Here is a 70,701-nt window from a genome sequence, read left to right on the forward strand (position 1 = left end):
ATGTTGCATAAGTAGAGGCATCAAGAAACAGCTATGGATTCTTGTCAGCACAGATATAGAGATTCAAAATCTTATGTTTGCACTTTCCACAGCCTTCTAACATGAGCATGCAAAACCTAAACCTCTCATGAATATAATTAAAAAAATATTATTGTATTTGATCATTTTACTGCAGGGATGTTCTTCGATGGGGAAAGAACATTAATTCCGCTAAAACACGGACAAAAAAGCGTGCTGGTGCGGCAGTTTATAATAGAGCATCTTCACTCGAAACACTGGTTAGTATCCTAAGTTATTGCGTTTCCTTTGGAAAAGTATTTGATTGATTTAGTTATCGTTGATTTGGCAAGGGGATTTGCACTTAAATTCTTCTTTTGGAGGAAATTGTGGACCAATAGCCTATGGACCTATGGCTTGGTCTGAAGTATTTCATTTATTGTAAACAAGAAATTTGTCAGCTTTGAAATCTATTTATGACTTTATAATACCAAAAAAAAAAAAAAAACAAAAACAAAAACAAAAAAAAAACAAAGAAGAAAAAGAAAAAGGAGGCCATTCTGTTTTCTTCTTATAAAGGTTTTCTGGAATTTTCATTGTATTTGCACGTTAATCTTAGTCTTGTCAAGGTATCTGCATGGTAAAACAGGATAATGCCATGTATCATTGGGTATATCTTGAGATTTGACATAATTCCACCAGTCAGTTTATACGATCTTTATTAAAATAGTTTCACTTAAACGTATGCATCTATGAGATTTTTTTTTTTTTCGGGTGGGGGGAGTGTTTACAGAGTAAATTTAGGGGAGAACCCACACATGGTAATTACCACAGTGGGACTTGAACTTTGGTGTTCATGGACCCAAGGTCTCAACCTTGCTAAGGCATCATTGGCATGTAGCTATGATATTTCATTTAGTACCATCGAGTGTTTGATTCTCTAGTCTTAGGATTTACCATGTTGTATATGCACTGTGTTTTGCCATTGTAAGTCTTCCAAGATCATGTATGATATGGTATCTACTTGATACGTAACCAGTTTCTTGCTGTTTAATATTTGGATTTAAACATGTTTAAAAGAAGTCATAAGTCGAAAATTCAAGAACCTTTTCTCTTGATTTAAGTTGTTAATCATGCAATTTTTCAGATTGGATATCTCTACCTTACAAATGTGAACCGTTTGGAAAAACTCATGGTAAGGCTTGGATTTTCCACTGGTGCATCTGCAGAGATGATATTGAAGGAAATAAATGGTAAGTTAAAAGTTAATCCATGGTGCAAAAGCAGCTCCTTGTTATGTCTCACATTTGCATTCTTCTCTAGATAGTTGACTTTTTCCCCAAATGCTTATCCTTATGTTTTAGTTTTGGGAGGGAGGCTCATGCAACAAGCTTGCATGAATCACAGACACTAGGTTTTAATCTCTAGATAATGTTGCAACTTGCAAATGTGGTGTAGAATTATTGGAAAGTTAAAAACAGTAGTCATTTTCTGATCTAATTCATGATTGCTTGCTTGCCACTTTTTATCTCCGGCCTCTTGTAACAAAATGACCCTTTTATATTATGAATGGAATAAGAAACTCCTGCAATTTGACCAAGTAGTTTTCTTCCAAGTTTCAGCTCAGTGTTCGTTTATCTTTTCACTATCATCTGATTCAATAATAATCACCTTCTACTTTTTCCTTTAAACAGGTGCAAAACCAGTGCAGTAGATAAAGATGGTGCTCAACACTTTTGCTCAGTTCAAGCTGGCTCAACTGACATATATATATATAGAGAGAGAGAGAGAAGAGAATGGATAGTATATCATTTGTTTCCTTCTGGGTTTTAGCCCCTTAGGTTAAAGTTGAGGGTTCTTGCATAATCTTTAGACAAAGCATATTTGTAGGTTTTAGTATTGACATTTGCTTTTGTATCTTTCAGTTGTTTGTATCAATTTAAAAAGTATATATTTTTATATTTAAATTCAATTATAATAAATATAATGTTAATATAAAAATATTTTTTAAATTTGTAAATAAATAGTGATTTGAGTTTATAAATAGAAGGGAAAAAAAGGTTGACCAGTGTGTGGAGAAACATCTATGAAGCTGACAAATGAGATACTAAGTCAACTCTTCATAGGATTCTTAGACTTATTATTTTCATCAAACCGTTGATTGTTAAAGCTGAATTTTTCATATAAAGTTGCTTGAAATCTAGATTTATGAAAAATACAAACAAGCATGCGATGAAGTTCTAAAACCAGAAAAACGCTTTCAATCTGTAATAAAATTCATAATCTCATAATTAAAAGAGAATGAATAACCATTACATGACATATAGAGAATATTATTTCTTCATACGAGTTAATTCAAAAAGTAAATATTTTTTTTTATTTTCTTTCCTATTTATTTTATTATGCTTAAAATTTTCCTTTTATTTTTTCATATTGGGGTTACTCATCTAAGCTTTGAGTTCCTTTCAGCAAAAACTTTATTCAGTTTAATAATATATATTTACCAATTTATCAACTAATATATTTTAAGTTTGTTTTACTGTTTAAAATTGCATCTTCATTCTCTTTTTAAAAACGAAATATCCCTTACTTGGTACACCCTTCCCACAATTTTACTACTAATTCTGCATGATAGTTTAAGAATGAGTGCGGTTTTAGCATACCCCATTATTTACAGCATTATTTTACTGCCGCCGCCGGAGCCCGCGTTTGAAACATTCTCATCACCAAAATTTCATCGGTAAAAACTGAAAATGTCAACGCCATCAATCTCCTCGGTCAAACCTGGAAACGTTTCCCTATAAAAAACACTTTCCATTCTCCTCAACTTCAAACAAATAAGCTAAATATTGCAAATTACAATGTCTTCTTCCATTGTTTATCTATTAAGCCTTGCTTTCCTTCTCCAAACAGCGTTCGGAGCTGATCCTCTCTTCCATATTTGTTCCAACTCTGGGAATTTCTCCACCTACAATGATCCTTATGAAGCCAACTTAAATGTGCTCACTGGCTACCTCTCCATTCAAGCTCCTTCTTCAGGATTCGGCCTCGGTTCCATAGGTCAAAACCCCAACCAAGCTTATGGCCTCGCACTTTGTAGAGGCGATGTGTCGACCCCGGACTGTAAAACCTGTGTTGTGGAAGCAGGCAGTGAAATACGGAAACGCTGCCCTTACGACAAAGGTGCAATCATTTGGTACGATAACTGTCTTTTCAAGTACGCAAACATGGAGTTCTTTGGCCATGTTGATAACCAAAACAAGTTCTACATGTGGAACTTGAACAACGTGAGTGAACCCCAGTCGTTCAATGCGAAGACCAAGGAACTGCTGAGCGATTTGGCTACCCAAGCTTATGCAAATCCCAAAATGTATGCAGCTGGAGAGATGGAGCTGAACGGATCGAAGAAACTTTACGGCTTGACTCAGTGCACCAGGGACCTTTCCAGCACTGAGTGCAAGAAGTGTCTTGATGGCATAATCGGGGAGCTTCCAAGCTGCTGTGATGGCAAAGAAGGAGGAAGAGTGGTTGGTGGGAGTTGTAACTTTAGATATGAAATTTACCCTTTCCTTAATGCTTAATTAAACCTTCCTGAAACGAAACTATGCCCATCTATAAATAATGTTACTTGTATGTTGGTATGGAAATATATTGTATTCTGTCATTGTTGAATAAATAAAAATTTATGTTTTTTAAATTATAATTTCTTAAATTTATAAATAATGTTACTTTTTCCATGCAATCATTCTTTCATGGCAACAATTATAATCGGTATAACTTATCACTTTTTTTTTTTCTTATCACTTGGAAATTAAGTTATGATTTACCTTTAAGGCTTAGTCTTTTTCGATGTTTGATTGGCTGAAAATGATTTTACAAAACACGGGAAAATGAGGTATTTTTTGGGGAAAAATGTCTTACTCTTTTTATTTCGATAAGACATGTTCAAACCATTTTTTTGAAAAACGGGAATCGACTTTTTAAAACGAAAGTTTAGAGTCGCCACTGATCTTTTTTGATGAGGTGTGATCAGGTCACCTCAAAACGTGATCGTTTTTCAATAAACAGTATTGATTTATCAAAACAACGATTTTGGTCTATGAAAATTAGAAAAACGGGTACGGGAATCGATTACGTGCGAGGAAGGGTTATCACCCTCGTCACGTCCAAATTTGATACCTAATTGATTATTCAGTGTCTTAATGTCGAAAAATTAAAAATTTGACAAGAGTTTAAAATACGATCCCTTTAGTGTTAATTAGAGGTGATCATGGTCCGGGCTGGGCCGGGTTCGGGCCAGGCCCAAATAAAATTTCAGGCCCGTCTACTAGGCTCGGACCCGGCCCGGCCCAAAATATGGGCCTAAAATTTTGCCCAAGCTCGGCCGAAATAAAATTACTAAACCCGAGCCCGCCCGGCCCATATATTAATTTTTTTTTCTTATTTCATTAAATAAAAAATTAAAAATATAATAAATCAAATATATTTAAAAACATAAAAATAAATATTAAAACAAATAAAAATAATACTAAAACAATTCTTAAAACAATACACAAATTAATAATATAATAAAAATAGTTATATTAAAATTTAAAATAATTAAAATAAAAATATATATTAATATATAATTCGGGCCGGATTGGGGGCCCGGCCAAAAACTCTTACGAGGCTGGCCCGCTTTTTAAACAGCCTCGTTTTTTCCCAAGCCCATTTTTCGGCCTATATTTTACCCAAACCCTCCCATTTTTGGCGGGCCTTGAGGCGGGCAGGCCCCGACCATGATCAGCTCTAGTGTTAATGCTTTTTTAAAGTATTTGGATGAATTAAAACGTATGTCAAGGACCGTTTCATCTCAAGGTAAAATGTTATATCCAGTACGTCAAGACACAACATCTCGACCCTCGAGTATGAGCTTGCCCTCTATTTCATTTAAAACTCATGTATTTAAATTTTAAAAAAGGATATCTGAATATTTAGATCAAACGAAAAATCGAAACCCAGTACGGGCACGACTACTCAAATTTTTAAATACGGAATATTGCCTTTGTTTTATTTAAAACTCATGTATTTTAATTTAAAAGGATAATCGGTTACTTAGATCAAACAAAAAATCGAAACTCAGTACATTAAGACACGATTTCTCGAATTTCTAAGTACCGAATATTGCCTTTACTTGAAAAATCCAGACAAAAATAATAATAAATAAAATAATTATAGTTAAAAAAGGAATAACAAAGAAAATTCGAATGAAAATTTAATTTAAATCAGGAGTAGGCAAATAAACACATGTACAATAAAATATTGAATGAAATAGTTTAAAAATAGGACGGATAATAAAAATAATAGTAATAATAATAATATAATGGTAATAATATTAAAAAAAAAGTAAATATAATGATGATAATAGTGTTAAAAATAATAATAATAATAAACAAACTACATATTAATGATAATAGAAAATAATGATAATAATAATAATAATAATAATAATAATAATAATAATATACGTGCTAATAATAATAACAATATAAAAAAGAAAATAATAATAAAAGGTAAAAGTAATAAAAATACTATTACGTTACTACTAATAATAATAATAAAGAAAACAGTAATAGTATATAGAATAATAGTAAAAGTAATAATAATAATAATAATAATAATAATAATAATAATAATAATAATAATAATAATAATATTAAAAATAACACTCTCCCCCTCCCTTCTAAATCTGGCCATTGGTCCAGTTTTGCTCCGATCACCGGATCTCCCGTGCCACTGTCGGCACCACTGTACACGGCGGCCGAACCTCAAAAAAATCCTTTTTTCGGTAATTTCAAAATGTGTAAGCTTCTTCCCCTTTATTTTTACTTTCGTATGTAAAAAAATTGAAAGATAAAATAAAATAAACAAAGAACTTAAAACGAGAATAGACAAAAAAAAACAGCTCTTTTGCTTTGATTTTTTATTAATCTCTTGTATTTTTTGTATTGAAAGTCTCTCTTTTTCTTGTATTCGAATCTCTCTCATTTTTTCTCCAAAAAAAAAAAACCCATTACGATGGTTTTGAATGGCTTTTATAGCTAAATTTTACAACTTGTTTGCTAACCGATTGCCTCTTTCTTTTTGCAGGCAAGTGGGGTAATAAAGTTAGTGGTTGGTTTAGTGGTTGATTTAGTGAGGTGTTAATTGGACTGTTAATTTATTTAGTGTTTTGGGTTTTGCTTGTTGGGCCTGGGCAAAATTTGGGCTCTACAAGACATTTTCCAAAGTTTTTCCTCTTCACATCCCAACATCAGAACTTGCTAAAGGCTCTCTCCTTCTCCTTCTCCTTCTCCTCCCCCTTCCCTTCATTGCGTCCCCGACCTAGGATTCATCTTTGTATCAAAAACAACCTGTAGTAGTTTCGTTGACAAAAAGAAAAAAGCCTTAGCCATTTCTAGTCTTTTCAAAAATGAAACTTTCAAACAATTTGGTGATTTTTTCTCTTCAATTTTTTCATCTATTTCCCTTCAGCGATTTGCCACTTTAAGCGAAATCAGTTGAATGGAAGGTGAGACAATTAACTATAGGAAATAATAAGAAATTGAGAACCATTTTGGAATTATATGATTTGTTTGCTTGCTTCTTAGCAAAATGTAATAACATTTTTGTTTTCATATATTCATTTTTCTCTCTGGTTGTTCCCCGAAAATAATTAAAAAGAAACCTTTTTGAATCGATGTGAGATTAAAATAGATAGTTTTAATTAATACCTACGTTTCAATAGATCCATTAAGTTGACAATTTAGTTTGTTTGTATATTTTTTAAAATGATTTTTATTTTGTGGAATTAATTAGATAGAATCTTGATTAGGTTCAATTTGTGATGGAGTTAATGATTTTGTGTTTGAATTGTGCCTTTTGATGTGTTTGATTTTATGGGCATTTGATTTTGAACCACTTCTCTTTATTAGATTATCTATTTTATGCTGCAACCCCAGAATGGATGTTAGCAAAGATGGGTTGTAGCACCCCAAACCCGGCCCAGAAGTTATGGCCGGATCCGGCATGCCACATCAAAACGTAAAAACATTTTATATTGTTGATCCAGAAAAACTTACTTAGTGTTTTAAAAGATAATTTCATTATAGGTTAAAGTGTGTGAAAAATAAAATAGAATAAAATAAATAAAAATAAAGAACACATAAATTTTACGTGGAAACCCTTTCGAAAAAAAAACCACAGGCGAGAGGAGAAGAAAATTCACTATGTCGAAAAATTTTTACTCAAATACAAGAGGAATAGACTATGTCTATTTATAGGCTTGCAAAGCCATATTCTAGTAGGATTGAAACACCTTATCCTAATCAATATAAAATAGATGGAGTTTAATAAGGTTTAAAACCTTATTCTAAAATAAAATAAAAGAAGTCTAGTTCTATATGGATTTTACTTTTATTTTATTTTCCATCGTATTTTATTTAAATAAGAATTTGGGTCACTTAATTCTAACAATCTCCACCTTGACACAAATTCTCAATGAACAAGTTCTTCATCGCGAACTTTCAATAAACAAGTTCTTCACCTCTTCCAAAAACCCCTTAAGGGTTTAACTTCAACAATGAACACCAACCAAGTCTAAGCAATGCTCAAACTTGGTTATAGGAAGTGACTTAGTCATCATATCTGCAGGATTTTCATGAGTGCTAATTTTGCTCACAACAATATCACCACGAGCAATAATATCACGAACAAAATGATACCGAATATCAATGTGTTTTGTTCTCTCATGAAACATTTGATCTTTTGTAAGAAAGATGGCACTCTGTTGTCACAAAATCTTGTGCTGATTTGAAGGTCTTCATTGAGTTCACTAAATAGTCCCTTCAACCAAATAGCTTCTTTACAAGCCTCGATGAATCGTCATGTACTCAACTTGATTGGTAGACAAAGCGATAGTTTGCAAAGTGGCTTTCCAACTAATTGCACAACCTCCGATTGTAAAGACGTAACTCGTGAGAGATCTTCTTCTATCAAGGTCTCCAGCAAAATCAGCATCAACATACCCTATAACTCTATCTTTAGTTCTTCCAAACTGTAAGCAAACATTAGTAGTGCCTCGTAAGTATCTTAAAATCCATCGAATCGCTTTCCGGTGTTCTTTACCGAGATTCGCCATGTATCGCTAATCGCACTTGATGCATATGATAAATCGGGCGTGAACAAACCATAGCATACATGAGAGATCCTCTTGCACTAGAGTATGGAACATGTGACATGTACTCAATCTCATTATCGATTGAGGAGATAAGGCCGATGAAAGTCGAAATGGGTCGCTAAAGGAGTACTAACGAGCTTAGCACTCGCATATTGAACTCCGCAAAGAACTTTCTCAATGTACCCTTCCGACTTAGGTACAATTTACTTGCTTTTCTATCTCGAGAATCTCCATACCAAGTATCTTCTTTGCTGGTCCTAAATCTTTCATCTCAAATTCTTCACTTAGTTGGGCTTTAACCTTTCTTATCTCTCTTTATCTTTTCTTTGCTATCAACATGTCATCAACATAAAGAAGTAGATACACAAAAGAACCATCACTGCTTTTTCTTAAAGTAGACACAATGTCAAAACTACTTCTTTTGAAATCATGAGAAGTCATAAAGGAATCAAACCTCTTGTACCACTGTCTTGGTGACTGTTTCAAACCGTAAAGGGACTTTTTCAAAGAAGCAAACATAGTCCTCTTTTTCGAGACTATAAAACCCTCGGTTGTTGCATGTAAATATCTTCCTCAAGTTCTCCATGCAAAATGCGTTTTTACATCTAACCGCTCAAGCTCCAAATCATGCATGGCCACAATACCAAGCAAAGCTCGAATCGAACTATGCTTAACAACTGGAGAGAACACATCATGAAGTCCACTCGAATTTGATGTAACCCTTTGCAACAAGCCTTGCTTTATATCCGGGTTCTTCAACTCCTGAGTCCCTTCTTTCTTTTAAACACCCATTTACAACGAACACCTTTTTACCTTTAGGAAGTTTTACAAGATCCCATGTTCTGCTTTTTGTGGAGTGATTCCATCTCCTCTTGCATAGCAAACATCCACTTTTACGAGTCTTCACACTAATCGCCTCGAATAATTAAATGGCTCTTGATTAGCATCTATATCTTCACCACATTTAAAGCATAAGCAACTAGATCAACCTCGGCATACTTCTTTGGAGGTTTAATTTCTCTTCTTGTCCTGTTTTTGGCGATAGAGTATTGCGGTGAAGAAGCAACTCTATTCTCAATTTTGTATTGGCTTGAGGAGTTGATTACGTATTAATCGATGCTCCACCGCTTTTGGTTTTCTTTATTGGAAGAGTCTTTAAGAGATAAGTTAGGTAGCATAGCGGTTTCACCAAAAACAACATCTCTGCTAATCACAACTTTTCTATTTTCAGGACACCATAACTTATAGCCTTTTACACCACTTTATAACCAAGAAAAACGCATTTAATGGATCTCGGTTCCAATTTTCCATTATCAACATGAGCATACGCAGACACCCAAAAATCTTTAAATCGAATAATTAGCGGGATTACCGGACCATACCTCTTGTGGAGTCTTTTTCTCAATGGCAGCGGATGGAGATCGGTTGATCAAAAACATGCATGAGAGGTCGCTCGCCAAAATGACTTCGTAAGTTGGCATTTGACAACATACATCGAACCTTCTCCATGATCGTTCGTTCATTCGCTCGCAACGCCGCTTTTTTGTGGAGTATGACGAACCGTCAAGTGTCTCATGATCCCTCCGACTTGCACAATCTATTAAACTCATCGAGCGTAACTCTAAGCCATTGTCTCATGCGGAGGTATTTTATCTGCTTTTCCGTCTGCTTTTCAATCATAATTTTCCAAGACTTAAATGTGGAAAACACATCGCTTTTACCTTCGGAAGAACGCCCAAACTTTTCGGAAAAATCATCAATAAAGGTTAGCATATAATTAGCTCCACCTCTCGAAGGCACTCGGGCGGCCCCACGGATCGAATGGATATACTCCAACGTTTCCTTCGTGTTATGGATTCCTCTAGTGAATCGAACTCTCTTTGCTTCCCAAAACACACGGTGCTCACGAAATTCGGTTTGCAAATTCCTTGCCCATTAAGAAGTCCTCTTTTGCTTAATTACGCCATGCCATTCTCACTCATATGCCCTAGGCGCATATGCCAAAGTTTAGTAATATCATCATCGACAAGGAAGAGGAAGCGGCAATTGCATCACCGATAATATAGAACCACAGAAAACATATAACTTGGCAATCTTTCTTTGCCCTTTCATCACAACAAGGGACCCTTTGAAATCTTTAAAACCCCACTTTCAGTTTGTATCTGCACTTTTGAATCAAGAGTACTCAACGAAATTAAATTTCTTTTCAATTACAAACATGCCGCACGTCACTAAGTGTTCGACAACTCCATCAAACATCTTAACTTTAATTGTTCCAATACTGCGATTTTACATGAAGCATTATTTCCCATCAAAACAACACCTTCAGAATCTTGTTTCATAAGTTGTAAACCAATCCCGATTGGGACTCATGTGGAAGGTGCAACTGAATCAAGTATCCACTCCTCGCTTACTTTAGAATCATTGATGAAGCAACTAGAAGTTCACCATCGCCGTAGTCTTCTACAACATCGACTTCACCGGAATTTTCATTTGTTTTCCTTTTGATTCGCAGCCTCCCTTTTAATCTTATTTTGTAGCTTATAGCACTCAGATTTAATGTGCCCTTTCTTCTTGCGAAGTTGCAAGTTTTACCTCTGTTTGAAGATTTCGATCTACCCTTAGATTTACCACAAGGATTCCGTTCTGTGTTCTACCACGATCATCATCAACATTCGGTCTTGTCTCCCACGAACAATGAGACCCTCTCCCGAGAGTTGGGTTTAACCACAAGATGCTTCATCTTATCATACGAGGTTAAAGAATCATAAACCTCATCAACTGTGAGAGACTCGCGGCTATATAAAATCGTGTCTCTAAAGGTTGAATAAGGCGGGGCAACGAACAAAGTAGAATCAACCCTAGATCTTCCTTATCATCTTGAACCTCCATGGCCTCCAAGTTTGAGAGAATTTCTTTAAACACCGTTAAGTGTTCGTGTACTGACGCACCTTCCTCCAAATGATGAGCATAAAGACGCCGCTTCATATGCAACTTGCTTGTTAGAGTTTTCGACATACATATTTGTTCTAGCCTCTTCCATAATGCAATGGCGGTTTTCTCTTTCATCACATCCTGCAAAATTTCGTTGGACAAATGCGATGTAATTGTGTTAATGCCTTTCGATCCTTACGCTTCTTCTCTTCATCTGTTAATGTCGAAGGCATCTTATCTATCCTAGCAGGGCATCCTTTAGATCCATCGTGCAAGAAGCGCTTGCATCTTAATTTGCCACAACGCAAATCGGTGTTGCGATCCAACAATGAATTTCATACTTCAAAGACGCCATTACCGTGATCGAGATGAATAACCGGAAGCTCGATACTAATTTGTGAAAATAAAATAGAATAAAATAAATAAAAATAAAAAACACATAAATTTTACGTGAAACCCTTTCGGAAAAAAACCACAGCGAGAGGAGAAGAAAATTCACTATGTCGAAAAATTTTTACTCAAATACAAGAGGAATAGACTATGTCTATTTATAGGCTTGCAAAGCCATATTCTAGTAGGATTGAAACACCTTATCTAATCAATATAAAATAGATGGAGTTTAATAAGGTTTAAAACCTTATTCTAAAATAAAATAAAAGAAGTCTAGTTCTATATGGATTTTACTTTTATTTTATTTTCCATCGTATTTTATTTAAATAAGAATTTGGGTCACTTAATTCTAACAAAGTGAATGGAAGCTGTGCACCAGGTAGGAAACCAGAAAAGAGGTGGTGAGTCCATCGGACTGCTTAAGTACCAAGCTCCCTTCGGATCCAATCCTAGACATGCATACCGCCATTGCCACACCTTAACGTCATGGATATTTCTAGGAAATCGATTTGATTAAGTCATTTTTAGGAAAAGTGATTAATTTTGGAAAATACTTTCATTGTAGAAGCTTTACTTGTTGTCGTGTTATTTTGAAATCAATTGTTGTTTTTGAAAACGCGCCCTAAAGGTATCCAATTTCAACAGTTAAAATAAGTAATACTTATCTTAGTAATACATATTAAAAACCATCAAAAATAATTAAGCGGCCTTATTACATTTAAAAACCCAAAACTTCAAACGTAAATAAAAGGATGTCCAGTTCACGAGAAGAAAATCAAACTTTCGAGCGGGTGGTCACTCCGAATTCCTCACGACTCAAGCCCACTATGGTTGGGGATTTCTGCGTGGATGAAAATAAAAGGGTGAGTTTGGGGAAACTCGATGTGTAAGGAAAACCCATTCAAAGCCCAAGTCAGCTCAAGCCTATTGGGCCTAAGCCCATTCAGTAATAGTGGTATTGGGCGAGCCCTTTTCAGATTATAATAAACCGGGCCTTAGCCCTTATTCAGATAACAGTATGGCCCATAGGCCCATTTCAAAATACATGCAACATCAAGTAAACATATGCAAGCCCATTTGGGAGACTACTCAACCCACCAACCACTACACTCCACCCGTACCAGCCATACACTCCATGTGGGAATAGCTCAACCCACCCAAATTTAACACTCCACGGTTGTAGCATTCTTTGCTTTCGATTAACGATAAATTGAGGCAAAGCCTCCAGTACATGGACAAGCCACTTTCAGTACTTCCTCCGTCAATATCCCAATCCCATGCATCAGATAATAACAACATGGCATGCAGTAAATAACAACAGTCAAACATGCATTTAAGTCAATTTAACCCTAGGGGTATTTTGGTAATTTATCTCCTAAGGGTAAAACTGTAAATTTTCCACTTTTAAAGGTATTTCAGTAATTTATCTATTTTAGGGTTTTTCATGCATATTCCTACTTTTCATGTACTAACAGAATCACTACCGAGGGTTCTTACCGAATTGGGCCCGTTGGCCCATCATTCCAATTTTGACCCATTAAGCCCAAAAATATCGAGGGCACAGAAATCATGCACTTTGCAGTCCAAACATTGCAGCTTACCAAAAACATTAATCGATTTACCTCACGAGCATTCGCACACTCGCAAATCTACAAAATACCGGTTTTCGGCATTTTGGCTTTTCGGCTTTTGCCGATCTAGACTAAGAAAGAGGATGTTAGTTACACACCTGTTTGCGACGATATGCTGACGAGATCCACACACACGAATTGCCTACAATTGGATTACTAACACGTTAATCTAACTATTCAAACACGAACTACATATTAACCCCTTACAATATTCGGCCAACCACACCTACAGATCATAGTAAGCTTATAAGAAATCAATAAGCAACTCATTAACAAATTTTTGTCAATGTTTACCACATAATCATAATTTCACTGCAAGCTGTCTTCCTGAGCAACAGTCACTAAATTATTTATAACTGGAGCTACGAAACTCCAAATCAAGTTCCGTTAATTTTCCCTGAAAGTAGACTCATATATCTTCTATCCATAAAATTTTCAGAATTTTTGGTTTAGCCAATCAATACCAGATTTTTCTCAAAGTTTCCCATGTTTCACTGTTTGACTAATCTGACCACTCTTCATTACAAATTAAATTTCTCATTGTACAGAATTCAAAATATGTTCTTGTTTATTTCATTAGAAACTAGACTAAATAAGCTTTAATTACATAATTTATTCAGCTTCTAATTCATCTCCCACAATTTATGGTGATTTTCCAAAGTCACGTTCCTGCTGCTGTCCCAAGCAGATTTATTACCAAATCACTCTTTCACACATACCTTGCATGCATGTTATTTAAACATGTATATCACCAATCAGTCATCACATATCTATGATTTTACTTAAGTATAATCTCCATTTCATCATTTTAAAGCACAACATGTTAGCTGATTTTTCCCTTTAACATCTAAGGCACATGCATGCTCATTTGTTTGGCTCAACTTCACCTATCTTCCATTTTTCATCAAAAGAACATGAAACAACAACCATTTCCTTCATTTTAATTCATGACTAAATGCTCACAACACAACTAAAAATCAAAATATACTTCAAGAGTTAAGGTAGAATCAAGAAGAACTCATGAACCTCAAAATAGAAGCAAGGTACCAAGAACTTACCGTCAATTTTCCTCCTCCTAATGACCAAATACTCAAGAGCTTTCTCCTCTCCTTTCTCTTCTCTAACTTTCAGCTATGATGAACAAAGATGGACAAAACTTTGTTCTTTTCACCCCTTTTTCTTTTAATAAAACTTCATATTTCATCCATTTAATTCTTTAATACAAAAGACATGGAATTCTTATCATGAAACATTTACCTAACCCATTATCATGAAACATTTACCTAACCCATTATCATGGAACATTTACCTAACCTATTATCATTGAACATTTACCTAACCTATTATCAATTTGTATCAATTTGTACCATAAATTATGGATATCAAGTGCACATTTTGTCTACAACAACATGATGGCTGGCCACTTCATGTAAAATGGGAGGTTTGTCATGCAAATCCTCCTATTTTGCACTCCTATTTATTTGGTCACTTCAATTTAGCCTATAGCATTTTCAAACATTTTCACATAGGTCCTATTTCATAATTTCACCCCATTTTTCTTATGGGACAAAAATTAACTAAAATTGCCGGGTTCTATCTTAAGCTTGGGCTTTCTAGAGGCCCACTAACATAATTAAACCTATGCCAACAGTCACAGGATTTCCGAAAATTGGGGCGTTACATGGATGATTTGTGGTCACCCTTAATTTTGTAAAATGGATGAAATGGTTAATTCTTTGTTTTGTAGGATTACTTATTTTTATCCGCTTTGCGTTTCTTGATTCATGATGAGTAGTGTTGTATGTGTTGCCTGAATGTATTTTGTTGATCTCCTATGTATGAGAAATAGACATGGAGGAGTTAATTCTTGATGTGCTCCTCCATGCACAAAAAATAAAGAAGGGGAAACACTTATGGAATGCTTTTAAAAATGTTAGGACAAAAGAAAATTCAAGTAAGTTAAAATGTTAAAATCATAGTTTGATTTTATAAGACAGATATTGATTTCACTTTGAGTTTGAGGCCTCCAGCTTTATCAGATTCCAACTCCAATATTTGGTCTTCAGTCAATAGAATCAAGAAATGGTAAAAAGGTTAGTCCTATTGTTTGCTTTTAGAATGATCTAGTGTATGGAAAGAATGACATGAATGGGATTTCTGGTCTCTTTTGCTGTTGCCTAGGTATGGAGTGTATTTATGCGAAGAGAATATCATGTTGCAATGCATAGACGGATTGAAGCATTTATTTGCTTCAGTGCCGCAATAATGTGATAATGATTTGTACAAGTAATCAAGAAGTCTTGTTGATCCTGAAATTCTTGTAAGAGAGACCGTTTGTATTTTATCATTTTTTTCTTTTCTTTTTAAATATTTTTCTATATTCTTATGTGATAAATTCAATGCTTTTACTTGATTTAACATTTGTTCAGTCTTTGCTTGTGTTATTTTAGTTCTTGAGTCATTCTATTGAAATTTGTTATTTTGCTCATCTTCATGCAATTAATGTAAGTGAAATAGAAGCACTTTATGAGCTTGTCAAGAAGATAAGCAATGTTGTTATAGATGATAGGCTGATCAACAAGGTGATCAACAAGGTTTTTGTTTTTTCATAGTTCCCATTTTGTTATATAATTGATATCTTTTGTTATGTTTGTCAAGTTTTTTGGGTTGATGGCCATTCTTCATCTTGAGTTGGTTCTTTCCCTCTTACTTTGTAATATTTGACTTTTATTTATATTACTATTTGACAAGAGGAGTTCTAATTGGCGTTATTCAAAACAAACAAAAAGGAGAGTTTATTTGCTGATCGGGTATTTTTATCTAATGTTACTTAATAATGTCTCCATCCTTGAAAGAATAATTCTTGTTAGCATAATATTTCTTGAGTTGCTGTTAATAGATATTTTATTTCACTGCAGATATTAGACTTGTTTAATACAAAGCATAATGGAATTCTAGGTTTTGAAGAGTTTGCTCGTGCTCTCTCTGTCTTCCATCCAAATGTGCCCATTGACGATAAGAATGATTGTATGTGTTAAATATTTTAGTTATTTGTATGCTTCATCCATCTGTTTACCTCTCTTGTTGTAAGTCATAATCATGTTAACATAGTAGTTGGATGTAAATGACTGGTATGGAAATGGAATTATGGACTTTTGTGCATAGATGATGTGTCTAAACTATGTATTCTTGTGTAATCTATTTTCTTAGACTAGGGAATTTCTTTTCGTAAATGATTTTTTTTCTCTTTGAATCCATTTATTTGGCACTGGTTATTAATGTTTAATTGATGTATTTATTTATAAATAAATCATTACGTAAAATATAAATTTAATAAATATAAAATAAACTCAATTAAACAATGTGAAGATAATAAATTCTTAAATGTATGTTTGTTTCATTTAAAATAGTTTTATAAAATATTTTCAGAAAATTTACCAAACAATGAAAATATTTTACACAGGTTTATCCAAACACCAGAAAATATTAGCTTATCTAGAAAAGTAAACCATTTTCCAGAAATCATTTTCTGAAAATCATTTTCAGTCAATCAAACTGACCCTTAATGTTTCATATGGATTTATATTTTGTATAACTTGACTCAAACATATATATATACAGGGGGTAGTTAGGGGGGCTAGCATGGGCCCCGACCCCCCCTAAAATGTAAAATTACATTTTAGACTTTTAAATTTTTTTTAAAATTTTAAATTAGTAAAGGTAAAATTATACTTTGACCTCCCTAAAATTATAAAAATTCGATTTAATCCTTTACAAATTATAAAAATATAAACTATAAAAATTAAAATTTCATCCGCCCTCTAAAAATTTTTTTGCCTTAGCCCATGTATATATATATATATATGGATTTATATTTTGTATAACTTGACTCAAACATATATATATATTATACATTTACAACATTTTACAATAAAATCACTTATTGATTAAAGAAGTCTTAAAAAGTGACATGTGATTTGAGAATCTCATCGTAACACATGTGGAGGAACATGATTCAATTTTAAGTTCTAATGTATAAATAGTTGCAAGAGATTTCAAAAAAAAAAAAAAAAACACTATTAGTGAGAAAGCAGAATCTTCTTCTTGACATTCAGTACAACTCTTTATGTGAATATCCGACACCTTCAACTATTATTCTTTATATATATAAATAAAAATTATTATAAGAATCAATTGAATTTTGAAAATTGTAATTAGTTTTTGTAATTTTAAGGCTTAAATAAAAAAATGCCTAAACAATACTATTTTTCTTAAGTTGGCACTTTAACTTTTTTATTATTATTATAAGTGATACTTAAGTCACACTTCGTTATTCAAATTACCTTCACTTTTTTTAAAAAAAACTCTTAATCATTCATTTTATAACACTTTTAAATTAAAATAAAATTAATTTAAATTATAAAAAATACTTTAATTAAAAATTTCAATTTTACACCTCTCCCTCCTGAGAAATTCTAGGGTCCCATAAGCTCTCTTTTAATACTAAATAGAGTTACTAGGTAATTTGGTAAAGGTAAAATGAAAGAAAACTTTTTCAATATTTTTTGTATTCACTCATAATTTCTTTTGTACTTCTTCAAAAGTTTTGGTAATTTCTCACATTTTTTTACACTTCCTCAGAATTTTGATATTCCCAAATGTTTTTTTATATTCCCTCATGATTTTTTATAATCACTCGTATTTTTTGGTAATCTCTAATAATTTTTATACTCCCTCACCTTTTTTAATACTTATCTCATATTTTTTAATAATCCCTAATATTTTTGGTATTTCCTCATAATTGCTATTCTTTTTTCTTTTTCTTTTTGTATTCCTCTTTCTTTTATAGCCTCAAAATTCTTAGTATGAGAAATATATTTTGAGTAATAAAAGTATTATTTTGCATAGTAATAAATTTTATTGTGATTCTGTTTGCGAACCAAAATTTGGTAATATTTAAATTATAATTTTGCTTGAATATAATTATAATTTTTAAAATATAATTTAAGGAAATAATATTTTTATTTTTATTTTTATTTTAATTAAAATTATCACATGTTACAAAATAATTAGTTAAGAGAATTTTTTAAAAATGAATAAAATAATTTAGATGACATAATATAGTTTAAATATCACTTCAATTAATGAAATATAATTTAAATACCATTTATGACAAAAAATTTTAACTACTAAATTAAAAATATATAATTTAGTTAAATTTTATGGTAACATTGTAAATATTTAAATATGTATATCAAAATAAGATTTAAAGTAGAAACAGTTTAAAGTAAGAGAATAAAAACAAATTCATCTAACTCCTTATGAAGATTAAACAGTAGTTCCTATAACATATTCTTATTCCTAGAGAGGAAACAAAGATGCTAACTGCATAACTAAAATAACTTTCCATAAAATCTACATTCGATATTATTTCATGTCTTCTAACAATTTTGTTTCCTTCAAAAAAAAAAAAAGAGAGACACACAAGGAGTAGCCAAACATTTATCCATGCGCAAGTTTTCTATTTGACACATTCTAAACTTTATTATAATTTTTTATATAATAATTTATTTCATCCTTCAATTTTATAAAAAAATTATTTTAATTTTTATTATTTCAATTTTTATTAAATCACCTTAAAATGGGTGAAAAATTAATGTTTGTTAATTTTGTTAACGTAGCATACACATGACTTGTCATGTGGATGATATGTCGACATTTAGTTACTTTTAAAATTTAAAAATTTTAAAAATTTAAAATTTATTTTTAAAATTAAAAATTATTAAAATTATTAAAAGTATAAAAATTATAACTTTTAAATATTTTTAAAATTTTAAAATTTAATTAAATGTTTACATTTCATCTACGTGGCAACCCATGTGTATACCATATCAAGAAATTTAATAAACATTAAGTTAAGAGCTAAAAGAGGTGAAAATTTAAATAAACCGCTAAAATAATTTTTTTTAAGTTGAAGGGGTAAAAGTGATTAAAAAATATATTTTTGGTAAATACTAAAATCATTATTTAGAAATATCATTATCACCATACTCGGTATTATACATGTTACAGAGGTTGGGTTGTTGTGTAGATCTAGTCTTGACAAGATTGTAAACCCAACATTTAATAATTAAAAAAATTATATATTTTTTATTATAAAAATAACAATGTAAATATAAAAAAATTTGTTTAAGTAAAAAAAAGAGTGATTTGAGCTGATGGAGAAAAGCAGAGAAATGAGGTTGATGATACAAAGTCAAATTGATTGCATGATATTATGAATATAATAAACAAGCATCAGAAAATAAATAAACAAAATGATCCATGCCCTTGTGAATTAAAATGTAAAAGTAAAACCCTAAATAGTCTTATAAAATATGCAATGCTTTACTTCTTCCATTTTGAATATATTTCTTTACATGTTGCTTTATTCATGATTTTTTTATATTCAGGATTTATAATATCATCCTCTCTTCTAAAATTTCAACTTTCCACATTTCTACAAGAATGACTGCTGTTTTAGCTTACCCCATTATTTACAGCATTATTTGGATTTTTTACTAAAAAAATATAAAAAAAATTTAAAAATTCGAAAATAATACATAAAAAAATGTAATTACGAAAATGGTATGTCAGGGTGGTCAAGCCAATCTGACAGGCGGCACCACCCTGACAAACAGTACCAAAACAGTAAAAAAACTGAAAAAAAAAAAAAGGGACATGTTGGTGCCAGAGGCGGCACCAGTGTTGCCTCTGGCAGAGGCGGCACCGGTGTCAGCTGCTTTTGGTGCCGATTTGACCCCTCATGCAGAGGGGTTTTGTTTTTTTGTTTGGGGGACCATAATATATGGTCCTCAAGCTTCATTTTCGGCAAAGAAGAAGAAGAAAAAGAGAGAAGAAGGGAAGAAGAGAAGAAGAAGAAAGAAAAAGAAGGAGAGGAGGAGAAGGAGGCCTCGGCTGAGAGAAGAAAAAAGAAAAGGAAAAGAGAAGGAGAAGAAGAAGAGGAAGGAAAAGAAGGAAAGAAAATGTAATTTTTTATAAATTTGAATAATTAATGTTAGTTTAATAACGTTTTAGATTTAAATCAGATATAATTTTATTTTTATTTTTTCTAAGGTGTTATTTGGTTAAGAAGAGATATTAAGGTATGTTCGTATTTTTATATTTTCATTGAAGTATTAAGCATTTATGTGTAAAGAATATTTTTTGTTATTATTTTATGTAATTTATTTGTTAAGTGTGTGTTTTAGGTTGTTTAAAAGATTTTTTAATTTATTTGACTTATTATAGAATTTTTTATTTTTTATTTTTATGTGATCGGGTTTTAAACTTTTTACAAAAATAGTAAAAATTTAAAAATTAAAAATATATTAATGAAAAAAATACGAGAAGAAATAAAATCTGAAAAAAACTTTATTGGGGAAAGTGGTGGTGACGAGTTTTTGTTAAAATAATATAAAAAATAAAATATGAAAATAGTATAATTAAAAAATAAAATCCGAAAATAAAAAAATACGAACAAGGTGCCAAAGTCAGTTACTTATTAAATTAATATAAAAAACTTAAATAATACATTTGAAAGATTTTATGCTAAAATAAAATACCAAAATAATATATTTTAAAAATAATATACTGAAAAAAATACGAATAAAGTGCTAAAATTAGGGTTATTTATTAAAAAATATAAATAATCCTTAAATAATACATTTGAAGCATTATGTACTAAAATAATATAAAGAAATAAAATACGAAAATAACATATTTTTAAAAATAATATACGGAAATAAAAAATTACGAAGAAAGTATCAAAATCAGGGTTATTTAGTAAAAACCCTTAATATAAAAAACAGTTAATTAATACATTTGAATTTTTTTGCTAAAATAATATAAAAATAAAATAAGAAAATAATATATTTTAAAAATAATATCTGAAAAAATACGAATAAAGTGCTAAAATCAGGGATATTTATTGAAAAATATAAAAATACTGAAATAATACATTTGAAACATTATGTACTAAAATAATATGAAGAAATAAAATACGAAAATAATATATTTTAAAAATAAGATAAAAAAATACGAAAAAAGTGTCAAAATCAGGGTTATTTATTAAATTAGTATAAAAAACACTTACATAATATACATAATACATTTGAAACATTTTTGCTAAAATAATATAAAAAATAAAATAGGAAAATAATATATTTTAAAAAATAATATACTGAAAAAATATGAATAAAGTGCTAAAATCAGGGTTATTTATTAAAAAATATTTAAAACACTTAAATAATATATTTAAAACATTATGTACTAAAATAAGGGTTTTAAAATTAAATAATCTGAAAGTAATATTTAAAAAAGATCTGAAAAAAATACGAAAAAGTGTCAAAATCAGTGTTATTTATTAAATTAATATAAAAAATACTTACATAATACATTTAAAACATTTTTGCTAAAATAATATAAAAATAATATCTGAAAATATTTTACTTATTATCATTTTAAAATAATAATAATATTTGTATTTAAATTGGATATATTTAATTTTTTAATGTAGTATAGCAAAAGAAAATGTTGTCGAAAAAATTGTTTGCTATTTTTTATTAAGTTATTCTAATAAATATTTAAAATCTATCAAACAAAATTAATAACCGAAATTTATTTTGAAATTGCGAGCATCGCAATGGCTTCATTGATCAATAAGAAACTTTCTCACATATGTGACACAGTTAATAATACGGTAATATATTATTATTTGTTACGCAAGGGTTTCATTAAAAAAAATCTACGTAATTTAAGAAAATAAATTATGTTATTATAACTATTTTTGTAATTTAACACCGTCGGGACTCATCCGCATATTAAGGGCGGGGTGAATGGTGTAGGATATTCCCGGATGCACGATGATGCCGTGCCAGAGCTAGCTAGATTCGGATCGCAGAGATTGACCGGACGTTCGATTTGCGGTACGATTTAATATCCGCATTGGTCGAGCGTTGGCGACCGGAGACCCACACTTTTCATTTACCGTGTGGGGAGTGCACAGTTACTCTAGAGGATGTTGCATTGCAGTTTGGGCTCCCAATCGACGGGGATGCCGTCACGGGCGTAAGTGCAATAGCTGAGCCGGCTGCACTTTGTTACAGCCTACTAGGAGCCTCGCCCGGCGATGCTGAGTCTACTTTTTCGGAGTTGAAATTTACATGGCTAAAAGCCAATTTTCAACATTTATCAGATAATGCCACCGAAGAAGAGTTGGTGTGCGCAGCTCGAGCGTACATTATGCATATCATAGGGGGTGTATTGATGCCCAATTCGAACAACAACAAGGTTCATATCCGATTTACCTCATTAAGCGATCTGCGTAGTGTTCGCTCCTATAGTTGGGGTTCCGCAGTTCTGGCAATGTTGTATCGTGAGCTTTGTCGGACGACAAAGCCTAATGCTGTAGACATGGGCGGATGCCTTATATTGTTGCAATCATGGGCTCTTTATCGGATGCCATTCTTGGCATCGGTTAGTCACCAACCATATGTATATCCGCTAGTTAACAGGTGATAAAATTTAACTTGTTAGTAATTGGCAATTTCTTTATAATAATACTATTCTAATGAAACTATATTTACTTGAAAATTGTTTTCGTAGATGGAGTATTTATCCGGGTATCGGGAGGTCGTACACTGTCCCGATATATCGTTTGATGATTGAACAACATGCCGGGGAAGGGGTAAGCTATTCAAATATTCGTGACATGTAATTGCTTTTTATATCTTACTCCAACCGTGTTAAATTTTAATCATGGTATTAATCGTGCAGTTTATATGGATGTCATACCGTAGACCAGAAATTGCGGCTATTATACCCTCGTTTGCTTACGTTGATTCTAAGTTGTGGTGAACAAACGCACCAATTATTAGTTTCAATGTAGTCGAGTGGTACCACGGAGATCGAGTACTACGACAGTTTGGTTGCATCCAGTACATCCTGGATCCGCCAATACAGGTGGGAGAGGAGGTTCACGGTAAGAACAAGAGAGGGAGACATGGACAGCATTGGGGGGTGACGCACCGGAGATATATTGCGGTGTGGGGGAGTCGGATGGCTCGAAGACCTCAGATGGATATGTCTTCCGATTTGCGCCCATCGTTAGAGTACATACAATGGTACTTTAGTATGGGGAAGTCATATTTACTTGGTGGGCAGTCGACTATAGTCCCCCAGCACGTGCAGCGATCTGGGGCATATGAGCCCGATCCACAGCCAGATGCCGAGCATGACCCAGAGCCGGAGCCCGAGGTACAGCCGGAGGCCGAGTCCGAGCGATCGTATTCACATTCGACTGATACTTCTTATCATCCGGATTTGGCAGGCAATGACTATTTCTTGGGCTCGTCATCGCATTCACTTTCGGCTGATACTTCTTATCATCTAGATTTTGCGGGCAATGACAATTTCTCGGGCTCATCAAGGGGCGGATACCATTACAGATTTGATATGTTTGGGTCGTACACACCGCAGCATAGCACCTCTCCCGGCCCATATCCACCGCATTATAGCACTGCCCCCGGCCCGTATCCACTGCAGTACTCCACTCCTACTGGGTTGTATCCACCGCAGCATGGCACTCCTCCCGGCTCAAGTTCATCGATGCCATTCGAACCATATGATTTTTCTTATATGTATCAAACACCCTCACCTGCGACTGAAGAGGATGTTGGTCGTCGCGATCACCCACAACGTGAACGTCGACCTCCGCAGAAATATACCCCTAGGACCACACCATCGAACCATCAATTTTAGGGGTTTCTTCGGTTTTGATATTAAAAAGTTTGTATTTTTGTATATATTTAATTAGATTAATTGAAACTTTTAAGCGTGGAACAAAATTTGACCATAACGTAAATTAGATTAATTTGGACATTTTGAACATTAAAACACTAAAACTTGTATCAAACTTAGTCTTGTAATATAAATTGGAACAAACTTTAAATACATTACAACAAGAAATCTAATTTGAACATTAATTAAATTGGAACATGCTATTACCGGTATATATAGAGATTTCATGGGCGTATGAAATAGATGATACATATTTAGTTATATATGCAAGTTGAGTAAATGTAAACTCAACCAGTACCTTGTTTGTATATGTCAATTTGTTGATTGAGTGTAGGTAATTGGTAAAAATGTTTGGTTATGTGTGCTTCATGAGAATTAAATGATGATTATATTAAGTTTTATTGTGTAATTGACCATGGGATCCATGAAATGGTGAGTTCATGATTAGTTGTAAATGATATTATGATAAATATCATTATCCAAATCCCGTACTATAATATAATTTGTTTTTAGTTAATAAGGGTCGGAGCTGTGGAACAAAGAAAGCAAGGGTAACTTTAAAGAATAAATTGTACTAATTGGCTAAATAAAAGATTCTAAAAATTTTATGGTAAAAAGATATGTGAGCTTAGTTTCTAGAAAAATTAACGGATCTTAATTTGGAGTTCTGTAGCTCGAGATATAAATAAATTAAAATCGTAACTCCAAAAACAGCTTGATAGATTTTTAACAAATAGAGGAATATTTGCAATATAATTTTTTTCATATAAAATAAATACATTACAACATAAGTTCAATTCCTACCTGATTGTGACGATTGTCCGACATGATAGTTTCGCTACGGGCATTTACTCCGATTATGACCAGCTAACCTGCATAATCCACAACGCGCATCTGGTCGGTTTCTCCCTAATGTCCATTTCATTACAGATTCTAGTTGATTGTGGACGACCTCTTGGATTCTGCGTAGCCCTCATGCAGGACAAGTTCGAAAGTTATCGGAGGCACTTCCCATGTAGGCAATTCAGGCGGGACGGAATTTGTTTTCCCATACACGTAACGTGTGATTGAGTGTGTACACATCTTCGACAAATTGTTCAACATTAAGGTTCACTTTAGCACACGCTGCAACGACATGCGCATTACGGGTAATGAAGTGTTTGGAATCTCCTACAATCGCATTGTGCATTCCGGAGATCAACTCAGAGGGACCTAGGTGGTAGACCGGTCGACGACCAATGGTCTCCGTAACTCGAAACGTTTCAAGGCGTCGTGAATATATTTCTACATTCATCGACCTCGCCATCCGACGGTTTGCAACCATTGCATCCCTAATATCTTCGACAAATATGTGTCCCGCCTCAATCTGGTTAACTTGTTGCTGACCCATTCTTGGCATCAAGGTAGCCAACTTTGTAGAATGTAGTGAGAAGACTGTTGAAATCGGAAGGTGTCGTGTTTTCAACAATACAGCGTTGACCCCCTCAACTAAGTTTGTGGTCATTTGACCATAACGAAAGCCCTCGTCAAAACTTTGAGCCCATTGCCACGGCTCCATAGTACCCAACCACTGTCGGAAAGATGTATTTGTTTGACCCTCCATGTCACTCTCAAGTCGAGTCATCATTTGGCGAAAAATGTGTGGCTCTAGCTCGTACGCTGTATATGTATTAAGAATAGACAAGTTACTGATGTGCCCTAAAAACTTATATTGAAAGGATAAGGCGTTCGTTTACCTATTTTCACAAATTGTCTTTTCCATCGCATTTTATAATCTCTAATGAAGTTAGCCTGCGATGTGACGGATGTAGTAAACGGATCTCCATGGTACACCGGACGTCTAATGGCGGCAATTAATCCTTTCCCTCTATCAGAGATAATACAAATATTATCGTTGCTAATAACATACCTCCGCAGGTTGGTAAGGAAGATTCCCACGATTCCATGTTCTCCTTATCTACAATGGCAAATGCTATCGGGAGCACTTTCCTATTGCCGTCTTGAGCAACCGCAATAAGTAAGATCTGTGTATATTTTCCATATAGCGGGTCCCATCCACTTGCACAAATGGCTTGCGATTGGGGAAATGCGCGCACATGGATCAAACGTCCAAAACATCCGATGGAAAATTTATTTTCCCAACTGTAGTTGGTCATCCGGGCCGTAATAAGGTCGTGTCTGTAACTCAATAACGGTCCCTAGTACGTACTCCCGCATAGCGGCTATCCATCCACAGCTCTCGTTATCTGACGCGCCGAAATCCCCATACAATTGCTCCATTGCCATCTATTTTGCTATCCATGCCTTTCGATATGACACTCGATCTCGAAATCGTGCTTGTATTTGACAATCGATGCAAAACTTTAATGGTCGGCATGTCCTTCACCATTCGCATGATACACGTGAGATAGTTTTAGAATCAAGTTTTCGATAATCTTCATCATACGTGTTGATGTGCATGTGAGGCCCAACAAATTTACGTATCTCCCACATCGCCAATTTTGAATAAATGCACTCATACCCGCCAATTGCGCCTTCCCCGACTTCCAACACTCCCAATATATAATGTCGGTTTCGACATCGCAACTTTATAATCTCTGATATATTCATGCTATACCGCTTAATAGCAAATCGCACTCTTCTTTACTTTCAATCTCCGCCGACGAATAACTCCTCGGGATCGAATTTATGGCGGTCGGTGGCGGGAAGTATTTCGGTACTCTGAAACTTCGGCTACATGCGCCGCGTCAAGGTCTATGAAGCGACATGTGGCCCGGGATTATTGTGAATCACAACACGTCGCATCGGTTCCCGACCGAAGACGCGTTAATGTTTCTATCGTCATTCACGTCTTCATCATCAATATCATCGGGGACATCGTCCACATCGGGATCACTATCACTATCGACTTCTTGATAACAAGGATCACTACTATCGTAACCATCATCACCAACCACATCCATATCGGGTGTAACATTAAGATCGATATCGATCCCACCTATAGTCGATTCACTATCAACGTACGATATTGGAGCCACCATGCACGGTTCTTGAGCTCTATGTTCTTCACCATATGCAGTGAGATTTTCATTTTCCTTCATACCGGCTAACTCAGCAAATAAGTGAATTGGTGCATTTTTGTCACTCCCATTCCCACAGTAAAGAGCGATCATTGTCTCCACGTTTTCGTCGTCTAGAAGTTCCATTTCAGTGAATTTGATTGGATCTGTCGAAACTGGAAACTTGTAGAAAAGTTTCGAGATCCTTCTCCCACAACGTCTGACAATTTTTACGTTAATTCTTCCCTTCATATCATCCAACGAGACATTTCTATTAAATCTCATTGCTATTTGTTGTCGACATTCAAATATACATCCAACGGTTGTTGTCAAGATAATTCCATCGAAATAAACGCATACGAAAAACTGATTATCCATCTTCAATGCTCAATCTGTTAAAAAATAAATAAACTTTCTCAAAATAATTTCGAACACCAAATAAACTACTTAAATAAAAAATTTAATTACTCAATATGCAATTTTTGTCATTCATAAGCTCATAGTTTTTCAGTTCTCATTTTATACATAAATAACATTTATCTTTACATTTAACCATTTAAAATCAACCTAAAAGCGAGTTTTTACCTAATAATATAAAAATAAAATAAAATACTAAAATAGGTTGTTTGAAAGATTAAGTGCCAAAAGTGCCAAAATGGTACTTAATCTTTCAAACAACTTATTTCGCTATTTTTTTATTTTTATATAATATGGGTAAAAATCTACCTAAAACACATATAAGAAAATAATATATTCTTTATATAACATAAATAGGCTTTTTAGGTTTTTTAACAATAATAATAACTAACAATAATTATGGTTTTTACTAACAATAATAACAATATTCATAATCGACAACAAAAAATAATAAAATCAACAATAATAATAACAACAAAAGCACATTAACAATATAAAAATTCATTATTTAAAAAAAAATTATACCTTCTTTTTTTCTTCTCCTTCTTTTGCTTCTTTCTCTTCTCCTTTCTTTCCTTTTATTTTCTTCTCCTTGCTGCTGAATCTTGCTCCCGGGGTTGCTAGTTCTGCTTGGTTTTATAGTGCTTAGGTGCCGCCTGTGGGACCCACACAACTGGTGCCGCCTCTGCTAGAGGCAACACTGGTGCCACCTCTGGCACCCACATGTCCAATATTTTATTTTATTTTTTTCTGTTTTTCAGCTTTTTTTTTACAGAGTTTTTTTTTTACTGTTTTGGTACTGTTTGTCGTAGGTGGTGCTGCTTTGTCGAGTGGCGTGACCACCCTGACTATACCATTTTCGTATTTACTTTTTTTACTGTATTATTTTCGAATTTTTTTATTTTTTGTATATTTTTTTAGTAAAAAACCCGCATTATTTTACTGCCGCCGCCGGAGCCCGTGTTTGAAAAATTCTCATCACCGAAACTTGAAAATGTCAACCCCATCAATCTCCTCGATCAAACCCTGGAAACATTTCCCTATAAATAACACTTTCTATTCTCCTCAACTTCAAGCAAATAAGCTAATTTGCAAATTACAATGTCTTCTTCCATTGTTTATCTATTGAGCCTTGCTTCCTTCTCCAAACATCTTTCGGAGCTGACCCTTGTTCAAAAGTCAAATAAGGTGGGAAGCAAGTTGTTAAAAAGGTGAGAAGCAAGTTGCACCGAATGTTGAAAGTGAAAGGGATAATTGCATTTTTAGTTCCTAATTTTTTAGGCCATTTGCAAGTTGGTCCTTGAACCTTAACTATAAGTAGGCCTAACCATTTCACTTTTCAACCATCCCAACCATTCTTTCTCTCTTAGTTTTCTCTCTTCTCCCATTTGAGAATTCTTAAGGAATTCTATTTGTTTGTAATATTTTGGAGATAGTGAAGTTATCATCTGGTATTAGTGCCCGAGGATGTAGGTATAATTTACCGAACCTCATTAAAACTCTTGTGTTCTTTCTTGTCCTATTTTTCTTTCAATATTTGAGGGTATAATAGTAGTATTTAATTGTGCTATTAAATTACGATAGAAGGAATATTCTGACTAAGGAAAGACTTGGTACTTGAGATCCTTATGATCCACCTCTCTTTCCTGGGAATTGAACTTTGTGTGATTTTTTAGTACAATAATTTACACGCTTCCGACCCTATTGAAACAACAACCCTCTCTTCCATATTTGTTCCAACTCTGGAAATTTCTCTGCCTACAATGATTCTTATGAAGCCAACTTAAATATGCTCACTGACTACCTCTCCATTCAAGCTCCTCCTTCAGGATTCGGCCTCGGTTCCATAGGTCAAAACCCCAACCAAGCTTATGGCCTCACACTTTGTAGAGGCGATGTGTCGACCCGGATCAGTAAAACTGTGTTGTGGAAGCGAGCGGTGAAATACTGAACGCCGCCCTTACGACAAAGGTGCAATCATTTGGTACGATAACTGTCTTTTCAAGTACTCAAACATGGAGTTCTTTGGCCATGTTGATAACCGAAACAAGTTCTACATGTGGAACTTGAACAACGTGAGTGAACCCCAGTCATTCAATGCGAATACCAAGGAACTGCTGAGCGATCGAGTTGGCTACCCAAGCTTATTCAAATCCCAAAATGTATGCTGCTGGAGAGATGGAACTGTACGGATCGAACAAACTTTACGGGTTGACTCAGTGCGCCGGGACCTTTCCAGCACTGAGTGTAAGAAATGTCTTGACGACATAATCGGCGAGCTTCCGAGCTGTTGTGACGGGAAAGGAGGAGGAAGAGTAGTTGGTGGGAGTTGTAACTTTAGATATGAAATATACCCTTTTGTCAATGCTTAATTAAACATTCCCGAAACAAAAGTATACCCATGAATACTGTATGTTGGTATGCCAATATATACTGTAATCATTTCTCTGTCATTCTTGAATAAATAAAAATTATGATTATTAAAAAAATCATGTTATTTTGTTTTCAATTTTCTTATTTTATGAATTATTTTAAATTACAATCTTTTCAATAAAATCAATTATTATAAACATTACTTAATAACTAAGCACAAAAATTTTTACATTTAATTACCTACTTAACTTTATCTTATCACTTATTTAAAGCATAATTTAAATGTGAATTTTATTTATTGAAATAAGTATATAAATTTTACGACGGGAGATTTAATAAAATTTTCTTTTGGGATCGATCTGTATAAACAACAAAATAAAAAAAGATTGAATGCACAAATTTTATGTAGAAAACTCTTTTAGAGAGGATAAAATCATGTGCAAAAAAGTTTTGACTTTTCACTAAATGAGTAAATAAATAAGAGTACAATATGGAGAAAATAAACCTAAATATACTAAATGTACAAACTCAAATCCCGAAAATAAAACCCTAACTCTCATAGAGTTCTCTAAAAAAGGGTACAAAATCCTCTCCATAGCTACCACAAAAAATTCTCTCAAACTCATATATAACTACATCTTGTTACTCTCAAATAAAAGTAATTGTTGATTGACATGACTAAATTAGGGTTACAAAAGCACTGTAAATAGGCTCAATATTAAGGGCTAAAACGACTAAAATAACCTTGAGTTCAACATGTTCCCACTGACTTTGGTAAAAGGCATTACTACTTGGAGCCTTTAAAGGGGTTCAAATAATGCAACCTTAATTCCCTTGTTAGAAACAGGTTTGCTTAAGAGTTGAATTTCTTCCTCATTAAGATGCGGGAAAGCATTCGGAAGTAAGTCTCTCATTGGCCCCGAATGCTCTCTGTATAATTTCGTATAGAACTTGACCGCCTCAAATTTCAATTTTTCTTCATCAAAAATTCGTTCTCCACTATCGTTTTCAAGAGCGCCAATTTGATTATGTTTTCTCCTTCACAAAGTACACTATGAAAAAATTTGGTGTTGCGATCTGTTAAAAACAAACCAATCGTATCTTACCTTTTGACACCATAATAGTTGTTCATGATACAATATATTTTCCAATTTATCCCTAACCTCAATTTTAACCTGGTTAAGATAGACTGAATTTGTATAATCCAAAATTTTTTGGATATTATTAAGTTTCCCACTCAACTGTCTTTTACGAGAAAAAAATGCGACCATACACTTTCTTATTCCAGAGTCTAATTTGATTCGTAAAGTCAAAGTGGATCTTCAACATGCTTCCAGGAACATTCTAATTATGTTTGACAAAATCTGAAAAAATTGGATGTTGAATCCAACATGCAAGAAATCTAAAAAGGCCTCCCTCATTAAAGTGACTTTAAAGCATGAGGGATAGGATATTTACAATCTTTTAAAATTGGATCAGAAATTGAAAATCCAACTAATTTAATTTTCAATTTGGGTTTTAAAAGAGAGAGATTTTTAATTCCACTAAAACGCAGTTAAAATATTGTTGATGCAACCGTTAATAACATAACATCATCACCCGAAGCACTATCAGTATCCTATATATTGTAGATTTTGTAATATTTTTGTGTAAAATGAATTATACAAAATATTACTTTTTCTTTTATTAATAACTCCCAAGTTATGTTTATCTTTTTTTTTCCTTTTAATGTTTCATAAGGATATTGATATTTTGTAAAGCATATAGGACTCAGATACATATGTTATACATCTACAACATTTTATAATAAAATCACAATAGCATTTGTCACCTATAGATAAAAAACGACACATGATTTAACTATACGAATAAATATTATTTTGTTCTTAAATTTTGATAAATAAATACTTGCAAAAGATACGTATCTTTTTTATTAATGAAAAGACAATCTTTTTCTTAACTGTTAGCTCAATTCTTTGTGTGAATTTTTGGCTTTTAACCCTTATTCTTTATATGTATAACCCATATGAAGTTCTAACTATTTATTAGAAAAAAAATGAATAGAACTTGTAGAATTCTTAATAAATTCTTCAATTTCTTCTAGAAGTAGATGATCATTCATCCACTTCTCATGTCCCATGAATAATCAGAACATTAAAGAATATCCAAAAAGGTACTTAGAAAATCGGTCTGCTTCTATCTCCGTCCAATTTGAAAAAAGAAAGGATCCTAAAGAATAGACTAAGAATAAATTTTGAAAATTTATAATTAATTTTCTTAATTTTAAAATTGTAAATATTTCAATATATATATCAAGACAAAATTTGAAGTACAACCACGGTTTTAAAATCAGTTATATTATACAATTTAATTAAATAAATATTAAAAATAAACAATTGAATCTATTTGTAATTCAATTTGTACAAATCAACCAGTTTTTCTAAACCGATACCTCCAGCCAACCGGGCACAACAGCTTAAAGGTAAAAGGCGGTGACAAACAAGCAATGGGCAAACATTTATCCACGTGTCAGTTATTCACTGCATGTTTTTACCATTTGACGCGTACGCTTAACACACACAGGGCAAGAGCAGTGCACAACACGCTTCATCACCAGGGTGGAAAATTTTTCCCTTTCTCTTAACTTCTTTTCCTCCCAATTGAAACCAAAAAGGAGAGGGACAAAGCTCCATCGAGTAAAACCCTGACACATAAAAACCCTAATTAATTAGAACAAGGCCAAACGATAACACGAATTCTTTTTTTCGGTTACATTGACATTTATATTAACTTTTGATCATTTCTACGGACAGCAGCACATAAAATGAGTAGATATGATAGCCGCTCCGGCGATCCTGCCTCCTACCGTGACCGTAGAAGGTAACTACTAAAACTTTTGCATTTGCCCTTTAAATTTCAACTCTTTTTTTTTTTTTTCAGTTTTTTATGTTTAAGCTCATTTTTCATTCTGGGTTTTATTGTTTATGTATATAGATAGAGTTATTTGTTCATTCGTTATGCTCTTTTCCTCAAAATTAGCGTTTTTTTTTTCAGAATTTTATGTATTTTTTTCCATCTGGGTTTTGCTTTTCTTTAATTTAGATTAACTTGAGACTGAATGACAGTTATCGAATATGTTTCTGTTAAATATTTCAATGAATTTTATGTTGTTTAATCACCCAATGCTCTAAATTCAAGTTCAAACAGAGTGGCATTTCATTAACTTTAACACAATGTCTTTGAGTCATTGGCAAATCTTCTACCTACTTTTGTAATACTTGAAGATTGTAGTACTTCGGAGTTTCTCTGTTTAATTGTGTGATGATATAGTGACTCAGGGTTTGGTGGGGCTTCAGCATATGGTGGTTCAGGGCGGTCCTTGTCAAGCAGAAAGGACTATGATGCTGGTGAACCACCTAGGAAGTTGGATTTGGATGGCTTGACACCATTTGAAAAGAATTTTTATGTTGAGTCTCCTTCTGTGGCAGCAATGTCTGAGATGGAGGTGGAGGAATATCGACAGAAGAGGGAAATTACGGTTGAAGGTCGTGATGTTCCAAAGCCTGTGAAGAGTTTTGCTGATGTGAGATTTCCAGGTAATTTTTGTTGTTTCTGTTAATAAGTTCAGCTTTTATGTCATTTAAGTTATCCATTTTATCTTATTTTGTTTGCATTTCTTTTACTGGCCAAGCTTTCTGTTTTTCTGTATCTGTGACTTATTGCTTTTATGACTGTGATCTTCTTCTTTTTTTTTTTTTTGAGAGAAAGAGTATATGATGGCAGGGGTCATCTGTGTGAGATTCAATTGATAATTTGATGATTTTTTCACATTGTTGCAGTAAATGCATGTAGAATTCTCTTGAATTGTCAGTTACATGAACCGCATAGTTAGTGAAAATGTATTGCAATTATTTTTTCTCTTCAGTTATTAAAATTAGTTCTTTCATCATTAGAGAAGCCAATAATTTTATTAGTTGCAGTATTAAAGAAAACTAGTCCTGTTTGCTTAAATCTGTTTTTATAAAAAGTTAAATTTAAAGCCTTAAAAGTGAAAGTGCAGTTTGAAAAAACTGGAACTCTCAGAAGTCCTTTTTCTCCTCCCCTTGTAGGATTGAGGATGTATAAAAAATTTACATTAAAGGAAATGGCTTTTTTGAATGACTAGAATACTAGGTGTACCATCTTATAACCTTACCATTTGGCCAAGTTTATTTAAAAGAACATAGTTGATGCCTGATGTTTAATTTTAACCTCTTTGACATTTACTAAACTGGTTTTTTGTTTGTTTGTTGTCTTTTTACCTAGCTATCTTTTGTTTTACTTGGCATTGGTGAAAAGAGGACAAGCCCAATATTTTTTCATTACTTGAAGATTTTCAAATATGTATATGCTTGCAGAAATAGAAAAAAACATTTGCCATGCTTCATGACCGCACTTGAAAGCACTTTTGACAATAGTTGCTCGTATCCTCATCTTAAACTTAGCAACTAGTGTCATCTTAAATTTTCATTTTCCTATATCTTTGTTGATAAGCTTTTGTTGCCTCTAGATGTTGGATCATTAATATTTTCTGCTTCATTTTATGAATTGTTAACCACTGTAAGAGTGTTTTTATGACTTGCAAACGTTTTTTCTTATAGACTTCATATCTGAGTAAAATGATTATCATTTTGATAGTTAAGCTAATTGTTATTCCGAAAGCATTTTTGGTATTTCTTGTTATATAGGTTTTACTATAGCATTTGGAAATTATTGTATTTGTATGTATTTTGGATATTTCTTATCTCTTTATATAAATTAGCATGTTGAATTGATATTATTTTCGTACTCCAGACTATGTACTGCAAGAAGTCATGAAAGCAGGGTTTGTTGAACCAACAGCCATACAAGCTCAAGGCTGGCCAATGGCTTTAAAGGGCCGTGATCTTATTGGTATTGCTGAAACAGGATCAGGGAAGACCCTTGCCTATTTATTGCCTGCAATTGTTCACGTCAACGCACAACCAATTTTAGGTAAAAAAAATTGACTTATGATTACGATTTAATTTTCTCAGCTTGTTTTTAATAATTGGGCCAGCATAACTCTTTGCCTGTTTGTATATATTTCAGCTCCTGGAGATGGTCCAATTGTATTAGTATTAGCTCCCACACGTGAACTTGCAGTTCAAATACAACAGGAGGCTGCTAAGTTTGGTGCGTCATCAAGGATCAAGAATACATGCATATATGGTGGGGTTCCAAAGGGACCTCAAGTGCGTGATCTCCAGAAAGGTATGGGGTAGCATGCTTGGGCTGACTGTTCCCTTGTATTTTGTTTTTCCTGAACTGCTTGTGATCTCCTATACATGGGTTTCAATTTAAGATGCTTTCTGACATGTTTATTGTTAGTTTAAATAATAAGTTGTTTCTTAGTTTGTAATTGCTTAAACTTGTTGACAGGAAAGTGTTAATATTGTTTGTTGGATCAGGTGTTGAGATTGTTATTGCTACACCAGGAAGGTTAATAGATATGTTGGATTCACATCACACAAATCTGCGAAGAGTTACTTATTTAGTCTTGGATGAGGCAGATCGGATGTTAGACATGGGGTTTGAGCCTCAGATACGAAAAATTGTTTCTCAGGTCTTTCTTCTTATCTTTCTGTATCTTTTTGGTTTTCCGGCCAACCCTCTCCATTTTCCCTTGAAATTTACAATTTTTTTAACTCTATTTGGGAAAAGTACTGATTAGTTGCTGTTTATGTCTGAGAGAAGTTCATTTTGAGCATAATGGCTTCCTTTCTTACCTATCTTCTTTATCTTCCATGTTAACCCTTTTTATGTTACTCAAGTATTGCATTAAAAAAAAAAAAAAAGAGAGATGTCAGACTTTGCTAATTATACTTGTTGATTAAATTATCCAATTGATATGGTGGAACTCAACCTTTTAGGATGATAAGAGTGTTGATTTCAGAAGTCTAAGCTAATGTTATCAGAGTTCATGAAAGAATTAGATTCTTTGTTATTGTTACAATACAATGCAGCCCTCTACTGTCTGAACAAAAATTATTTAAAATAGCGAAGTTAGATTGTTACTCTCCAATTTTATATATAGTTAAGAATTTGTGCTTGTATAGAATGTCTATTTTTTATGTAGGCAATTAAATTAATTGGCAGTCTCACCTCCACTTCAGAGAAGTTCTAGGGTGAGCTTTCTGAAATAAGGTTTCCATCAACTCCAACTACACAAAACACTAGCCAATTACATAAATGTTACAACTTTTGTAATGTTTTGTTTAATTGCAGAATTACACTAATTATTACAACATTCATAATATTACACAAAATATTACAAATCTTGTAATATTTTGTGTAACACGAATTACACAAACATTACCCAATTACACAAAGTATTACAATTTTTGTGATGTTTTGTGTAACATTTGAGCTGATGGAAAGCTCATATTAAGGAGCTCTTTTATGCAGATACGTCCTGATCGTCAAACTTTATACTGGAGTGCAACTTGGCCAAAGGAGGTTGAACAATTGGCAAGGCAGTTTCTTTACAATCCGTACAAAGTAAGATGCTTCACATTTTTGGCAATTTTCATTAATTACCTTATCCTGTGAGGAAATGTTATCTATAGCTTCTATTTCCACATTTGACTTTCTATCTAATGCTAATCTGTGCTCCATGTATCTTATTCTTTACTTTCTCAATGTTTTTTTATAAATTGGAAGATTTTTAGTCTTTCCAAGTATAATTCTTGGTTTCTCTAATGTGGTAATCTGATGTTATGGTAAAAGTAGGATTTCTGCAATTTACTTAGTTGTTTCTGATGCTCCGTTATGTGCTTAAATTTATTGTCTCGTTGGTCTTTATGCAGGTGATAATTGGATCTGCGGATTTAAAAGCTAACCATGCAATTCGCCAACATGTTGACATTGTTTCGGAGAGTCAGAAATATAACAAGTAGAGAACAGTTTCTCTTGTTCTTATGGGTTTTAATTCTTTTTACCATTAGCATATAATATTCTTGAGGCTATTTATTGATCTGTGTTGGTGTTTCAGATTGGTGAAGCTGCTGGAGGATATCATGGATGGCAGCAGAATTTTGATTTTCATGGATACCAAGAAAGGCTGTGACCAAATCACTAGGCAACTTCGCATGGATGGTTGGCCGGCTCTCTCAATTCATGGAGATAAAAGTCAAGCAGAAAGGGATTGGGTCCTTTCAGAGTTTAAAGCTGGCAAGAGCCCTATAATGACTGCAACAGATGTTGCAGCTCGTGGCTTAGGTATGTATATTCCTCAAGTCTGTACTTTGGGCCATCTTTGTTCTCCCTAACTAGTACACTGTAAACGACTTATTGTTGTTATGGCCATTTTCCCTGCAGCTTTCAAATTTTTTATAGTTATAATTTAATCTACCAGAAACTGGTTTTCTGTTAGTGTTCTTTATTCCCATGACCTATGTCTCTTCTATTTTGTCAATTTTATGGTTAGCTATAGCTTAAGTGAACCAGGGCCATTGTTTTTAGTTTGTTCAATTGTGATCACAATTATGCTCCAACCTGAATTTGCGAATAATCCTTGGGTTCCTATTCAAAGTGGTACCTGACATTCTTTATTCTTATTGTTATTATTATTGCAATTTTGCCTGGCTAGTATAATTGCTTTGATTCCTTAGCAAAATATAAGACCACATGGTATGATATGGCTGCCTTTGGACTTTCTCTAAAGAACCATTTGCATGTTTAGAATAACATGGGACCATGCATTTCCAATTTGCAACTAGTGTTGTCATCTGGATTATTTATTAGATTTAGTTGGTGGCAGATGTGAAAGATGTCAAATATGTAATCAATTATGACTTCCCGGGTTCTCTTGAGGATTATGTTCATCGCATTGGTCGAACTGGAAGGGCGGGGGCAAAAGGAACTGCCTACACTTTCTTCACAGCTGCAAATGCCAGATTTGCAAAAGAACTTATTGCCATACTTAAGGAAGCTGGACAAAAGGTCAGTCCTGAATTGGCAGCAATGGGACGTGGTGCACCTCCTCCCCCATCAGGTTAGTTTACTGTGGTTCTCTTGGAACATGCAAGTTTATGCATATATCATCAACATATGACAGCAGCAAATTAAATGGAATTTAATAATTTTAGTTAGTTCCATGAAGGTGTTATTAGACAATACTAGTTTTTCTTCACTTTGATAGAAGTAATTGTTAATTGAACTACGTTTTGCTATTATTGGTGGTGAGTATAAAATAAATTTCAATGGAGCTTTAGTAGCTAATTGAACCGATTGAATTGCCCAATATGTTACTGGGCTTTCATGCATAAATAACAATGTCTATAACATGTAAACAAGTTATGAAAGCTTTATAAGCATACTCATCTTGTTCATCTGATGAAGCAGGACATGGTGGTTTCCGAGTCCGAGACCGAGACCGAGACCGAGACCGAGACCGAGACCGAGACCGAGGGAAGGGTTATGGGGGCAGCCGCCCTTGGAATTGATCAATGAAAAGACCACAGAGGGGTCTAAATTGTAAGACTATGAGGGTACAGTGTAGTGTAGACATACTTTTGTTAATTTGGTTGACTACCACTGTTTTTTCTGGGTTCAATTGTCTTCACCTGTAAAGACTAGCAGGAAGAGCAAGCATAGATGGAAACTTGTAAATTAATTTTGTCTTTATTTTCTGATAAATCATATTTTTCCCCAAGTAATCTTGAGTTGCTTTGATTTTTCCACTCAAATCAAATCGAATGTTGCTTTATATATATATATATATATTTGTATGAGAATCATATTAGACTACCCAACTTTTGGGTAAAAAATGACCTATTTTTCATATTTAATTCTTAATTATAATCTATTTTTCTTAAATAAATAAGGTCCTTCAGTATAAACAGGAAATTTAAAACTTGCCATAGCTCTTGTAGTATGATCTAAAAGAATCAAAATTAATGTTGTATCAATTTATGGGTTATCAACCCTCATAAAAGATAAAAAATAACAACCATTTGATGGGATGTCTTGAAATTTTTGAAGTTGATGTATTCATAAAATAATCTTACTTTAAATTTAAAAAATATTTACGTTTTAGTTCAAAAATTAAAATTAGAAATCATTCAAACTTAGAATACTGAGTGTTAAATGTAAATCTTGCATAAATCTTATTTATTTAATTTAATTTAATTTTAAAAAATCAATTAAGAAGTGTCTTTAAGTTAAAAAAACTCTAATAAATTTTATTTTTGAGTGAAATAAGCACTTAAAATGGTAAAAATAAGGAGTAGGATTAGTTTCCAAAGTTAAAAAGTTAAAACCCTTACTAAACCAAAATTTGGTGAGTAACCAAAGAATCAAAAGGCGTAGGCAGAGAGGCATAAGAGAGAAACGTGAGGGAGAGAGTAGCGAAAGCTTTGCTGGAAAAGGAATCTCAACCATGAGCCAAGGTCCAAAGCTCTACGACAACAAACCTAAAAAAGGTCTCACTGTTCTCAGTCTAATCTCAACACCCTCAAGTTATCATCTTTTCAACTTTTGCCTCTCTGTTTTTCCTTCTCAAATAGAGTTTCTTTCAAAATTTGTTTCTCTTTTCTGATTGCAGCTCAATTGAAACAATTTCAACAGCATCAAAAAGGAAAGGAATTTCCTTCAACATCATCAGGTGCAGCATCATATTCAATGGGTCAGCCGCCACCGCCACCACCACCTCAGCCTCCAAAGGAATCGTTTGCAAGGCGTTACAAGTTTCTTTGGCCCCTTCTCTTGGCTGTCAACTTTACTGTCGGAGGTCATTTCCTTTCCTTTTTCACTTGTTGGATCATTAGTAGTTTTAAATGGCTTCTTTCTTTTTCTAATTTGGCTCCAATTCTTGTTTTCATGCTTTTTAATTCTACTTCTTGGTTCTCTTTGTTGTTTCAAAGAAGTTTAGGGCTAATTTTAAAGGGATTCATATGATGATGAAACTTTGATTTCACTCTCCTTGTTAGTTCATTTCCCGGAACAGCTCTGCTTAACCAGCCTTAACCCCTTGAGACCCCTTTGCTTTGGATTGGGGCATTGATATTATTTTGTTTTGTTTTAGTGCACATAGCTAAATTGAGTAATTTACAACTTCACATCTCTTTCTTGCTGCTTACTAATGGGAACCAATTCCCATTCATTGTTTGGCCAATATTTAGCATCACTTATTTTTAATATCTGCATATTCTGCATTCATTCTGATATTAGTTTTCTGTTTGTGTTGAACTACTTTGAGGCATGAAACATATTCCAATAATAATATATTGTTGGGAGGAAAAGTTTTCTGATCTCCTGCTAGTAATGGCATCCCACCCAAGTCTGGGTTGAAAACTAGTAGAAATGATAAGTTGGCACTTTTTCTAACTATGATTTCACCTGAGTAGATTGTTTTTCCAGCCCTCTAAATGTTTAATAAAGCTATGAAAATTTTACTTAATTTCTATGGTATTCATTCGAAAGAGGAGTTCTGGTTATATATAGGCAGTATAAATGTGTAATTCTTAACTTTTGGTACATTCACAGTCTAAATGTGTATCGAACTGACAGGGTTAAATATTTTTATTAAATCGGTCGGAATTAAGACTTATTATGAGGGTTAGTAAATATTTACATCTTAATACCATGCTGCAGTAGTCTCTTAAATCCGTAGTTACAATAATTAAGCAACCAGTATTGTGGAGTGATTATCTCCATATTCATTGGGGCTTATAATGATAATGACCGAGTGATATGATTCCCCATTTTTCTCTTACTTGCCACCCCCAAAATACCTGGATTGTCCAAAACTCGGGGGAAGGATAACACCATACAAGTTCTAATTTTGGGGAAATGCAAAAGAGTATTTCCCCATTTGTATGATCTTCATAAAATACATGAAGTTTTAGTGAATAGATAACAGAAATGCAAAAGAGTGGGGTTGGATTAGTGGGTAAAAGTGGATTAGGGTATGCTTAATTTATTCCAAGTGTCAGATATGAGTGTTGTAAAGGAAAAAAGAACCCAGGTAACATAGCCCTAAAGCAATAAGAGGTTAAAATGTTAAATCCCACATTTTGACTTTCCATTATAGAGAGAGTTTATGTGGTACTTCCATTCTTTCATAATTTCATATCCAAATTACTTGAAAAAACATTTCATTATAAATTGCAAAAATTATAAGCCGTAGGTTAACTAATGCGAGATTGCAGAGGAGTAACTAATAGCTATGGCATTCGCATGGAAATTGCTTTTGGATGAAGTTGGGTTCATAGTTTTCAATTACTGAAAGTTTTTCTTTAATGTTCTTTTTAGTTTTCTTTCCGGTTTTTTACACAGAGAGAATGAATTATGTTTAAATGAGAGTGAGATGAGTGGTTTCTCGTCTGTAAAAAGATGTATGGATTTTAAGAATTTTGTGATCTGATAATTGGTTTTAGATGAGGAGAGTGAACTAGCTATTGTTCATAAGAGATAAACTGGTTTTTCTTCGTATATTTGCATGAGGAGCACATCTTGATTGACTTTCATTGTTAGGCTGTAGTAACTAGCATTAACCGTATCACTTCTTTGATCGTGGTGTTTATCTTGTCTGACAAAAATTGTACACTGAAACGGGATTGTTGTTCACCCTCACCAACTTATGCTGCTTTCTCTGGTCCGAACTCAAATTTGTAACATAAGTTTGCTTTTAATTGTCAAATTTGTAAAGCTTGGAATTTGTAAGTTGGGCCTTGAGAATTCAATGTTTCAGAAACATGAATTGCTTCTTGTCTGATAAAGATGTGTATGATTAATGCAGCTTATCTCTTCATGAGAACGAAGAAAAAGGACACGAACTTAGCGGAAGATGACGTTGATTTGAGTCCTCCTGTATCAACTACACCTGTCACTGCAACTCCAGTTACTGAAACCCAGTCACCTGTATCATCCATCACACAGCCTTTGAAGTTGCCTGAACCGATTCCGGAGAGCCAACAGCGTGAACTTTTTAAGTATATATTGGAAGAGAAGAGGAAAGTGAAACCGAAAGATCCCGAGGAGAAGAAGCGGCTGGACGAAGAGAAAGCTATACTCAAACAATTTATCCGAGCTAAATCCATACCACAGTTATGACTTGATAATCCATTGTTTAAACTTGGATATATTGCCTTTGTTTGTTTGTTTGTTTGTTTAAGAAATTTGGAAGTTTGGTTTCCTGGATTTCATGCATTCTGTTTTCTGGTTGAAAATGTACAATTTTCTTGAGGAAGTACTCTCTTAATACGGAAGCAAGTATGCCATTGCAAATCATGTACAATTTTGCAGCAGGATGTGGAAACCTTAACTTCCCTGTCTCTTAATTTCATTTCATTTTACAATAGAGAATAATTTTCAAAATATTTTAAAAATTAAATTAAATTAAATAAAAATATTGTTATGAATATTGGTTACATTTAACGTAATCTTTTACATCGGTGTATGTAAATAATTTTTCTTTTTAATTTTTAAAATAAATTTATCTTTAAGTATATATAATTTCATAATATATAAATTTTGTACAATTAATGTTCTAATAATCTACCTATTGAATTTATCAGTATATTTGTACTTGTTATTCATATAAAATTTTTAAAGCAATCCGATAGTCATATCATATTGATCTAAAATATGTGTATTAATATTTATTGAACGATTGAAAGTTTCTTTTTACATAAAACAAATAGTTAAAATTTTTAAATATATATTAAATTTGACATGTATAATCTATATAAATAGAATATGAAATATGATAGTTGGATCCTTAAAATATTAATAATATAAAAGGTGTAAAATTATTTTAGCTTTACATTGGTATAAATAAATTCTTCCTCATAAAGTACTATATTAGTGTATATTTATATCTATCTATACTATTATTTAAAGGGTTGATTGAATCATTGATATCGCTCGTTAACTGATTTTAATTCAATTAAAAATTATTGAAAAAAATCTTTTATAAAAACAACAAACATATTTTTATAATTTTATTTTATAATTTATGTTGCCATTAAATATTTTATGCAAAATCTAAAAGGTATATAAAGAGATTTAGACCTAAATTAGTTTTTTTTTCATGCGACGTATGTGTATAAAATTACTTGAATATAATATCTTTATAATAATTTAAATATATTATATATATATAGGTTTTTTGTCCAAGATTAATACTCAAATTTTGTTTTGTCAACTAAATCGGTACTTTTTGTAACTCCGTTAAGTTTAAGACAAATTGTAGAATAAAATTGTGACATGTGGCATAATGATACTATAATAATGTCATAGTCTATTTTTCTATTCAAGTGTATATTAATTTATTATTTTATTATTATGAGGGACTGAAATAACAATTTTATTTTATGCATACTTTAATATCTTGTGAGAATGTTAGCGAAATTTACTAAAATAAATATGAAAAATATTATATAAATACAAATATTAATATTAATAAAATGAGTAAATTGATTATTTTACAGCAAGGTGGCTATTATGGAATATAAAATATGTTAATTGATATTTAAGAAACTTTTTAATAGTTGAGGAATTTCGAATCATTATATATATGGCATATAAAAATAAAATAAATAAAATATTTAAGGATATATATTATATATGCCAAAGAAAACTTACCTGTAAATTAACAGATGAATATAACAGCCTCAATGATCTGATAAAATTTCAGAAAAATAAATTTGGAGAGTTGCAGTGGTGGAGTAATTGTAACCTTGTATTGAACCAGATACACAATTTTTAATTAGGGCTGGGACGGGGAATTTTAGTTAATTACACAAATTTGGGGTTAAAAAGTTTAATAAAATGATGTATCAAATGGGGAAAAAAAATTAAATGATTAATAAAGGATATAATTCAACTTAACATCCTAATTTTATATAACCCTTACTCGTTTATACATAATTTATGAAAATAGTTTGTAATTAATATTATTATTATTGAATAAAATATATAATTGTAATTATATTATATTAATTAATTGAACTTAACATAAAATTCATGTTAATTATAAGTGTGTGACACATAGGATTATTATCCTGCTTATATTACGTTAGTATATATATTAATCTAATTTTTATAATTAAAATATATAAAGAATATTTGCCTTTATGAATCACAGGTCTGGCCGACTGTCAGCTAACACCTTCGCTTTTTTCATCTAAGCCTCTAAGCTATCTTGTTCTTCTCAAATTTTGCGCCCAAGACAAGTTTTTTTTTCTTTTTAATATTTGAATCAACTCCCTTTTCACTAACCCTAATCATTCGTATCATTTTCGCAGGTTTCGGTTCATCTTCTTTCCTTTTTCTTGTTTATTATGCTTTGATTAACATTACCAGAAGCTTGGGACTCATATCCAAGATAAGGTTTCTTTTTTATTTTTCTTCTTCTTGTTGCTTAATTCTCTGTTTGGTTGTGCAGGCAAAACGGTGTTGAAGCAGAGAGAAGAAGCGGGATTTTCCCCCTCAATTGTGCTCAAGTGCGAAGAAAAGATTCTCTTTTTTTTTTTCAATGTTATTGGGAATTCATGTTTCTAGTTCATCTATTTAAATGAATGGATTTGATATTCTAACTCTTTCCTTGCATATTTACTGGCAAAAAAACCCCTTCTTCCTTGCATCTGTTTGTTTATTTTTGCTATGTGTGTATATATATATATTTGTCTGCCAGAAATTGCTAGAAGAGAAACTTAATATTGCAATCTGAAATAGATGATTAGAAATTTCAAGGTGGTTTAGGTGAAATAAGGTTTCTAGCGTTCTGGAGATGGGTATTTGATGACAACTTAAGGGGATTTTTTTCATGGAATTGGTGGGGGTCCCAATCGAGAGAATGGTAGCTTTCTTGTTATATTTCTGCCATAGGAGTTTTGAACATGATGAACTTGGGGGAATTTTAAGGTTGAATTAAGTTTGACACCTTAAGTGTATGGAGTAGGGGATTTGATGGTTCAAAAAATGTCTGTCAATCCAGATTATTGATTCAAACATTAGGAAAAGTTAGAAAAATCTGGACTTTGTCACTTCTGATTTTTGGCATCCTACATAAGATTCATTTTGAATTCTCTTCAATAGTTGTATGGTAGACTCAGTTGAGCTCTTTTTATTCTGGTTATTAACTATAGATCATCATCGAATCCAGTTGCCACTTTCTGCGTGGTTAATGCGTTGTTTCCTCTTGGAAGTAGACCACATAAATTTTATCAAGGTTTTGATTAACACATTTTCTGTGAAAATGCTATGTACATACTAAATCTGTGGTCGGAACTTGGAATCATATTCATAAAATGCTGATTTTAGAATAATTCAAACATTTGTAAAAGCTGACTAAAGATTATTTTATTGTGTTACTTTTTCCCAGAATAATTTAAAATGGCTGGAAGAAATCGCATTCCTCGCGAAGCATTCAATGACCGGCATGGATTTCCTCCTGAAAGATCTTTCCTCCGTGGTCCTCCTCTGCCACAACAACGTCCTCATCCTGTGTTGTTGGAGGAAGAACTTGAAATGCAGCATGCAGAAATTCGGAGGCTTTTGACTGATAACAGCAGGCTGGTAGAAGATCGAATAGCTATACAACAAGAGCTTGGTGCTGCGAAAGAGGAAATTCATCGTTTAAATCTTTTCATTGGTGACGTTCGTGCTGAGCAAGAGCTGTACTCAAGGGGACTTATTGACAAAGGCTTGAAGCTGGAAGCAGATCTGCGTGCAACTGAGCCAATTAAAAAAGAGGTTGTGCAACTTCGTGCAGAAGTTCAGAAACTGAATAATAATAAGCAGGAACTAACTGGTCAAGTTCAGGCTCTCAAACAAGATGTTGGCAGGCTGCAAGCTGATAATCAACAGATACCTGTTCTGAGACCAGAAATTGATGGCCTGCACCAGGAATTGATGCATGCAAGGTACATAACTGAATCCTTTCTCTCCTTTTTTTTTTTTTTAAATTTCAAACAAATAAAAGTATTTCCATTTTGTTGAGCATTTAATTTGTAGTGCTAATCATTAATATATCCAATCATATATTTAAATGCTAAATTTAAAACTTATTTCATAGGAATGCTATTGATTATGAAAAGAAGGCAAATATTGAGCTTTTGGAACAGAGACAAGCAATGGAGAAGAACATGGTCTCCATGGCACGTGAGGTTGAAAAGCTACGTGCAGAACTTGCCATTGTTGATGGTAGACCTTGGGCTGCTGGTATGATCTCACTTGTATCTGTTTGGTTGGAGTTTCTCTGTCAAACTTGAGTACTGGGAATGTTTTTAATTGTGCTAGCTGGCTACATTCAGGACCTGTGTTTTTCCAAGATTTCTGTCACCATCTGATACGATTTTCTAACGTTTTCCTACTGAGACTAGTTGTATATAATGGTGTTTATCCACCCTTCCGGTTTTTAAAATTATGACGGTTTAAACTTGGGACTGTGAAGTGGAAAATCTAAGTTCAAAATGCTCGGTGTCTCTTCTGGATTCCATTCAACCAGGCAGTAGTGTTCTATGTTGCTTCTAATCTCACTGTCTTCATAAATGATAGCTCAAGGTGGACCATATGGCATGAAATTCCACAGTTCAGAGGGGGCTTTTCCAGCTTCATATGAAGGATACGGAGCTCGTCTGGTAGTGATGCTTATCTTCTTGTTTGAGTTATTTGTTTGAACTTTGACCTAAAGCTATCACGTCAGGATTGTTATTTTTGCAATTAAAACTTGTTTTCACTTAACAGGCTGGTGCTAATAAGGGTCCTTTTCATGGTCCTTGTCCTGGGACTTGGGAGAAGTCCCGCAATACTCATCGCTAGGAAAGTTATTGCTTGATGCAAGAAAGGTGAAATTGTTGCTCTATTTTGGAAGTGCAAAATATTGACCAGCATGGGGTTATAATCATCTATGTTTCATGCAACAGCCGTAATTTTTATCTTAATACATTGTTAGTCATCTTAAACTTCTTATTTAAGATTCTGTGTTGCTTTCTTTTCATTGGTAGAGGAAATGGTATCCCTCATGTATGCACAAGATTGTAATATGATAATTTGAACTTCTACTCGGTCCAATTCTTCGTTGCCATTTTTATTGTTGTTTGTTTTATTTTAACTGTTTTGCTTGAATATAACTAATATTACTTTAGGTAGAATTGCTGCCCCCTGAATATGGTAGTTAACTTAGGTCCATTTGAAATCTATTGCCTATAAATGAAGCTTTTGGTTACAACCTACAAGTTACATGCACCTTTTTGACCGAATTGGCAAAATTCCTGGAACCATTTGTGTGTGGTAGTAGATCATCGAAGGCTGCAATGAAGTTTTGTCTTGTTGCAGAAAGATGATGTAATGTCCACTTGGACACAAATTCCATGTCTTGGTCTTAGCAGATGATTTTATTTACTAGATCAGCTCATGCAACACTTGAATGCTAGTTTTTTGGTGGAGGGCTATTTCTCTTGAAAATTGGAAGGTGTCACTTAAAGGATATCATCGATGGGGGATATTTAATCTTGAGTGTATTAGTTTCTGTGAGAGACAAATGGGGCATCATTTATTGTGGTATATTTTGGTTCTGAATATATCCATTTTGAGTATTTTATACAGAAGCTGAATTCCGTGCCTGGATATGGTTCAATTAGCTTCTAATGGTCACTTCATGGACATTGTTAGGAGTTGAATTAAATTTTGAATGCTTGTATTCCTTTGAAGTTGTGCAGTTTTGGTCCAAGTCTCATTTTTTGTCAGGAAAAGAAATCTGTGAGAACGGATTCTTCTCTCGAGCAATATAGACAAATCAGTTGGATGGTGAGAATGGTTTGACTTGCTCTACAAGTATATTGTTTAGAGCATTCAGGAGCTGCTCTTTTGCATGCTTTTATTACGTCTTACTTCTGGCTTTCTGCTATTGTGGCATACCAAGTATGGTTGCTGCAAAAATTGGTGGATGTGCTATTAGGTATTTGGTGCTCTCCTTGCCAGCAACTCTTAGAGGAGAATCATTTGTCTCAAATTACTTTAGAGTGCGTTTTTCATCCATAGCCATATGGTGCTGCAAGTGTTCGAAGCTTGGAAGTCAAATGTTATAGGAAATATATACCATGGCATGGTGTCTGTGACGAGGGACTTGTTTAGATATCTTGGATTAGTTTTTATATTATTTTTCCATTTTGGAATAGATGACATGGAAAATTGGTGCAAGAGTATGTATTTCCTTATATGGTCTGTTGAGAATATGCTGCAGAGCTAGACCTTAATCGGTGTCGACTTCAGTGCATCTTGACTTGAGGTATCCTGGACAGAGAAAGTATTTATCTTGATCTTGTTTGTATAAGTTTGTAGAACTACTTATAATTTCCTCTGATGGTAAAAGTTGTGTAAATAGATTTTCCCAGCTATGGAGTATGAGCCAATGTACATGTGTGTGCGCATTACCACTGCTAATCTTGAGTTAGTTAACATTTTCTCCCAAGTTTACTAGAATTACAAGAAAGTTTTGCAATAGGGTTAATTGCATTTTCTATGATTGAGGGAATTCTAGTATTAAGCTGATGCAGCAGATGGCATACATGATGGAGTACTTGTTATGTACATAGAAAAAAGATATATATTTTGGAATATTAAGTTAGTTATTGAATCTGCTTGCTTAAATAGTCCAGTTCCATGGGTATATCCTCTCAAAACACTCGTGGTGTTTGAATACAAAAATCATGGCTCCTTGATTGAATGAAGGATTGTTTGCAATTCATCCTTTGAATAAATCTCATAGCTACCATCTGCAGTTTTATACCCTGTCCATAGAACCATCTGCAGTTCTGCAGTTTGTTTTGGTGCAAATCTACAGCTCTGCTGTCTTTTTTTTTCTGCAAAGTTACTCAGCTGTCAACATATTCCAGCCACCTACATAATTACAAGTGGTTTCGTTATTCATTGACATTATATTTCAATATCTGAAAGATGATGGAAGCCATGTGGAAGAGGCTGACTACTGATCTGTACTTACATAGGCAAGTTTTCTGTCCTTTTTTATGTGTTCCATGGATCTTCAATATGATGTTTCTTTCTAAGTTGAACTTTCCTGACACACTACCTTTGATTTCATTCTCTTAATTTAGCATTTCCTGCTTTATATTGACAGACCTATCTGAAGTTAGGTGGCTAAATCTAATAACATTGTTGCTGTGAATAATGTCTTGATCCTATTTTCATACTTGTATCCTTGCCAAGTTTCTTAGGATTTGTACCTGGCATTGGTTTAATTAGGTTTCAGGTTAATCAAATTATAGTTAAATTAGCGGATATGCATTTGTCATTTGCCAACGGTTTGTCTGAAGATAAGGTCCTGTAAACAAAAATTCAAAGAGTTACAGGCACATGATTATACCAGTTTGTTGTGAAATACTGAAATATTCAATTGGATGTGCCTGGAACTAGTATTCTCAGATTGGAAATGGAAAAATTTTATTCCAAGTGCTCAAGGATGATAGATATTGGGTTTTCTTGGAACATTTGGTTGGATACTTCTAGTTTTATATGATTCACGTGAATACACATACTTATCTATTGTTCGAGGGAACTGCAACTGGTATTATTGCTGAGGATGGTTGTTTCATTTCCCTATTCAAGTGGAAAGAAGTTTGCCCAGCAACTACTGAAACGAGGATATGTAAGAACAATCTGAATGGTTTCTTTAATTAGAGAAAGTATGTTAGAATAATGAATCACTCAGAGAAGCTAAAGCTTGGTTTGGCTCTATGATATTATTTTGATGCTAGGATGTTAGGAAGTGAAAATTTTGTATTTCTGACTACGTATTACAATTTCTTTGTTCTTAATGAGATCAAGGTCCAAGTCATTTTCTTCTATAGTTAGAGCACTGTATTTATAGGAGAAAGTAACTGTTTTCTACGTCTGAAGTTGTGAAAGGCAGAATTGGCTGGATGAAGCTGATTTGAAATGAAATTTCTGACTATATGCAGACTCATTGGAAAATAGTTTCCTCGTTTTCAGGATTACCGTTTCCTGTATCATGCTAACAATTTGAAGAAAAATAGTGCTATTTGTCCTACGTGAATTTGTACTTGAACATAGGTAGTTGGATGAACATTACTAGAGTTGCCTATTTGCTTCTTAAGGCTTTCCTTCTTGTAATTGAAGGTATATGAAGACGATACCAGCAGTTCTGAAGAAAAGAGTGGACTTGTGGCTTGCCTGAAATTGTTAATTATGATCTCATGTTAATATGATTCCTATGTGATTGTTGAAGTGGAGGCCAGAGTGGATGTAATTCGTCTGCTGCATTGCTTGCAACTTCTTTTATACCAGTTAATAAATGATTGTAGCTTCCTTAAGATAATTTTGGTGGTTAAATAAAATTTGTTACTTGTTTACCACACTCCTAAAGAAGATTCTTGCTTCTTTTTTTTTTGAACAACTTTCCTTAGGACGAAAATTGATATTTCAATCTCTAGATTCTTCCTAATTTTGTAATTTTAATGTTGCAGATTGGTACCTGGTATACATCACACGAAATGGTGAAGAAAGATCATGTATGCATATACATGATGTTGAGGAAATATGATGAATGAGGTAAAGTTACATATGTTCTAGACAAACGTGGAAGAAGGTGAAAAAAAAAATCCTTCTTTCTGAATGCGTGTGAATTCATTGGTATATAAGCATTTCAATCTTAAAGGTGATGCATGGAACATTGTTGCATTTTCCGGGTTCCGTGCACGTGTCACAAGACCATAGTCTCTTGGTCTCATGACAAGTGTTTATAGGCTGACTTAGACATGCTAGGAAGCCACCCTAAGTATGTTAGGTTTGCCAGGCTGAAGTTCCAAGCCCCCGACACGAAATCAGGGATTGTAAGTCATAGGCTAAACAATATCATCCACCTCTTTCTATGACCTTTTCATTTTCAGGTCTCCTGCTCTCTAGTAATGGCAGGATTTGATTGCAAATCCCTGGTATGATCATTAATCAACCAATATAAACTTGTTTCAGTTAAAGCCAACATTGCCATAAAATGTTTTTTAACCTTATTAATCTTGAGTCAATAACAAAAGGGCTTATAGGGATGTCGTCAACAGACAAAAAATCAGTTTCTTTTATTTTTCTTCTTTTTTGGCCTTAAATCATTGGAGTTCAGTTCACCTACATTATTAGCTTGCATGCATGATAGAAAAGTAGGCCTAAATAATTCTGATTATTCTATGAAAAGCCAAGCCTCTAAATTACAAAACATAGAAAAATAACATTGTCAAAAACAAACTGACATACACAAAAGTTATTATTACAGCCTCTTGCATTGCATGATTTTGATATTCAAAATCTTTGCTTCACATGCCATTGCCCATTTGCCATGCCCACGTCTTTCTGTTTTGAATCTCATCAATGTAGCCGTCCCTACAACGTTTTAGTGTGGTCTTATCTCTAACTTATCCTTCTTTGAGGGGAAGGGTGGTTTGGACTCTGAACGTCTTCAGGTTTTAATGTTTTAATAAAAATAAAATATTACTGTTACTTAAAAGTTTAGGAAATTAAAGTCTAGTTTTTAGGTATAAAGTATGAAAATTTTAGTTAAAAGGAATGAGACATAAACCTTGTTTAATCATTGGCTTCGCCAAAGCCCTAGGTATTCGAGATTTGTTATGTGCAATTTTATGCATAGGTTTCTGAATCTCCTCATGTGTAGTTGGCATGAGTGGTTTTTAATTGAGTTAGTTTAGTTAATTTGTTGGTTTTAGTTTAGATTGTATTAGTTTTTAGTTTGATTGAAATGAATAATGGTTTGATTCTACTATTCAAACTTTTGGTTTGTAATAATTTGATATTTGTGGTTATTTGAACTTATATTTGTACTTCTTACATTTTAAAAGAAAAATGTTTTAAAGTATTTTCCTTCTAACTTTACTTTTACAATTTAATCAAATTCAAAGTTAAAAGTAAAATTTTGTATATCAAGTTAAAATAAATACATAATTTTAGAAATTAAAAGAATTGCCTATCCCAAAAATAACTACTCAAAAGATTATATGTTTTATAATTAAATTTCTTTGAAAATATTGTTTCACTGGGACAATTTTGTATAAAATCTAAAAAAATAAATGCAATTTGAAAACACATTTGCTTTCTAACTTTTGATTTTCATCAAAATGTTTAATAAATCTATTATATAATTTGTGGGTGTGATTATCATGCAATTATAAGCATCTCTAAAAAATATATTTAAAAAATAAATGGAATACGTCTTTAAAACTTCACTTGTCCCGCCCCATCATAAATAATTTAAACCTCCCCTACCACCTTCCCATATTTCTCTTTTGATTTCCTCTCCCAACATTCTTCGACTTGTTGCTACTCTTTCTTCTTCCCCCAAACCAAATCCTTTGAGAGTTCAAACCTCCGCAATTTTTTCTTGGCTATGACAACCTACGGCACTATCCCAGCTTCCTCACTCCCTTCGGCCAACCTTGAATACCTATCTCGAGCCAAAGAACGTATCAAAGATGGCCTCGGAGCTCGACGTCCATGGAAACTCATGTTCAACATCCACTCCCTCAACTTCCCTCGAACCTTCTCTGAAGCCATTTCCAGGTTTAGAGCTAACTTAGTTTACTTCCGCATGAATTACGCCATAATCGTGCTTCTTATCCTTTTCCTCAGCCTATTATGGCATCCCATCTCCCTCATAGTCCTCATTATCATGATGGCCCTTTGGTTGTTCTTGTACTTCCTACGGGATGAGCCATTGGCTATTTTCAACCGCACGATCGACGACCTTGTTGTGCTGGTCGTGTTGGGGGTTTCGACCTTTCTGTTCTTGCTGTTGACTGATGCCACCAGCAATATCTTAGTGTCAGTTTTGATTGGTGCAGTGGTTGTTTTGGTGCACGCTTCGTTGAGGAGGACTGACGATTTGTATGATGAAGAATCTACTGGCTTGGTGTCTGGACCTTCATCGTCCTCATAATTCTGGGTTTCTTTTTCACTTATCATTCGTGTGGGGTTTAAAGTGAGTCATATATTGCTTTCAGTGTGGTATTGACCTTTTTTTTTCTTTTAGTTGTCTGTTTCCAAGTGTTGTGTAGTTTAACATTGTTAAGTGCCAAATCAAAGATGATGTGGTTTTATCCTCTGAATCATGGATTGAATGGGATTTCTGCAAGTGGTTGATCCAACGTTGTTTTCATTTTCTTTTCTGGATAATTTCATTCATTCAAAGAACCGAAAATACAAGGCTAACCATTGTTTGAGTGAACACTTGATAATCTTTGGCTCAGCAAACTGTATATTGAAACAGTCTGATTATTGTTTTGGATGGTTGAATCAGAATTTTCCTTTTTTCTTTCACTTTCAGCTTCACTCTTAAGTTTCACTCTTATTCCTGGTTTGGCTCGCTTGGCTTTTCTCTTTAGAGGTTATTTTAAGGAAATGAACTAGGCTAGTTTTGTTAGATTTGAAGATCTTCGTTTCAGGTATAAGTATAACGAACGCTAACAGATCTTCAGTTGGATTTTGGTAATCTTCAGTTGTTTTTAAGTACTGAAAAATTAGTTTAAATTTTTGTTTAAGTCCAATTAAGATGAAAATACTAAAATTGAGCTTGGTCTAGCATGCCCGTATTAAATTTTTATATAAAAATAAATTTAAAATAAAATACATCAAATACACTAAATATATATATATATATATATATATATATATTTAACTAATACTAACGTAAGTATAACTTAGTAAGTAAATATCTCTAAAACAATAACAATAAAATAGTAGTAATATAATAGGAAAATAATAGTAAAAAATGAAAAATAGTGGAAAAACAATAAAAAATAGCAGTAGTTTTTTATAAATTTGTGGTCGGGCCTAAGCAAAAAAAAAAAACCTTATTCAAGATCTAAACTCATTTTTTAAATTTATATTTTTTTCTAAACCCTCTCACTTTTTAAATGAATTTTTAGGCTAAATCAGATGATATTCCACGATGAACAATTGTAAAGGTGAGTAATCAACAAAAGAAGGGGACAACTTGTTGTAATGAAAGATTGAAGGCTTCTGGCAATTGGCATGTGATTTGAGGTTTGAACGCATACATACATACAGAGCCAAATCTTGTTATGTCAACAAATAGTTTGTCATTAAATGTTTGGGATGATCTCAATGTTTCCATACATTTTGGCTGTTGATTTTGCTAATGCCATCAACCATTCATCAACATGTAGGTTTAGTTACACATATATACAAGCAAAGGTATCTTACTTAACAGAACTTAAATTGATTAAAGGTGGTGATTTAAATTAAATTTAAGACTCTTCATTATTTATTTGTAAGTAGTTGTTATATATTTATAATGATATTTGATATTAGATCTCATTTGGTTGTAACTGCTTTTTTCTTGTTTCTAATAAAACACTTTAACGTTTCGATCACATATGACATCAACAATAATGAAGAAATGGAAAAAATGTAAGGTGAAATATATGGAAGGATAGAGTGGTATAAGAACGTATAAATACATACAGAAAGTTTGCAATTTCACATCCATATTTCTCATATTTCGAGTTCAATTAATCAATTTTTGTTACGATTTATGAGTTTCTTTATATTTTTATTTTAGCAGAATACTAAATGAACAATATGTAATTTTACTTATTAAAGATAATTTCATTTAACAAAATATGGCTAACATAATTTTTATGTGAAATTTGTAAATTTGATTGTTGTACTGAAATTCTAGACAAAAAATCGTTATAGAGAATAATTTAGTAAATAATCTACTTTCCAATTATGGTTGTTATTATTATATGTGGAAAGATAAATTATTTGAATTCTAATCATATATATCCAACCGGTCCTTCATTAGTTCATTGAAACCGTAAATGAATTGCATGTTGATGAACAAAAAATGATGAAAATGGTAAATTTAGAGAAATGAGAAACATTCGGAAATAAATGTGGTTTTCTCACTGAGTAGAGAAATGACCTAAGAATTAATTTATGATTTTTCGAGTTATTAATTAATTGATTGATTAAAGTTTGAAAATGAGATTAAATTAATTGATTATAGTGAATCCATTGAATGTAGAAAATTAAATATATTTTATCATAGATTATTTTACGGTAAAGTTGTCATGATTTTATCGGAATCAAAATCGGATTGAGAACATTATTTAATTGAAAAATTAATTTAATAAATAATTTCTATTTGAGAAATAGAAAAACATGCACTGGGTTAGATTGAATTATAAAGTGCTGTGTTAAAAATCCATAAAGCGTTTATATTTGGACCCAATACGGGAGAGGCCCAAAAGCCCCTCATGTTAATATATGGGACGAAAAACCCTAGTATATTTAACTGGGATTGTTGCCCTCTCTCTCCTAGTTGGACTAGGATTTTGTTTTTTTATTGAAATAAATTTCTACTAATTCAACAATGTTTTCAATTCTTCTTATAAATAGATAACATCGGTAGGGCTAAATATACAACTTTGAGATATTGTTACTTTGCTCGAAAACAGTTGGAATTTATTTTCTAAGTATAAAATTTATTTTTCGAAATAATAATTCTATCGGTTTCTATTGAAGGGATTTTTGCTTTCCTATTGAAAGTAAAGTAAATAATTTATCAAATTCATTTGAGCCCACACTCGAAGCAGTTCGTTGTATGAAAATAGAGGAGAATGTTGTTTGGTTGAAAGCCGAGAATGGAAAGGATCCGTCTAGCTGAAAACACTTGTGCAATTTTCGGTAAAGTTTATTGCTATAAATATCACAAATCGGTTCGATTTTCAAAATTTTATTTTTCGCTATGCAAGAAACCTATTTTCGAATTGGATTTTTTTTTCAACATTTTATCCATAAACTCTCTTACCAAATTGTAAAACCTAATTTAACCTGAGTTTCCAAATCTTAAAATGGTTTTATTGATATGGCAAGTGAACATCGCCAAACGTGCAAACGTTTGGAAATAAAATATTGCAGCAAGAGATATAGAAATAAAACAACAATGTCTGCAAGTATACTGGTCAAATTATAATATAGTAAAGTGTTACAATAGAACACAAAGAAGTATTCTGAGGATTGTACCCAAGGGAGGACAAATTAAATTCGAAATCTATTTCTACAATAATAAGTCTAAATAGTAATAATTAAAATCTATATTACGACAAACAATAAAATAGATTACAAGCATAAACTAAAGTAAATAAACAAAAAATAGGCAGACAACTAAATCAGGTTAACAAATAGAAGATTAACTCGTTTCAGTTGTCGTAGTTAACATTAGAATTTGGGTTTAAATGGAATTAACTAGTACCTCCTGTCCTCTACTAATTAACTAATCGACAGGTACTCTGTAACAGTCCGATATTTCAGTGATGTCAGGAACAGTAGTTCGAGGCCACCAAATCCGGCGAGTAAGTTCATAAATATTATTATTTAATATTTACAAGTCAAATATGGTTTTTAAAAGGTTTTTGAATTGGTAATTTGTGTTTTATAATGATTTATTAGGTCAAGTAGTTTTAGAAAGTGAGGAATCGGGACCGCGTTTCTATAAATCAAGCCGTAAATATTTTTATAAATATTTACGGAGTGTCACTAAGGTAGTATTAAAATTTTGTTAAAAAATTTTAACGTTTCGATAGTTAATTAATTAAAAGGGACTGGAAAATATATAAAACTTGTTAATTATAATATTTAAGTGATTAAATGGCTTGAATTATAAATGAAGGACTTAAGAAACAATTATACCTAAACTAAAATAGTGGGGCGGCATATGAAGGTAAATTAATAAAATAAAGTGAATGGATGGCAAAAAAATTAAAACATACAAGTTGAATTTTAAAGTTTTCTTTCAATTCATCTTCCAAATTCAGCTTAAACTGACAAAGGAGACAGGTCTTTAAACTGGTTTTTCAACAAAGGAGACAGGTCTTTAAACTGGTTTTTCATACTTTTGCTTCATGTGAGTTTAACTCTTATCTATTTCTTGTAATTTTTATGTTTTTGAGATTGTTACAAATAAGTCCAACTAAGCCATACCTTTGTTTTTTATTTTATTAAAAATTTTGGAAGTTGCCATTGATAAATATTAGATTTTTTTATGAATAACATGGAGATCTTTGATTATGTTGTATGATAATTTTATAAAGTGATTTTGTTAAATATTGATTTTAGGATTAAATCGTGAAAATGTTAAAATATTAGGGTTTGATAGTAAATTTTGGGTTTGTTAGGGGCTGTATGAAGGCCTAGAATATTTGAATAGATTATTTATTGAGGAAATTAGTTAATTTGATATATTAACTAATTAAGGGATTAAATTGCAAAAATTGTAAAAGTTTGGGGTAATTGTATAAATTTGAAAAATAAAAGGGTATTAATTGTAAAATAAATTGGAAATGGAATATATGCTAATAAGTGAATAATTTTATATTTTATATCAAGATGCAGAGATATTCGTGAAAAGGAAAAATAGCATAATAGTCCCTATACTTCTACAATTACTACAATTCAATCCAAGTAAGTTCGTACGGTTAAAATTTTATATTTGTATAAATTTTATGAACGATATTATGCATTTATTCTATTGTTGGAAATGAGTATTGTTGGAATTATAAGATTAAATTGGATATTCGATTTGAATGGAATGCAAAATTTGAGTACATTCGTAATTTGGGTATGATAGTATTGGAAGGAGAAAACGACATTTTTCCCAAGTAAACAGGGGTTCAGCATTTTTTGTGAACTCTCGTGCTTTACTTTTTATTTGGCGTAATTAGGTGAATCAGCTCTTACGAGCTTCTGTTCAACTCTTACAAGCTTCTGTTCAGCTTTTGAGCTTCTGTTGGCATATTCGGGAGGACCAGCTCTTATGAGCTTCTGTTGATGAGTACTTTTATCCATAAGTCGTTCTTCAAATGGAAAGATTTCGGTAAAGTGATTTATTTAATGAATTTGAAATACCTGTTATTTATTTTTGTATTGATTTGAATATGCATGTATTTATCAAATGGAGTTGTGAACGACAGGGAATTGACATGAATGGTTTTCTTTATTTGACTTGTTATAGTAGGTTCGGTAAGATTTTTGTTTAACCCGTCGAACTTACTAAGCTTCATTAAGCTTATTTGTATTGTTTAGTGTCTTTGTATATTTTCAGAAGGTTGGACAATCGGATCAGAACTCGAGTCACACTATCCAATTTATCTCGGTAGTTTTTGAAATATTAAATACAATTGATATGGCATGTATAGGCTTTTGTTTGGTTTTCGTCAAAATTTAGCTTATGTAAGTATTATGAATAATATTTTGTTTATATAACCAACATACATATTGATATGAAATTAAGATATGAGTGTGATGTTAGTATAAGTGATATATGTATGTATATAATTGAGTTAAAGTGAACTTTGGTAACTTGGTTAGATAGGTTAATTAGGTAAGTTTGGATACGTGGTTGACATTTTTTAAGTTGTCATATGAGGTGCCTAAGGGCATATTGGTTGTATGTGGTGATAATACATGTTTAAGTCATAAATTTAAGCTTGTGCTGAAGGCATTGTTATGGCTTGTTGGTGTGCAATTTATTAAGGCTAGGTTGATGTCAATTTGGGTAAGAAATGTGACTTAGAAAATGACCTATTTTTGTCTATTCAAGTAGAGACACGAGCGTGTGTCTCAACCGTGTGTGACACACAGCCAGGTGACATGGCCGTGTGTCCCCTGTATCTTTTACGAATTCAAGTCAGTATACTCACACGGCCTAGCACATGGGCGTGTGACTTGGTAGTGTGACCCAAGTTAGAGAGTTACATAGTTTAAGACACGGGCTGGACACAGTCGTGTGTCCCTATTTTGAATGCCCACACGACTTAAGACACGGGCGTGTCTCCTGACCTGTGAGTCACACGGCCGTGTAACCCCTATAGTGTTAAAAATTTAAATATTTCTAAAAAATTCTCTGAGTTTCTGATTTAGTCCCAATTTGTTTCTAATATGTAGGGTTTTGAGGGCTCGTTTAAGGGATAATATATATGATTTTGATTGGTTTTATTATGAGTATTGATATGTAAAAAAGTGTTTGAAATTTCTGTCTGATTGATTCGTAAACCTCGGTAATGCTTAGTAACCCTGTTCCAACGAATGATACAGGTTAGGGGTGTTACATACTCGGTTATCTCTGTCTTCACTTTTCCTATCGGGATAAACTATGATTTACTCGGCAAACTTATCTTTCAACCTCATTTAACACAGATTACTTCCTAGGGTCATCGATCCTAGGGTTTAAGCACACATAGTTTAAAACTAATTCATTCCTACGGAAACCTACATTCCTCTATTAACAACTTCCACATCCACTCGTTAATCTTCCTAGAGACTGAGCCTCTCATAGATCAAGATGTCATAACTCTTAGGTTTAATTTAAACATGCAAAAGAACGCAAGTAAATTAAGATAAGAGAAAGGTAAGAAATTGCTCAATTGATTGAATCGGATGTGCTCAAAGTCACGTAATCTCTTGATAATTAACTGATCTTCGATGTTTGCAAAAGAAAAATATATTGTTGAATACTTCAATAGAAAAGACTTAGGTTCAAAAAGAACCTAGTTGAAAGAAGCAAAAGTATTTTGAAACGGAAAAAAAAACGAACTAAAACCTAAATCTACTAACTATGGCTCTTAAAGGCTTACCTACATATTAGTAATAACCTTTCTATTTATATGATGTTTAGAAACCATAATTAGGTCTATTAGCCCTAATCCCAAAAAATATTGATTGCGAGAAGAATTTTATTCTTGTCGAGTTTTGTTCCCTGCGTTCAGACTTGTGTCGCGACACAACCAAGGTGTGTCGTGACACAACACCAATTTCCCTATCTAGGATGTCCGATTTCACATGTTGCGTCTTGGGAAACTTATGCTACAATCAGTTGTCATCCCTAAGGCTGTCGAGCTACTAAATACACATCCTGCACACTCAATTAAACATATTAGAACTACCTTAGGCCCTAATTGGCCTAATAGGTCAACTAACATCAATTATTGCATAAAAATGCTTATTTTGCAAATAATTAAACCTAGATTGCAAAAATTGTAAATAAAATAATTAAATATAAAATAGCCAGAAAACAAGCCTCTTATGTAACAGCTCGATTTTAGCTAAACTAGAACAGTGGTTTCGGAACCACAAATTTGAGGTCTTAAAATTATTTTAATGTTATTTTTTATGTTTATAGCATGTGAATATGTATGTGTGAAAATTTTGTAAAATAATTTTAGCATTTGAGTGCTTAATTTGACAAAAGGACTAAATCGCATAAAATGCAAAAGTAGCAAGCTATAGGTTAAGAGTGTCTATTTGCTATGGTTTATTAAACCAAAGGTCCTTATGTTGTGAATAGACCATTTATTGTGGGAATGGTCATAAATGGGCATATATTATGATGATTTTAAATGGTTTAGTAAAGGTTAAATATGTAATTTGGTAAATAAACTTAACATAAATAAAACCAAAATCAAAATTATAAGTTATCGTCATCTTTTTACCGAAATTAAAGAAGAAGAAGAATCTTTTACACTTATCTAGGGTTCAGCCCTTTGAATTTTTTATTAAGGTATGTTCTTTAATCGGTTTTTGATAATTTTTACGTTTTTGTGATCGTTGTTTCGTGTTCTAGCTAGCCCATGCCCTAATTTTTGAGTTTTTTGATGATTTTGTAAAATTTCATTGATGAATACTTGAGCTTTGTGATAGATGATGGTGAAAAATGAAAGATAAATGATAGATTATCATGTTTTGTAAAGTGATTTTTGGTAAAAATGCATATTAGGGATTAAATTGAGAAATGTGTAAATTTAAGGGTTGAAATGTGAAATAAATGAAAATAATGGGCTACCAGGAGTCTATGAAGAATTCGAATAGCATGAAATTAGAAAGAAATTGTGTAATTTGTGTTTTTATGAATTGAGGACTACATTGTAAAAATGTAGAATTTTGAGGGCTAAAGTGTAAAAATGCCCAAATATGTGTTTGAGGACTGAATTGAATGAGTTGGTGATTAAATAGATTAATTTTGAATATATATAGATCAAGAACAAAAGAAATCAGATTTAGATCGGTGGAAATCGAAAGTTGTCGAATAGTCGATCTGGTCCGTTTATCCCGAATACGAGGTAAGTTCATATGAAAATAAATGTCTTTAAATTGAATTATATATGTTTATTTGCCCTTGAACTACTATGAAGTTGAACGAGTAAATACAAGTAAGAATCGACGAAGTTATGATATCCGAACGTCCCGTACGATCGTTAGGAATAGTATAGGTACAAATGTCATGAAATTAGGTTACCGAGATGTGATTACATTTAAGATCATGTCTGAGACATTGGCATTGTATCGTGGTTACGTGTAAGACCATGTCTGGGACATTAGCATCGTTAATCGATTTTGTGTAAGACCTTATCTAGGACAGTGGCATCAATATGTGATAACATGTAAAACCATATCTGGGATATGACATTGTACGAGCTATATGTGATTGCCGAGTATCCTTAACGATTCCGAATGGTTCTATGGGCAAAGTCAAGTCGAGAAAGAATGTATAAATAAGTTAAGTGACTCAGGTATGTACGAGATTCATACGAGTATTGAAAAGGGAAGTATTTGATGAATTCAATTATGATATTGAATATGTGTACAATGAGAAAGGTTTGTGAACTTGTATGTGTTTAGCTATGCTTAACATATTTGAATTGATATGCATTTATTTGTGTATGGCTTACTAAGCTTTTAAAGCTTATTTCGTGTGTTCTTTCCCTATTTTATAGATTATCGAAGCTAGCTCAGACTTGGGGATTGTAGGGAAACATCATCACACTATCGATCATCTTGTTGGTACTTTTGAAGCTTTGTAAATATGGTATATGGCATGTATAGGCTAGTATTTTGATGATAAGTTTCGAGATATGATATTAGCCATTTGTATTGGCTTGTGAAATGATGTAAATATTGGTGTGTATGGCCATTTAAGTTAGCTTGAATTAGGTGTTTGGTAAGTAATTCATGATGTATAAGTTGTCATATGTTTTGGTTTGTTTGGCATGGTTATATGGTTGCTCAAGTAACTAGTTGTCATTTGGTGAGTTAATGTTTGAATGATGATATGTTGTGGCTTGGTTTTGAGATGATAAAATGGTATGATTTGAAGCATGAAATAGATGATAAGATGATGAGAAAATGCATTTAGAAATTATGTAAATTCGATGATTTTGGCATCTTGATTTGGTATGTTTTGGTTATGGATTTGAGTAGTTAAGAAAATGGTTTATAAATGGCATGAAATGTGTATGAATTGGCATATTTTGGCTGCCTATAAATGTATTCAAATGGTACCAAATTGGTTGTTAGGTGTGCTTGAGAAAAGGGTGGCAAATTGGCTTTGCAAATAGCCTATTTTTGTCCACACGGGCAGAGACATGGGCGTGTGTCTCAGCCATATGCGACACACGACCATGCTACACGGTCGTGTGTCCCTTAGGGTACCTTTCGAATTAAGTCAGTATACCCTAAAGGTTTGACAAGACCTAGACATACGGGCTGGCACATGAAAGTGTAGACGGCCGTGTGACCCAAGTCAGTAACCCCTCCAATTTTCACACGGCCTGGCACACAAGCGTGTCCTCGACCGTGTGGTGCAAGTCAGAATGTATGCCCTATTTTCACATGGCCTGTGACATGAGTGTGTTTGGTAGCCGTGTGAGGCACACAGCCTGTTCATACGAGCGTGTGACCCTTAAATGATTGAAAATTTTATAAGTTTTCCAAAGTTTGCAAATGTTATCAATTTAGTCCCGAACCATTTTTATGCATGTTTTAAGGTCTCGTAGGACCTTATAAGGGATAATGTGGATGAGTTGAATGGATATTGATTATGAATGCATAAATGTATGTGAATGATGTGTATTATCCAATAATACCTCGTAACCTTATTTCGGTGACGAATATAGGTTAGGGGTGTTACATCCTAAGTGCCGAAATATACTGAAACTACCACTATGTTTGGCAGCAAGTCAGTAAGACCAACATATATCTCACTTAAAAGGGAAATTTAGTTTGTTGCTATGAAATTTTGTTGTTATTAATTATTTTTAAGGTGTAATAAACTAATATTAATTCTTGTCATAATCATTAATATGTTAACAATCAAATTGTTCGGACCTAACATGATATGATTTCAAGTGTGTCAAACTCTTGAATCATCTCACAATTGTAAAGGGCTTATTTGTGTATATAATACAAATACTAAATTTGGTAGGTTTTCGTATGTATTGGAGTTTATTTTTTCCATAGTTGAATGATGGAGGCATGGAGGCCCAAGATCATGCCTTCCATTTTTCATGCAACTAGTGTATGGTAACATTAGAAGTTATAATGCTATTGACGAGTCATCCAGGCAGTGACGGCAGAGTTCATTCTCGACGCAGAAAGCATTCATTTCATTTAGGCGTGTTTCTTAGGACGAAAGAGATTTCAATGGGATGCGAGTGGAATTTACATGATCTCGGAGGTATTCGACAATCTCTCTGTTAATGCAATTGAGTTGAGATCAACCAACAGATTAGAGCTTACGTGCTCTAGCTGATCAAAAGAAGAAGGTTGATGTCAGACAAGTCTGGCAATCTAGTTTATTGACAATAACCATTTATTCTATTGAAAGGTAAAAATATAATCATACTTTTACAAAAGAGAAAAAGATAAGCATACTTTCCATTATGTTATAAAAACATATTACATTATATTTTTTTATGATAATACTTGTATTTAAAATTTGAACATATGGAGTAGCCGTTTGGATCATACCAATTATACAATGGATCTTACTTAAATTTGTTGCAAATATACCAATACGCATATGAATGGGGAATTTGTTGGTAATATTTAATTAATATAATTTTTATCGTAAATGAACTTAATTTTTTGTAGTTTGTATGGATGTCACTCCTGAATGATGTGATCATTATCATTCTATTGCTAGAAGCATAAGAGAATGCTAATATGTGGAGTGCCTGCATGGAACTTATATGCTTTCATATCAAGTGAAATCGACTTGATTAGGTTTTAATGTAGTTCAAGTTGGTCCAAAACATTCTAAGGGAGTCGAGGAAGCTTTATAGGATTAATTTGCATGAAAGGGCAAGCATTATTAATCTAATGCTCATTGAGAGTTGATCTTAAATGGTTTGGACTATTACACAAATTGTCATTCAAGATCCATACAACCCCAGTGATATGCTCAATATAAGGTCAAAATTGATTTGTAAGAGGTTTTGCTAAGAATATTTTGTTAAGAAGTTTGATCTTGACATTGTCTTAAGGTCAAAATAATGCCATGTCATCATTATCAGTTATGGGATCCAGATTCTATCAAGGATATCTGAAAGATAAGTTTGATCTTTAAAAAGCTCATTTTAATAAATAATGTTTTAAAAGCTGCATTAGACTTTAAAAACAACAAATCGTAACATCATCTTAATAAGTATACTAACATAGATTAAAACATCACATTACATTAGTACACTGTCCAATACATTATCCTTTCAATTAACAGAACATTTAAATTACATCAAATGACATTTCTACCTAACTCTAACTTCGACCAACACTAACTTGACCTTGCCTTGTAAGAATTAGAGAAGTACAAATCATAGATGGTTAGATTCATGTACAAGCATGGTTTTCTATAAGTACTAAACATTATTGGGTACAAAATTCTAGATTAGCCATAAATACCATGTTTGAATATTAACCTCATCATCTACGATTTATACATTCCCTAATTCCAACAAGGATTGTGTCCAATTTAGTTGAAATTAGAGTCAAGTACAAATGTACCATGATATTAACTAAAGGGTAGTTCCAACAAGGATTGAGTCAGTTTTGGTTGAAATTAGAGTTAAGTAGAAATGTACAATGATATTAACTAAAAGGGTAGGGTTGAGGAAATGGAGGTTAAGGTTTTCAAACCTAACATCAATACTTATGAGTGTAAGGTCAAGATCAATTTGTACGAGATTCCTTTAGCTATATGTGATAAAGAAAAAAGATCTCGAGATTAATAGATCTCACGGCCATAGTAATGTCATGTATCAATTATGAAAAATGAAAAAAAAATTCTAAAAAAATAAGTACAATCTTAGGAAAAAACATAATTTTGATAAATAATCCTAAAATATCCCTATTAAAAAATAAGGTAAACTACACCTAAAGTCACTCTAAAATAGGGTTTGTCCTATTTTGGTCACTTTAATTTTTTCTTAATTTAATCACTCTAATTAAGATAATTGTTCGAACTAGTCATTGCCGTTAAAAAAATCGTTAATCCATTAACATATTGTTGATGTGACACATTAGTCAATTAAATAACATGTAACACTTTTTCTTGACTTTTAACTAAAGCCTAGGGACATCTATGTAATTATTTTAATTTTTTTATCTTCCTGCTGTTGTCATCAAACCTCCCCTTCATGTTATCCACCATAAGGGAAACTAGTTGGTGATAGCAATGATGGCGTCAACGAGGATTCTCCGCAAAACGCAAACAGAATAACACTAGAAGCCTCTGATATTGATGGTTTTGATAAGGTAAATAACTTCATAAGTTACCTATTTCTTCAATATACTAAAAATCTCTCCTCAAATGTGTTCCATATCGGTATGGAATGCGCCATCAAAGATAGTGTCGATGTCTTCTTGTTGTCACGCAACGACGACGCTTACTCACAGGCAGGTATTAGCATTTTGTGGAGGATCCTCACCAGCATTGTCATCGCTGCCATCAATTGGTTTCCCTAACGGTGGATAATGTGAAGGAGAGGCTTGAAGACGATAGAGAGAAGAGAAAAATAAAAAGGTTTTGGAATAATGACAAAGAGGTCTTTAAGCTTTGGTTAAAAGTTAAAAATAATACTACGTTTCGTCATTCAATTGGATAATGTGTCACATCAATAATCATTAATGGATTAATGAAATTTTTATGTTAGTGACTAAAATTTAAAGTGACCAAAATAAGACAAACTTTATTTTAATGTAATATTAAGTTTAATTTACCTTAAAAATAAATAAAAATAATTAGCTTAAAAAACATAATCTCAAAATTACACAAAAAAACTTTAATTCATAATTCATGGAAATTAAATCAAATAAAATTTTTATGTATAAATTATAAAAAATTAAAATTAATTTATATTATACATTAAACTAAAATCCAAAATCCATGTTAAACTTTATAAAACAAACCTTTATATTTTAGGAAATTCAAATCAAAATTTAAGAAAATGTGAAGAAAATAGAAATTAAGCTTTCCGTTCGCCACTCTCCTCTCTAATGTTTAAACTCTGAACCCCTGAAACACTTCTAACCTAACCGTCTTCACCGTCCGCCACCGCGCTATTAGTTAATCACTGACGTTCACAATCTATCGTAAGAGGTCTCCACAATAAGAATCTGATGGCGCGGCCACCGTACGAATACGACCCCTATTACCTTCAACCTGACCAAGACCGTAACTTGATCAACACGCTCTTCGTTTCTGGACTCCCCGACGACGTCAAGGCGCGTGAGATTCACAACCTGTTTCGACGACGCGCAGGTTTCGACTATTGCCAGCTCAAGTATACTGGCCGTGGCAACCAGGTCATAAAACATTTATCTTTCTTTTTTCGCGAATCCTTTTACTTTCTGTTTGGTTTCCGAGAAATTTATTCCTTCGTAACAACACATTGCAATAAAGGCCCGGAGCATATTTTACTCTTTTTATTTATCATTTCAAGCAATTATGAAGATGGTTTGAATTTTGAAACAGTTGAAATTTTAGAGTTATTTTTGTAGAAATTTGATAAGCAATATGAAGATTAAGCCTACCATTTCTAGCTAATTTTCTACTTTCTTATTTTCCTGAAATTTTACTCTCCTTATGGAACTGTTATGTTTGAATTTATGTTTCATTTAAACTATTTGCTCTTTATTTTTAGCTATTTTTGAGGAAAGAAAATTATTGCTATTGAATGATACTATCGGCCAATTTTGATATGTGCATGAACACTGCTTGAAAACAAAAATAAAAAAGAAGGGGGAAATTTTGTGTTGCTGCCTGCTTGCCCCTTTATATGCTCGTTTGTTTTCTTGTTCTAAGGAGGCCCCAACATGGGGAATTGGGGATATAGGGGAAAGGTTGCCTATGTCGGGAGCTGAGGTTCAAACCTAGCCCCATTGGATGCCACCTCTTAAGGATGGCTGCATGAACCAACTGGACTAAATCCAGGTTCCTCTCTTATATATACATTGGCACTTGTGCATTGTTAAGAAGTTTGTTGTTGGCATTTTTTAAGACGAATAATATTCAGAAAAGTAGTATAATAGATAGCTGCATCTTGTGTTACAGGTTGTTGCATTTGCTACCTTTCTCAATCATCAATCTGCAATCGCAGCAATGCATGCATTAAATGTGAGTATTTACAAGAATTATTTAAGCTTCTGGAGGTTTATATGACCTTTTAGTATGTTTATTTTGGTTGTCCATGTTAAGGGGGTAAAGTTTGATCCTCAAGCGGGATCTGTATTGCATATTGAACTAGCCAGATCAAACTCAAGGAGAAAACGTAAACCAGGTAGATAATGTCTTAAGTTGTTCAAGTGGTTGAAACTTTAATGTTATTCATCTCCAAAACTGTTAAGGATGCTTGACTTCCTTGCTCAGGTAGTGGTCCATATGTTGTTATTGATAATAGAATCAAGGCCTCAGCTAATACCCAGGAAACATCAAGTGATGATGGTAAGCTCATACAATTCCTCTCGACCTTTGCCCTTTTTCATTTTGGTTTGAAAAGGGGGAAAAGAAGTGCATATATTTAACTCCACATGTGGGGGCCTCTGTACCCTCAGTGTGATGATCATCACCTACTCATGTTAGCACGATTTTCCACCTTCAGGAGACAGTGACACTGAAGAACCATCTGGAGCTGAGGATGCTGATGCTTCAAACAAGGATGAACTGAAAACCGTAAAGAGGTTGAAAGCTTTAAGGAGAACCATGTCTAGCATGAGCAGTGTGAAAAGCTTCATATCACTAGTGATAATGAAGAAGCTCCTTTTTAATTAATCATGTGAATTTTTTATTGCATTTCTAAGTTTAGCTTATCGTGTGGTCATGTGCAGTGATACAGTACAGGATCCAGAAAACTCTGTACCAGCTGCAAATGTAAGTAAAACATAAAAACCACTTAAATCTGGTTTCATTATCATATAAGCATTTGAGGCTCTTTTCTAAAAGACATACAAGGCTTGTCCAAGAAAGAATGAGTGAGAGTCTGGATTAAGAATTTTATCACATAGGATGAAGTTCACCAAGAGATCATATGGTTTATAAGAAAAAATTCTAACTTAATTTGATTGCTATTGCAGGAACAGTTGGAAAGGACTATTGATGAAGGTGCTCAAGCTTGCTCTACTTTATTCATAGCAAATCTAGGTCCAAATTGCACTGAATATGAACTGAAGCAAGTTCTATCCAAGTAAGCTGCAGTTTTAATCATTGGATACTACTAATATATTTTGTTGAAGATGTTTTCTCTGTTAGAACCAAATTCCGGATTTTATAATATTTTTTTTCCTTCTAAATATAACCTTACCATTGTGTCTGATGTTTCTTTACCATGCGGAGATAAGAGTAATTGACTTCAAATTTTCTTTTTCTTTTTGGCCCCAGGTATCCTGGATTCAATATGCTCAAGATTCGGGCTAAAGGAGGAATGCCAGTTGCATTTGCTGATTTTGAGGTATCCAAACTTAATGCTGCAATTTACAGAGTCTTTTAAAATTTTTAAATAACCAATAATCCTGATTCTTAGCTAACCCTTTCATTATAATACCATATGTCGTTGACTCTGATGAATCATATTTAACTTTAGGAGAATTTAAATCATTGTTTTTTCTTATTGTGTGTATTTTCTCCTATAAGATTCTTTCTTAACCTGTGCTGATTGGGGAATATGTAATCCTCATCTCTTGTAGTTACACAATTTGAAGTTCCAGATGATATACCTTAATTAAATCAATCAAAGATGTTTTTCTAGAACTTAAAATTTGGACCAAAATAGAAGTTTGGAAGGATTATAAAACATCAAATGCAGGATACACCTTCTTTTTTTTTTGCAAAGTTATACACCAGGAGTGTTTGAGATTTTAAGTAGAAAAGAAGAAATCGAAATAGGTGATAAGTAGGCATGCTTGTATAATTTGATTACTGAAATGTATTTTAGCAAGCAACCAACAAACAGCTAGTATCTCTCACCATTTAAACCATTTGTAGCGAATATTTTCCTCTTGAATTTCAAGATGGGTCATTCATTGTCATTCAACTGGCTTTGCTAACTGCATTCTAAGCATCCTGAATTCTTTCCATGCGAATTTAGTGGTTTAATCACTTATTGCAAATTGGCTGTTTTCATTGAATGCAATATCTAAGTTCTATCGTCACCATTTGAACATTTTATTAGATGTAATGTGTTTTTAGTACATGGTCTCATTAAGCTCACTTTCTCCCGGACAGCAAGTAGAACAAGCAACGAAAGTGATGACGGATCTTCAGAGCAGCCTTTTGCCTTCATCAGACCGAGGCGGCATGCACATAGAGTACATTTAACTGCCCTTACTAGTTTTAAATACAGTTAGTCCCCGCAAATTCATTTCATTACATCAGATTTACACATCTTACTGATTTTGCAGGTATGCAAGGTCCAAGATGAGGAAGCCCTAGGAAAAAGGTAATGGAGCTGGCTATCTGCAAAAAATGGTCCCACCAGTTGTATTTTAGAAGCAGTCTCGTGTCCCTATTTGGAGGACGAGTAATTTTCCGACAATGTAAAGGCCACAGAAAATAATAGTAATGTAATGCTAACTTACTATTACCCTCATTTAATTCTGATGTCTCAGGTCGTTTTCACGTTTCATCTTAATCCTAAATTGTGTCATGAACTCTGCCAAAAAAATGCAGAATTCAGTGCATTCGTGGACAGGTAAAACCTGTTCACTTTTTTTTTCATGAGTGATCAGTTTCTTTCTCTGTTATTCTGGACTTTAGTTTGTGTTTGCATTTTGGTCCTCTACTGAAAAAATGGACTAAATGATCCATTAAAATTTTCATCAATCTTTACCCCTTAAGTGTTGATGTGGCATTTTCGTATATACATTTTTGGTGTAATTATGATAAATTATGATTAGCATATAAAATTATTTATAAATTTTTTTATTAAATTCGTTTCCCACTTACTCATTATCCATTTACCCAATTGGGGAAGGGTAAATAGGCAGTGGATAGAATAAAAATATATAAAATATTTGTTTTTATCCTAATCATCAGTTATTTCCACCTCATTTACACCAAAAAGAAAATGAAAATGGCATATCACACCTTAGTGACAAAAATGGAAGGAAATTTTAATGAAATGACTATTTTACCCGTTTCATTTGAGGTATAAGGACTAGTTCACCCTTCTTCAGTAAGAGAACAAAATACAGCAGGATTAGGGATCATTTATATATTTGGAAGATTAGTTTTATCTTCATATATAATGCAAACTGGGATAATTTAATAAAAATGAAGTTTCAACATATATTACATGTGAACCCTAAACTCCACAATTCACCGTGCCATCCATAGCGTTGGGAACATACGGATATGGCATTGAGATGAAAACAAACAGGCGATTGTTGGTAAGTGGCTATGAAAGCTGTTCATTTCTCATCCTTTGATCCATTCATCGGGTAATAGGGGGTAGTTAACCCTACACTGAAA

The 70,701-nt window shown here is 33.0% G+C and overlaps 7 protein-coding genes, 1 long non-coding RNA gene and 1 pseudogene across 14 annotated transcripts in view; 8 read left to right on the forward strand and 1 right to left on the reverse strand.

Moving 5' to 3' along the window:
- LOC108487497 (uncharacterized) overlaps positions 1-1,998 on the forward strand; it is a 3,516-nt gene extending 1,518 nt beyond the window's left edge. The window contains exons 5-7 of the mRNA XM_017791853.2: positions 176-278; positions 1,145-1,250; positions 1,692-1,998. Coding sequence (XP_017647342.1) covers positions 176-278; positions 1,145-1,250; positions 1,692-1,711 — 229 coding nt within the window. The 3' untranslated portion in view covers positions 1,712-1,998. The remainder of the gene's footprint in view (positions 1-175; positions 279-1,144; positions 1,251-1,691) is intronic.
- Positions 1,999-2,834: 836 nt separating this feature from the next.
- LOC108488972 (cysteine-rich repeat secretory protein 38-like) lies at positions 2,835-3,694 on the forward strand. The gene has a single exon (XM_017793222.2). The coding sequence runs from the start codon at positions 2,859-2,861 to the stop codon at positions 3,576-3,578; it is 720 nt and encodes a 239-aa protein (XP_017648711.1). The 5' UTR covers positions 2,835-2,858; the 3' UTR covers positions 3,579-3,694.
- A 9,076-nt stretch (positions 3,695-12,770) lies between these two features.
- LOC128281420 (uncharacterized) lies at positions 12,771-14,389 on the reverse strand. Its single transcript, XR_008271627.1, has 2 exons — positions 14,208-14,389; positions 12,771-13,291 (listed from the first exon to the last, which is right to left on the reverse strand). It is a non-coding gene; the product is annotated as an uncharacterized LOC128281420 (long non-coding RNA).
- Positions 14,390-29,172: 14,783 nt separating this feature from the next.
- On the forward strand, positions 29,173-29,836 carry LOC108487740 (cysteine-rich repeat secretory protein 38-like; annotated as a pseudogene).
- A 2,541-nt stretch (positions 29,837-32,377) lies between these two features.
- Positions 32,378-38,589, forward strand: LOC108486992 (DEAD-box ATP-dependent RNA helicase 20-like). Of its 2 annotated transcripts, none has more exons than XM_017791177.2 (10): positions 32,378-32,717; positions 33,168-33,433; positions 34,671-34,850; positions 34,947-35,108; positions 35,306-35,460; positions 36,303-36,395; positions 36,704-36,789; positions 36,889-37,115; positions 37,657-37,890; positions 38,241-38,589. In XM_017791177.2, exons 1-10 carry the CDS (start codon positions 32,662-32,664, stop codon positions 38,339-38,341), a joined length of 1,560 nt encoding a protein of 519 aa, XP_017646666.1. In that variant the 5' UTR covers positions 32,378-32,661; the 3' UTR covers positions 38,342-38,589. The 2 variants fall into 2 exon arrangements, with proteins under 2 accessions (XP_017646666.1, XP_017646668.1); XM_017791179.2 differs by having other exon boundaries at positions 33,326-33,433.
- Positions 38,590-39,139: 550 nt separating this feature from the next.
- LOC108487435 (uncharacterized) lies at positions 39,140-42,135 on the forward strand. 2 transcript variants are annotated; one of them, XM_053019987.1, is made up of 3 exons: positions 39,140-39,355; positions 39,442-39,627; positions 41,638-42,135. In XM_053019987.1, the coding sequence occupies exons 1-3, from the start codon at positions 39,277-39,279 to the stop codon at positions 41,949-41,951; spliced, it is 579 nt and encodes a 192-aa protein (XP_052875947.1). In that variant the 5' UTR covers positions 39,140-39,276; the 3' UTR covers positions 41,952-42,135. The 2 variants fall into 2 exon arrangements, with proteins under 2 accessions (XP_052875947.1, XP_017647267.1); XM_017791778.2 differs by having other exon boundaries at positions 39,141-39,319.
- A 1,821-nt stretch (positions 42,136-43,956) lies between these two features.
- Positions 43,957-54,116, forward strand: LOC108489279 (protein FLX-like 3). Of its 4 annotated transcripts, none has more exons than XR_008272264.1 (8): positions 43,957-44,146; positions 44,287-44,344; positions 45,226-45,766; positions 45,919-46,064; positions 46,401-46,483; positions 46,590-46,690; positions 50,348-50,432; positions 53,810-54,116. XR_008272264.1 is itself a non-coding variant. In XM_017793698.2 (6 exons), exons 3-6 carry the CDS (start codon positions 45,237-45,239, stop codon positions 46,662-46,664), a joined length of 834 nt encoding a protein of 277 aa, XP_017649187.1. In that variant the 5' UTR covers positions 43,957-44,146; positions 44,287-44,344; positions 45,226-45,236; the 3' UTR covers positions 46,665-46,996. The 4 variants fall into 4 exon arrangements, 1 of the variants encoding a protein (XP_017649187.1); XR_001871944.2 differs by lacking the exon at positions 53,810-54,116 and adding an exon at positions 52,727-53,087 and having other exon boundaries at positions 46,590-46,792; XR_008272263.1 differs by lacking the exon at positions 53,810-54,116 and adding an exon at positions 52,727-53,087.
- On the forward strand, positions 52,273-52,821 carry LOC108489280 (PRA1 family protein F2-like). The gene has a single exon (XM_017793700.2). The coding sequence runs from the start codon at positions 52,273-52,275 to the stop codon at positions 52,819-52,821; it is 549 nt and encodes a 182-aa protein (XP_017649189.1).
- Positions 54,117-66,163: 12,047 nt separating the features above from the next.
- Positions 66,164-69,948, forward strand: LOC108487347 (U2 small nuclear ribonucleoprotein B''). Of its 2 annotated transcripts, none has more exons than XM_017791662.2 (10): positions 66,164-66,542; positions 67,291-67,353; positions 67,435-67,516; positions 67,606-67,680; positions 67,838-67,916; positions 68,064-68,106; positions 68,310-68,419; positions 68,614-68,683; positions 69,457-69,539; positions 69,633-69,948. In XM_017791662.2, the coding sequence occupies exons 1-10, from the start codon at positions 66,357-66,359 to the stop codon at positions 69,661-69,663; spliced, it is 822 nt and encodes a 273-aa protein (XP_017647151.1). In that variant the 5' UTR covers positions 66,164-66,356; the 3' UTR covers positions 69,664-69,948. The 2 variants fall into 2 exon arrangements, with proteins under 2 accessions (XP_017647151.1, XP_017647152.1); XM_017791663.2 differs by having other exon boundaries at positions 67,444-67,516.
- Positions 69,949-70,701: the final 753 nt, after the last annotated feature.

This window comes from Gossypium arboreum, chromosome 10, assembly GCF_025698485.1.
Source record: "Gossypium arboreum isolate Shixiya-1 chromosome 10, ASM2569848v2, whole genome shotgun sequence".
NCBI classification, from domain to species: Eukaryota; Viridiplantae; Streptophyta; class Magnoliopsida; order Malvales; family Malvaceae; genus Gossypium; species Gossypium arboreum.

Bases quoted from the DNA above. Each gene is read 5' to 3' on its own strand.
- LOC108488972 (XM_017793222.2), top strand. From the start codon at position 2,859: ATGTCTTCTTCCATTGTTTATCTATTAAGCCTTGCTTTCCTTCTCCAA.
- LOC108486992 (XM_017791177.2), top strand. From the start codon at position 32,662: ATGAGTAGATATGATAGCCGCTCCGGCGATCCTGCCTCCTACCGTGAC. The intron at 35,109-35,305 runs GTATGGGGTAGC...TTGTTGGATCAG, and splicing joins AGTGCGTGATCTCCAGAAAG to GTGTTGAGATTGTTATTGCT. The intron at 37,116-37,656 runs GTATGTATATTC...AGTTGGTGGCAG, and splicing joins TGTTGCAGCTCGTGGCTTAG to ATGTGAAAGATGTCAAATAT.
- LOC108487435 (XM_053019987.1), top strand. From the start codon at position 39,277: ATGAGCCAAGGTCCAAAGCTCTACGACAACAAACCTAAAAAAGGTCTC. The intron at 39,356-39,441 runs GTTATCATCTTT...TTCTGATTGCAG, and splicing joins TCTAATCTCAACACCCTCAA to CTCAATTGAAACAATTTCAA. The intron at 39,628-41,637 runs GTCATTTCCTTT...TGATTAATGCAG, and splicing joins TGTCAACTTTACTGTCGGAG to CTTATCTCTTCATGAGAACG.
- LOC108489279 (XM_017793698.2), top strand. From the start codon at position 45,237: ATGGCTGGAAGAAATCGCATTCCTCGCGAAGCATTCAATGACCGGCAT. The intron at 45,767-45,918 runs GTACATAACTGA...CTTATTTCATAG, and splicing joins CAGGAATTGATGCATGCAAG to GAATGCTATTGATTATGAAA. The intron at 46,065-46,400 runs GTATGATCTCAC...CATAAATGATAG, and splicing joins TGGTAGACCTTGGGCTGCTG to CTCAAGGTGGACCATATGGC.
- LOC108489280 (XM_017793700.2), top strand. From the start codon at position 52,273: ATGACAACCTACGGCACTATCCCAGCTTCCTCACTCCCTTCGGCCAAC.
- LOC108487347 (XM_017791662.2), top strand. From the start codon at position 66,357: ATGGCGCGGCCACCGTACGAATACGACCCCTATTACCTTCAACCTGAC. The intron at 67,354-67,434 runs GTGAGTATTTAC...GTCCATGTTAAG, and splicing joins CAGCAATGCATGCATTAAAT to GGGGTAAAGTTTGATCCTCA. The intron at 67,681-67,837 runs GTAAGCTCATAC...TTCCACCTTCAG, and splicing joins GGAAACATCAAGTGATGATG to GAGACAGTGACACTGAAGAA.